We start from the raw sequence: 72,089 nt of genomic DNA, 5'->3' as shown, positions 1-72,089 counted from the left end.
GTTAGCCATAGTAGTAGAAGTAATAGTTGGCGAGCAACTTCATGGAGACACGATGATGGAGATCATGATGATGGAGATCATTGTGTCAAGCCGGTGACAAGATGATCATGGAGCCCCAAGATGGAGATCAAAGGAGCTATGTGATATTGGCCATATCATGTCATGTTTATTATTTGATTGCATGTGATGTTTATCATGTTTTGCATCTTGTTTACTTAGAACGACGGTAGTAAATAAGATGATCCCTCATAACAATTTCAAGAAGTGTTCTCCCCTAACTGTGCACCGTTGCTAAAGTTCGTCGTTTCTAAGCACGCCGTGATGATCGGGTGTGATGGATCCTTACGTTCACATACAACGGGTGTAAGACAGTTTTACACATGCAAGACACTTAGGATTAACTTGACGAGCCTAGCATGTGTATAGACATGGCCTCGGAACATAGAAGACCGAAAGGTTGAGCATGAGTCGTATAGAAGATACGATCAACATGAAGATGTTCACCGACGTTGACTAGTCCGTCTCACGTGATGATCGGACACGGCCTAGTTAACTCGGATCATGTAATACTTAGATGAATAGAGGGATGTCTATTCTAAGTGGGAGTTCATAAATAATTTGATTAAGATGAACTTAATTATCATGAACTTAGTCTAAAATCTTTGCAATATGTCTTGTAGATCAAATGGCCAACGTAGTCCTCAACTTCAACGCGTTCCTAGAGAAAACCAAGCTGAAAGACGATGGCAGCAACTATACGGACTGGGTCCGGAACCTGAGGATCATCCTCATAGCTGCCAAGAAAGATTATGTCCTACAAGCACCGCTAGGTGATCCACCCGTCCCACAGAACCAAGACGTTATGAACGCTTGGCAGACACGTGTTGACGACTACTCCCTCGTTCAGTGCGGCATGCTTTACAGCTTATAGCCGGGGCTCCAAAAGCGTTTTGAGAGACATGGAGCATATGAGATGTTCGAAGAGCTGAAAATGGTTTTTCAAGCTCATGCCCGGATCGAGAGATATGAAGTCTCCGATAAGTTCTTCAGCTGTAAGATGGAGGAAAATAGTTCTGTCAGTGAGCACATACTCACTATGTCTGGGTTACATAACCGCTTGTCTCAGCTGGGAGTTAATCTCCCGGATGATGCGGTCATTGACAGAATCCTCCAGTCGCTTCCACCAAGCTACAAGAGCTTTGTGATGAACTTCAACATGCAGGGGATGCAAAAGACCATTCCTGAGTTGTTCTCAATGCTGAAGTCAGCGGAGGTAGAAGTCAAGAAGGAACATCAAGTGTTGATGGTCAATAAAACCACTAAGTTCAAGAAAGGCAAGGGTAAAAAGAACTTCAAGAAGGACGGCAAGGAGGTTGCCGCGCCCGGCAAGCAAGCTGCCGGGAAGAAGCCAAAGAATGGACCCAAGCCTGAGACGGAGTGCTTTTATTGCAAAGGGAAGGGTCACTGGAAACGGAACTGCCCCGAACACTTAGCGGACAAGAAGGCCGGCAACACCAAAGGTATATTTGATATACATGTAATTGATGTGTACCTTACCAGTACTCGTAGTGACTCCTAGGTATTTGATACCGGTGCCGTTGCTCATATTTGTAACTCACAGCAGGAGCTGCGGAATAAACAGAGACTGGCGAAGGACGAGGTGACGATGCGCGTCGGGAATGGTTCCAAGGTCGATGTGATCGCCGTCGGCACGCTGCCTCTGCATTTACCTACGGGATTAGTTTTAAACCTCAATAATTGTTATTTAGTGCCAGCTTTGAGCATGAACATTGTATCGGGATCTCGTTTAATTCGAGATGGCTACTCATTTAAATCTGAGAATAATGGTTGTTCCATTTATATGAGAGATATGTTTTATGGTCATGCTCCTATCATAAATGGTTTATTCTTAATGAATCTCGAGCGTATTGCTACACATATTCATAGTGTGAGTACTAAAAGATGTAAGGTTGATAATGATAGTCCCACATACTTGTGGCACTGCCGCCTTGGTCACATAGGTGTCAAACGCATGAAGAAGCTCCATGCTGATGGACTTTTAGAGTCTCTTGATTATGAATCATTTGACACGTGCGAACCATGCCTCATGGGTAAAATGACCAAGACTCCGTTCTCAGGAACAATGGAGCGAGCAACCAACTTATTGGAAATCATACATACTGATGTGTGCGGTCCAATGAGTGTTGAGGCTCACGGTGGCTATCGTTATGTTCTCACCCTCACTGATGACTTGAGTAGATATGGGTATGTCTACTTAATGAAACACTAGTCTGAAACCTTTGAAAAGTTCAAGGAATTTCAGAGTGAGGTTGAGAATCAACGTGACAGGAAAATCAAGTTTCTACGATCAGATCGTGGAGGAGAATACTTGAGTCACGAATTTGGCACACACTTAAGAAAATGTGGAATAGTTTCACAACTCACGCCGCCTGGAACACCTCAGCGTAACGGTGTGTCCGAATGTCGTAATCGCACTCTATTGGATATGGTGCGGTCTATGATGTCTCTTACTGATTTACCGCTATCTTTTTGGGGCTATGCTTTAGAGACTGCCGCATTCACTTTAAATAGGGCTCCGTCGAAATCCGTTGAGACGACACCGTTTGAATTAGGTTTGGTAAGAAACCTAAGTTGTCGTTTCTAAAAGTTTGGGGATGCGATGCTTATGTCAAGAAACTTCAACCTGAAAAGCTCGAACCCAAGTCGGAAAAATGCGTCTTCATAGGATACCCAAAAGAAACTGTTGGGTACACCTTCTACCTCAGATCCGAAGGCAAGATCTTTGTTACCAAGAATGGGTCCTTTCTAGAGAAAGAGTTTCTCTCAAAAGAAGTAAGTGGGAGGAAAGTAGAGCTTGATGAAGTATTACCTCTTGAACCGGTAAATGGCGCAACTCAAGAAAATGTTCCTGAGGTGCCTGCACCGACTAGAGAGGAAGTTAATGATAATGATCAAGATACTTCTGATCTAGCTCCTACTGAAATTCGAAGGTCCACAAGGACACGTTCCGCACCAGAGTGGTACGGCAACCCTGTCTTGGAAATCATGTTGTTAGACAACGGTGAACCTTCAAACTATGAAGAAGCGATGGCGGGCCCGGATTCCGACAAATGGCTAGAAGCCATGAAATCCGAGATAGGATCCATGTATGAAAACGAAGTATGGACTTTGACTGACTTTCCCGTTGAACGGCGAGCCATAGAGAATAAATGGATCTTTAAGAAGAAGACAGATGCTGATGGTAATGTGACCATCTATAAAGCTCGACTTGTCGCTAAGGGTTATCGACAAGTTCAAGGGGTTGACTACGATGAGACTTTCTAACCGGTAGCGAAGCTAAAGTCCGTCCGAATCATGTTAGCAATTGCCGCATTCTACGATTATGAGATATGGCAAATGGACGTCAAAACGGCATTCCTTAATGGTTTCCTTAAGGAAGAATTGTATATGATGCAGCCGGAAGGTTTTGTCGATCCTAAGAATGCTGACAAAGTGTGCAAGCTCCAACGCTCGATTTATGGGCTGGTGCAAGCATCTCGGAGTTGGAACATTCGCTTTGATGAGATGATCAAAGCGTCTGGGTTTACGCAGACTTATGGAGAAGCCTGCGTTTACAAGAAAGTGAGTGGGAGCTCTGTAGCATTTCTCATATTATATGTAGATGACATACTATTGATGGGAAATGATATAGAACTCTTGGACGGCATCAAGGCCTACTTGAATAAGAGTTTTTCAATGAAGGACCTTGGAGAAGCTGCTTATATATTAGGCATCAAAATCTATAGAGATAGATCGAGACGCCTCATAGGTCTTTCACAAAGCACATACCTTGATAAGATATTGAAGAAGTTCAATATGGATCATTCTAAGAAGGGGTTCTTACCTGTATTACAAGGTGTGAAATTGAGTTCAGCTCAATGTCCGACCACGGCAGAAGATATAGAAGAGATGAGCGTCATCCCCTATGCATCAGCCATAGGTTCTATTATGTATGCCATGCTGTGTACCAGACCTGATGTAAACCTTGCCGTAAGTTTGGTAGGAAGGTACCAAAGTAATCCCGGCAAGGAAAACTGGACAGCGGTCAAGAATATCCTGAAGTACCTGAAAAGGACTAAGGAAATGTTTCTCATTTATGGAGGTGACGAAGAGTTTGTCGTAAAGGGTTACGTCGACGCTAGCTTCGACACTGATCTGGATGACTCTAAGTCACAAACCGGATACGTGTATATTTTGAATGGTGGGGCAGTAAGCTGGTGCAGTTGCAAGCAGAGTGTCGTGGCTGGATCTACATGTGAAGCGGAGTACATGGCAGCCTCGGAGGCAGCACATGAAGCAATATGGGTGAAGGAGTTCATCACCGACCTAGGAGTCATACCCAATGCGTCGGGGCCAATCAAACTCTTTTGTGACAACACTGGAGCTATTGCACTTGCCAAGGAGCCCAGGTTTCACAAGAAGACAAGGCACATCAAGCGTCGCTTCAACTCCATCCGTGAAAATGTTCAAGATGGAGACATAGAGATTTGTAAAGTACATACGGACCTGAATGTAGCAGATCCGTTGACTAAACCTCTCCCTAGGGCAAAACATGATCAACACCAAAATTCCATGGGTGTTCGATTCATCACAATGTAACTAGATTATTGACTCTAGTGCAAGTGGGAGACTGTTGGAAATATGCCCTAGAGGCAATAATAAAAGCATTATTATTATATTTCCTTGTTCATGATAATTGTCTTTATTCATGCTATAATTGTGTTATCCGGAAATCGTAATACATGTGTGAATAACAGACAACAACATGTCCCTAGTAAGCCTCTAGTTGACTAGCTCGTTGATCAACAGATAGTCATGGTTTCCTGACTATGGACATTGGATGTCATTGATAACGAGATCACATCATTAGGAGAATGATGTGATGGACAAGACCCAATCCTAAACATAGCAAAAGATCGTATAGTTCGTTTGCTAGAGTTTTCCAATGTCAAAGTATCTTTTCCTTAGACCATGAGATCATGTAACTCCCGGATACCGTAAGAGTGCTTTGGGTATACCAAACGTCACAACGTAACTGGGTGACTATAAAGGTCTACTACGGGTATCTCCGAAAGTGTCTGTTGGGTTGACATGGATCAAGACTGGGATTTGTCACTCCGTATGATGGAGAGGTATCACTGGGCCCACTCGGTAATGCATCATCATAATGAGCTCAAAGTGACCAAGTGTCTGGTCACGGGATCATGCATTACGGTACGAGTAAAGTGACTTGCCGGTAACGAGATTGAACGAGGTATTGGGATACCGACGATCGAATCTCGGGCAAGTAACATATCGATTGACAAAGGGAATTGCGTACGGGGTTGATTGAATCCTTGACATCGTGGTTCATCCGATGAGATCATCGTGGAGCATGTGGGAGCCAACATGGGTATCCAGATCCCGCTGTTGGTTATTGACCGGAGAGTCGTCTCGGTCATGTCTGCTTGTCTCCCGAACCCGTAGGGTCTACACACTTAAGGTTCGGTGACGCTAGGGTTGTGAAGATTTGTATATGCAGTAACCCGAATATTGTTCGGAGTCCCGGATGAGATCCCGGACGTCACGAGGAGTTCCGGAATGGTCCGGAGGTAAATAATTATATATAGGAAGTGCTATTTCGGCCATCGGGACAAGTTTCGGGGTCACCGGTATTGTACCGGGACCACCGGAAGGGTCCCGGGGGTCCACCGGGTGGGGCCACCTATCCCGGGGGACCCCATGGGCTGAAGTGGGAGGGAACCCAGCCCATAGTGGGCTGGGGCGCCACCCCCCAAGGGCCCATGCGGCTAGGGTTGAGGGCAAACCCTAGAGGGGGCGCCCCCTTGCTTGGGGGGCAAGCCCCCCACCCTAGGCCGCCGCCCCCCCCCCTAGTAGATGGCATCTACTAGGGCCGGCGCCCCCCTGGAACCCCTATATATAGTGAGGGAGAGGAGGGACTTCATACCCCAGCCCCTGGCGCCTCCCTCTCTCCCCGTTACGTCTCTCCCTCGTAGTATAGGCGAAGCCCTGCTACTGTGACGCCCTGCATCCACCACCACGCCGTCGTGCTGCTGGATCTTCATCAACCTCTCCTTCCCCCTTGCTGGATCAAGAAGGAGGAGACGTCTCCCGTCCCGTACGTGTGTTGAACGCGGAGGTGCCGTCCGTTCGGCGCTTGGTCATCGGTGATTTGGATCACGTCGTGTACGACTACATCATCACCGTTCTTTGAATGCTTCCGCACGCGATCTACAAAGGTATGTAGATGCATATGATGACTCGTTGCTAGATGAACTCCTAGATGATCTTGGTGAAACGAGTAGGAAAATTTTTGTTTTCTGCAACGTTCCCCAACAAGGTTTGCTCTCCACTCGGTAGGATTTTTATATACTTAGGCGAGCACTGGGCTGCAGCTAAGCCCCCGAGTGGGAGTCTGGCTCACCACTCGGTAGGATTTTCAAACACTTAGGTGAGCACTGGGCTGCAGCTAAGCCCCCGAGTGGGAGTCTGGCTCACCACTCGGTAGGATTTTTTTGCAAACTTAGGCGAAACGGTTCGCTGCTAAGCTACCCACTGGGAGATTTCGTACGCAAACAAAAGCGACAGCAATTACAGGAATAACTGGGACACTCTTGTCTTTGATAAAAATAAACTACAGAAGTTTTTCTTATTACACCTCATCCGAGTGAGAATTCAAGTGTAAAATGGGCGAGGAGTTCCGCGTTCCAAGCTCGTGGCTCGTCGATCCGGCGATCAACATTGTAGAGATGATATGCTCCATTGTGGAGGACTCTGGTGATGATGAAGGGGCCTTCCCAAGTAGGAGCAAGTTTGTGTGGTTTCTGTTGATCCACTCGGAGGACCAAATCTCCTTCTTGGAAGGCTTGGAAGGCTCGGTTCTTCACATTTCTGGCATGGAATCGACGCAAGTCTTGCTGATAGATGGTCGATCTGATCATAGCCATTTCCCTCTCCTCCTCTAGGAGGTCGACTGCGTCTTGCCGGGCTTGCTCTGCTTCGTCTTCATTATAAAGCTTGACTCTGGGGGCGTTGTGAAGCAGATCACTCGGCAGGACGGCTTCGACTCCGTAAACCAGAAAGAATGGCGTTCTTCCAGTCGACCGGTTCGGGGTGGTCCTCAGTCCCCACAAAACTGACGGAAGCTCGTCGACCCAAGCGCCTGCTGCGTGCTTGAGATCACGCATCAGTCAAGGCTTCAGTCCTTTGAGAATTAGACCATTTGCTCTTTCAGCTTGTCCATTCGACTGGGGATGCGCGACTGACGCGTAGTCGACTCGTGTGCCTTGAGAGGCGCAAAAAGCTCTGAACTTGTCTGAATCGAAGTTTGACCCATTGTCAGTGATGATGCTATGAGGGACCCCATATCTGAATATCAACTCTCTGATGAAACTGATAGCAGTGCTAGCATCAAGATTTTTGATAGGCTTGGCTTCAATCCATTTGGTGAACTTGTCGACTGCCACAAGCACATGTGTGAATCCGCTCCTGCCTGTTCTCAGTGGACCAACCATGTCCAGTCCCCAAACAGCGAAGGGCCAGACGAGTGGAATGGTCCTCAGAGCTGATGCTGGCTTGTGCGACATGTTGGAGTAGAACTGGCAGCCTTCACACTTGTCGACTATCTCTTTCGCCATTTCGTTTGCCCTGGGCCAGTAAAAACCCGCTCGGTATGCTTTGGCCGCGATGGTCCGAGAGGATGCATGGTGACCACAGGTCCCCGAGTGGATATCATCAAGGATTATCTGACATTCTTCTGGCGTTATGCACTTCTGACCGATTCCAGTTGCGCTTTCTCTATACAACTGTCCTTTTATGACTCTGAAAGCTTTAGATCAATGGACGATCTGTCGAGCCTCTTCTTCGTCCTCTGGAAGTTCTTTCCTCAAGATATACGCGATGTATGGTATCGTCCAGTCGGGAGTGATTGCCAAGACCTCCATGACTAGGTCGACCACAGCAGGAATTTCGACTTCAGTCGGATCTGTGGCACTTTTCGGTTGCGGGGCTTCTTCTGTAAAAGGATCCTCCTGGACTGACGGCGAGCAGATGTGCTCCAAAAACACATTGTTGGGAATGGCTTCTCTCTTGGAGCCTATCTTTGCCAGATCATCAGCTACTTGATTTTTCAGTCGGGGGATGTGATGAAGCTCTAACCCCTCGAATTTCTTTTCTAGCTTTCTTACTGCGTTGCAGTAGCCAGTCATAGCTGGGCTTCTGACGTCCCACTCCTTCATCACCTGATTAACCACCAAATCTGAGTAGCCATAGACCATGAGGCGCCGGACGCTGAGTGAAATGGCCATGCACAACCCATACAAGAGTGCTTCATATTCTGCTTCATTATTGGAGGTATCGAAGTGAATCTGGAGAACATATCTGAGCTTATCTCCTCGGGGGGAGACCAATACTACCCCAGCACCGGAACCATTCAGCATCTTAGATCCATCGAAGAACATGGTCCAGTGCTCCGAGTGAACTTGAGTCGGAAGCTGCTGTTCAATCCACTCGGCGACGAAATTTGCAATTGCTTGGGACTTGATAGCCTTCTTTGCTTCAAACTTGATATCTAGGGGAAGGAGTTCAATCGCCCACTTCGCCACTCGACCAGTTGCATCTCTGTTGTGCAAAATCTCTGACAGTGGAGCGTCGCTGACGACTGTAATGGAATGGTCAGAGAAGTAGTGTGCAACCTTCTTCGTGGTCATGTAAATCCCATATACAAGCTTCTGGTAATGGGGATATCTTTGCTTCGAAGGAGTCAAAACTTCAGACACATAATATACTGGGCGCTGAACTCTGAAGGCCTTTCCTTCTTCTTCCCGCTCGACCGTAAGTACTGTACTGACAACTTGTCCCGTGGTCGCAATGTAAAGCAGCAGAGGCTCTTTACTGATTGGGGCAGCAAGCACCAGCTGGGTGGAGAGCAGAGCTTTGAGCTCTGCAAACGCTGCATCAGCTTCTGGAGTCCACTCGAACTTGTCAGACTTCTTCATCAGTCGGTAAAGAGGCAACGCCTTTTCACCGAGACGAGAAATGAATCGACTTAGAGCGGCCAAGCAACCTGTAAGCTTCTGGACATCGTGCACACACACAGGGCGCTTCATCCGGAATATGGTGCCAACTTTCTCGGGATTGGCATCGATTCCTCGTTCGGAAACGAGAAAACCGAGTAACTTTCCACCTGGAACTCCGAATGTGCACTTTGATGGATTGAGCTTGATATCATATCCCCTGAGGTTAGCAAAGTGAAAGTGCGTTATATCGACTAGAGGGGGGGGGGGGTGAATAGGCGATTTTTATGAACGTCTTCAAAACGTGGGAGTTATGAAGACAAACAGTGAAGATTATGCCTATCACTATGCAGCGGAAGTTAGATTACACTAGGCCAGCCATGGTCAAGTATTCAATAGAGTGAAAGCACAATGACAAACAGCTGCAGTGTAATAAGGATCAGGTAGGAAGAAGTTATGAAGCCAAACAGATCATACATTCACGTTGTGAAGACAAAAGATAGAGCAGGCATGCAATGGCTTCACAATGAGTAACAGTAAGAAAAGGAAGTGAAGATGAAACCAGTGACTCGTTGAAGACAATGATGTGTTGGACCAGTTCCAGTTGCTATGACAACTGTACGTCTGGTTGGAGCGGCTAGGTATTTAAACCTTAGGACACACAGTCCCGGACACCCAGTCCTGAACACGCAGCTCAGGACACCAAGTCCTCACCGTATTCTCCTTGAGCTAAGGTCACAAAGTCCTCGCCCAATCACTTTGGTAAGTCTTCAAGGTAGACTCCCAAACCTTCACAAACTTCGTTCACTGGCAATCCACAATGTCTCTTGGATGCTCTAAACGCGACGCCTAACCGTCTGGAGGATTCACAGTCCTCAAGTGTAATAAGTCTTCAGATCACACAGACAAGAAGACTTAAGTGATGCCCAATTTACTCTGGCTCTGGGTGGTTAGGGCTTTTCTCCTCACTAGGAATTTTCTCTCAAAGGCTTCGAGGTGGGTTGCTCTCAAACGACAAAAGCCGTGCACTGAAATCTGAGCAGCCAACCGTTTATGGTTGTAGGGGGTGAGCTATTTATAGCCACTTGGCAACCCGACCTGATTTGTCCGAAATGACCCTGGGTCACTAAGGAACTGACACGTGTCTCAACGGTTAGATTTCAAACTCTCATGGCAACTTTACTTGGGCTACAAGCAAAGCTGACTTGTCCGGCTCTGGACAAGATTCGCTCTCATTGTCTTCGCTCGAAGACATAGGTTTTTTGTTTAGGCATCACTTCAGTCATTCTAACTGGTTCTCCTGGACCCCACTTAACAGTACGGTGGTTCCTATGACTCAACACAAAAGAAAAAGAACTACAAAGTCTTCGAGCTCCATAGGCTTCATAACGTGTCTTCTTTTGTCATAGTCTTCAATGTGAATATCTTCATATACCACCTTTGTCTTCAATGTCTTCATACATTTTTAGGGGTCATCTCTGGTAGTAAAACCGAATCAATGAGGGACTTCTACCTGTGTTATCCTGCAATTCTCACAAACACATTAGTCCCTCAACTAGGTTTGTCGTCAATACTCCAAAACCAACTAGGGGTGGCACTAGATGCACTTACAATCTGCCCCTTTTTGGTGATTGATGACAAACTAGTTGAAGTTTTCAACGGGGAATATAGTCTGTGAAATTGTAAAGGATAAGGAATTGTCTTCATAAGTTGCAAGGGCTCCCCCTGAAGATGTGCATATAAGTTAATTTGCTTTTGGAATGCAAATGCACATGGCAGGTTGTATTTGGAGATCCACTTCAGCTTATGATGACAATCCACTATGCATGTGAAAGTATATGAAGATAATGACATGCATAATGGAAAATGGACGTCTGCAGAATGATCTAAGTGCGGAATTTATCGTCGCACATGCGGAATTTATCTTCGCAAAAATAGAGTGACAGACAGGTAGAAGACGACCATCAAGTCTAAGTGTTACAACTCAAAGAAGCAAATGTAGCAAAAACGGGAGTTGTAAGCACGAAGCAAAATGTAGCAAAGTATAAAGGCACCCGCCCATTGTGACCCGCTTGAAGACTATAAACGTCATATGCTTCTCCCCCTTTTGTCAGTGATGACCAAAAAGGTTTGAAGACATAGAGTTTTCTACGCGTTCCCAGGAGCAGCAGGGTCGTTGGAGGTGTGTGGCGGTGCAGAAGAGTTTGGAGGTGCTGAAGCAGGTGGCGGTGATGTAGCATCGTCTTCTTCATCAATGATTCTGGCAGTGACTGTGGCAGCAGATGAAGAAAACTCAGAGTCTTCAAGTGATGGTGTGTTGCGCATCACAGCCCTTCTAGGAGGTGTGGTGTCAAACTTGAATCGCTCTGTGAAGCCATCCTCTTCAAGTTCAGCTTCAGTACATATCATTGAGAGCCCTTTCCAGGTACGACGACAGGTTTCATGAGTGACGAAGGCATTCTTGGTGGCAAGATTTTGAAGTCGATTAACATCCACCAAGAGACTTTTCATCTGACGCTTTAGCCAGTCGTGATGCCTATCTTGTTTTTGATGAAGGGCCACAAGAAGCTCTCGGTCAGTGAGAACACGAGTGCGCTTCTTGGGTCTTGAAGCAGGTGCACTATCAGTGGCTTCAGTTGAAGCAGGGTGTGGCGCACGTGTAGTGCCAGCCAAAGGATACACCCTGGAGATGGCTTCAACACCTTCATCGTTCTGAGTGAAGCTCTGGTGTTCTGCATTCTGAAGACTCAAAGGTTGCTTGGCAGGCTTTGGATATATAGCTTCAGCAGAGGTATCCACATCGGGCAAGAAGATTCGATGGTTTCGGGCTGAGGGCTGGTACGAGATCGCAGAGTGCAGTTTGATCAGCCTCATCACCCAAGGAGCATAGAACTTCAAACCAAATAAATCTAAGCCTGACGCTGCAAGTTGGCATATGAAGAAATCCTGTGCGTTGAACCATTTGCCATGAAGGATACAGAATATCATAGTCTTCATTGCACCTTCGATCTTGGCATTTGGAGAGTGCCCTTTAATGGGCCAGAGAGTCCGCCGGATGATGTGATATATGGTCCTGGGCAGGAACTCAAAGTCTTCAACAAAGAACTCTGTTGGATAAGGAGCATCATGGGGCAATGGCTTCATCATTGAGAGCATCTGACTCATATTTGGTTCAGGCCTCTGGAATATGCTCTCAATAGCTTCAACATGTAGTTGACAACCTTCCTCGTAGAATTCGCCAAGAGTGGGCAGGCCGGTGAGCTCAATAATATCAAATGCATTGGCTTCATGATGGACATTGCCGGTCATCCACTCCAGGACCCAAGTCTTCGGATCTCTGTTGTATCCTTTAATGTGGAGGGTGGCATAAAACTGAAGCAGAAGCTCTTCATTCCAGTGCTCTTCATCTGTGACAAACGGCAGCAGACCCACTTGCTTAAAGCAATCCAAAGCTTCCTCTAGACATGGCAAACCAGCAATGGCTTCAACCTCAAGGCGCTTGTGCGGGAAGATGCGACCTTGGTTGTATAGGATGCTTGAGTAGTAGCTGCGCTGAGGATAGCTCCAGAACCTATCTGATACAATCCTTTCCCTTGAATAGGGGTTCTTGGAGCTATTGAAGAACGTATTATCTGCCTTGAAGCTATTGATATCAAAGGAGCCAGGTGCTAATGCAGGGCCTGGGAACCTTGGAATCCTTGGGACTGGCTTCTGGACATGAGGCCTGTGCTCAACATGATAATCAAATTGAGGACCAGCAGCAGACTCAGGAACAGAAGTGTCTGGATCAGTAGCTTCGCTGTCTGCTGAAGCTTTTGGTGGGGAGGGCTCCACATTTGCTTCAGTGTGTGTTGTGGCAGCCTCATTTTCAGCCGCCACTTTTGTAGTTGGAGGGACAAACTCAGGCACGTTCTCCTGGAGAACTGCGTCTTGATGGAGCGGGGGAGTGGGTTCTGGTGGTGCTTCTTCATTGTCTTCGGCTGATGCAGCCGGAATTTCTTCAGTATAGACTTGAGGCCTTGGACCTTTGCGAAGCCTGCGGAATGCAGACGACGCCTGTGGGGTTGGAGTGGGCTGGGCCTCAATGTCTTCTTCCTCTTGTGGGCGATCCGCCCATGACGCATCTTGTGCAATTGGCGTCAGAGGACGACCAATGCTGATGAGTTCGCTTGTTTCAAGCTGAGGAAGGGCTGCATCATCTTGCACATTGTCCTGGTGACCAATGTCTTCAACAGCTATGGGGTCGGCTGCTGGAATATCTTCAGCTTCAGGAGCCCCTATGGGAGCAGGCTCATGAACTGTCAGTTGTCTTTCTGCATTGGGGTGAACCATAGAGAGGGGTTCAACCATCAAGGGCTCTGTGGGAGCAGCCCGAGATTTCTTGATCTTGCGCTTCTTCTTGCTGGGGGCAGTAGGAGTGGCTTTAGAGCTTTTCCTTTTCCTAGCTTCAGCCTCAGCAGTTCTTGTCTTCTTCAACTTTGAAGCTGTTGACCGGCTCTTTGGCTTCGAGCCAGTCGTTGCAGTTTGGAAGACGATTGGAACTGCTTCTTGCCTAGGTGCCTCTAGTTCAGCCATAGCAGGCTTCTTCTTCTTCTTCGCGGCCATCTTGGTGTCGATGCCAGGACGCCCAAGTGCCTTGCGCTTCTCGGCCTCATTGTAGGCCTGCACACATCGTTCTGCCAGAGACTTCATCCGCTCACGTGAACCTTGAGCTTCTGCACGCTTCTTCAAAAAAATTTCCTTTAGCTCATGTAGCATGGTCTTGAAGCTCTTCACTTCTTGCACGCTGAGCTTGGCCATATTCTTCTTGAACTGAGCCTTTTCTGATCAATTTTCTGCTTTAGCTCAACAATGCGCTGAGCAATGGCAAGTTCTGAAGTGATTGCGCCTTGAAAGGCGACGCTGAGGCCAACAGGCAGCTGCAGATCTTCGAAGCTTATGTCTGGTGTGGCAAACCATTCGTCCATGAAGCTGTGGATGATGGCGACATCAAAGAGAGGCAAATTATTGAAGATTTCAGCTTCCTCTTTGCTTTTGATGAGCTGCTCTAGGGCGTCATCTCCAAGATCTTCATCACTTGATAGATCAATGGCTTCGCTTCGCAGAATGGCAGTAGCTGTGAGTTCTTTGCCGGTGTGTGGCTGAGGCACCTTGTCCTTTTGGGGCTTGGAGACACGGGATACGTCTTCAGACTGCACACTGTCTTCTGGAGGTGCAGTTGCCAATGGCTTCACCCTTGAGACTTTTGAGGAAGGGGCCGGCTTTGAAGCTTTTGGCTTCTTCGACTGCTTTGGCTTCGGTTCAGCAGGAGCTTCATCAGACTCAGAGTCAGCTGGAGGGTCATTCACGGCAGTCCCTTGGACTAAGATGTGGGTGATGAGGCCCTCAAGGTTGGCAAACGGACCGATGACATTGGGTTCTGCGTAGCGTGTGCCATCTGCCCTTGGTGCGGAGGGGCCAGGGTTGAAGTCTAACCCAAATTTCTTCTTGTTCAGCTTCGCAGATTGTTGGGCAAACTGGAAGTTGCGCTTGAAAAGATTGTCGTCACGACACCAGAGGAGTGACGATGGATGCGCATCATCAGGGTGTGGTCCTCGGACCATGCATGGGTAGAAGCCTTGAGCAATGGCTTCATCTCTGGTCCTGGGTATGAGATTCTTGTAAATGATGTCCCCCCATGGTTTCTTGATGGCACATTTCTCAGCATACTCCTGAGTGACGAAGCGGTATTTGAACCACTGTTCTGCCCAATAGCGTCGAATCCATTGGATTCGGGTCTTGCGCTGCCCATAACTCTCTTCTGGATCTGTTTTATACATTTCTGCCAGGTCTTCAGGCAGATCTTTGGAAGTACCCTCACGTCTCTGTCTGCCCCCCTTCCTTGCTGCTGCTTCTGAAGCCATAAACTTTAACTTGAAAGGCTTCAAAACTTCCAAAGGCTTCAAAGGCTTTCTTTTGCTGGACCAACAGGAACTGGCTTCAGGAGAGTTTATGTGATGCTTTAGGAATTCTGCAAATGAATGCAGACTATGAGAACCGAAGGATTCTCCCACGGACATGTACCTGTGACAGCATTAAGGTGCGAGGGAAGGGGAAGAGGTCATATGCATTCTCAGAAGGTTTTGAAGATTAATCAGTTTAGAAGACATTGACCTCATCATGCGAAGACATTCACTCATAGATAAGAAGTTGGTTCCAGATTTGTACGAACCCATAGATCAGTACAAGTGAGGAATCTAACTACTTTATGAAGCACAAGTGAATATAGTAGGCATGTTATGAGATGCAGATAGAGAGATCTAACTTGTGTGAAGAGAAACTTCTTATGGTAGAAAGTGACAGAACCATGAGATCAAAAGGGGCTATAAAAAGAGGTTTTATTTACCACACTTGGAACTGCTAGACGGAGTGAGAGATGATGCCGAGCAGTTCAGTCCTCCGTGCCCTAACTTGGTGACGGAAGACACCTACGGCGACGGCGGAGAGAACGATGTCCGCGATCGGCATGAAGACAGCGTCGGAGAAGTTGCGGCAGCGAAGCGCTTCGTCGCCGGCGTCATCGAGTGCTAGCGGTGGCGCTAGGGTTCATGCGAGGGTGTAAGAAGGAGATAATGACCGCGGTAAGTGTGAATTTATAGGCTCAAGGGCGGCACTGTGCTATTACACAGGTGCCCCTGGCGATTCGCATCTCAGGAACGCGTGGCCAGTTTGCGGAAGTTTTGGGTTTGTTCCACGTCCCACGCATGCCTGAATTGTCGGGCGGTCGTTCCTGCTTCTCCGGATTTTATGTGGAGGAATGAGCATTGAAAACGGACTTTATGGTTGTCTCTTTATCTTCTGCTGACAAGGACGCAGTGAAGACATTCGACAGTTTCAATAGAATGCATATGACTTGGAGAGATAGAGTTTGAGAGCGAAAGCATAGAGAAGTTTGGGGTCCGATCACATTCACTTAGTTCAAAAGATTCAAACAAGAAGACATAGCTATAAGTGAATGCTGTAGAGGACAGAGCACCAGTGTATATATATCTATATAATCAACGTAGTGAAGATAATTATGAAGACATGTTGAGTTCGAAGCCAAACCAAATGTGAAGACATTGCAAGGTAACGCCATGAGTGAAACACTTCGAAATAGAACGTTTGGTGGTGGCGTTACCCACCGTATAGGAAGTATTAGACCCAGACACGGCGCACAAGTATAGTGGCGCTCCGAAGTCAAATTCCACATTAATGTATTCACACTTAGAATGTATGTCTTCATTGATTGAAGATACACTTTACTTTGTGTGTTGCACATCTAAGTCATCAATATGCATAAGTGTTAGGATGTGTGCCTGATCATAGGACATTTGAGGACTCCAAGATATTTAGCTCACACCATAACTTGCAAAACCTCTTCTCATCCAAGGGCTTTGTGAAGATATCTGCCAATTGCTCTTCAGTGTTAACGTGTATGATATCAATGTCTTCCTTCACAACATGATCTCTGAGAAAGTGATGACGAATTTCAATGTGCTTTGTCTTCGAGTGCGGAACTGGGTTGTTGGCAATCTTGATGGAGCTTTCGTTGTCACAGTAAAGTGGCACTCGCTTCAGATGAATGCCATAGTCCTTGAGCGTTTGCTTCATCCACAGAAGCTGAGAGCAGCAAGATCCAGCAGCAATGTATTCAGATTCAGCAGTGGAGAGAGATACACAGTTCTGCTTCTTTGAAGACCAACATACAAGTGATCGTCCCAGAAAGTGACATGTGCCTGATGTAGACTTGCGATCAACTTTGTCACCAGCATAATTAGCATCTGAAAATCCAACCAAATCAAACTCTGAGCCCTTGGGATACCATAATCCTAGAGTTGGGGTGTGAGCCAAATATCAAAGAATTCGCTTCACAGCTAAGTGATGCGACTCCTTTGGTGCCGCTTGAAATCAAGCACACATGCAAACACTAAGCATAATATCTGGCCTAGATGCACATAAATAAAGCAAAGAACCAATCATGGAGCGGTATACCTTTTGATCAAACTCTTTACCATTGTCGTCAGGACCCAGATGATGTTTGGCTGGCATTGGTGTTGTGAAGCCTTTGCAGTCTTGCATATCGAACTTCTTCAGGCAATCTTTGAGATACTTCTCTTGAGATATGAAGATGCCATTGCGTTGTTGTCGTATTTGAAGACCAAGGAAGAACTTCAGCTCCCCCATCATGGACATCTGATATTGCTCTTGCATCATATATCCAAACTCTTCACTATACTTCCGATTGGTGCAGCCGAAGATAATGTCATCCACATATATTCGGCACACAAATAGTTCACCATCATATGTCTTCGTGAAAAGAGTGGGATCCAGGGAGCCAGGTATGAAGCCTTTGCTCTTCAGGAAGTATTTGAGTGTGTCATACCAGGCCCTAGGGGCTTGTTTGAGGCCATACAGTGCCTTGTTGAGCTTGTATACCATGTCAGGATGTTTTGGATTTTCAAAGCCAGGCGGTTGTGCAACATACACTTCTTCTTCAATCTTGCCATTGAGAAAGGCACTTTTCACATCCATTTGATATAGAAGTATGTTATGATGATTTGCATAGGCCAGCAGTATGCGTATGGCTTCAAGCCTTGCCATAGGAGCGAATGTTTCATTGAAGTCAATGCCCTCCACTTGAGTATATCCTTGAGCAACGAGACGAGCTTTGTTTCTGACAACTTGACCATGCTCATCTTGCTTGTTGTGGTATATCCATTTGGTGCCTATTATGTTGTGCTTCCGTGAATCAGGACGCTTGACCAGTTCCCATACATTATTCACCTCAAACTGTTGAAGCTCTTCTTGCATAGCTTGAATCCATTCAGGTTCCATGAAGGCTTCTTCTACTTTCTTGGGTTCTGATATTGATACGAATGCGAAGTGCCCATAAAAATTTGCTAGCTGAGTTGCCCTTGAACGAGTGAGTGGACCAGGTGCATTGATGCTGTCAATTATTCTGTCAATCTGCACTTCATTGGCAACACGAGGATGTACAGGTCGAAGACTTTGCTCTTGCTGATCTGTGTTGTTGTTGGGAGGAATGTCTTCAGGCTGAGCATTGTCTTCATGTTGATCAGGTGCTGAGATGATAAGTTCTTCTTCTGGATGAGCTTCAGAAGGCATAATCTCTCCAGTTCCCATAAGCTTGATTGATTCACTAGCTGGAACTTCATCTAGCACATTTGGCAGTTGCTCTCTTTGTGAACTGTTTGTCTCATCGAACTGCACATCCACTGTTTCAACTATTTTGTAATGAAAGAGATTGAAGACTCTGTAGGAGTGCGAATCCTTTCCATATCCAAGCATAAAGCCCTCATGTGCTTTTGGTGCAAACTTTGAGGTGTGGTGTGGGTCCTTGATCCAGCACCTTGCGCCAAATACTCTGAAGTAACTGACATTTGGGTTCTTGCCAGTTAGGAGTTCATACGATGTCTTGTTCAGAAGCTTGTGAAGATAAACACGATTGATTGTATGGCATGCAGTGTCAATGGCTTCAGTCCAGAATTTTCTTGGAGTCTTGTATTCATCTAGCATTGTTCTGGCCATCTCAATGAGTGTTCTGTTCTTGCGTTCGACGACGCCATTCTGTTGTGGCATGTACGGAGCTGAGAATTCATGTGTGATGCCCAAGGTATCAAGATATGTATCAAGCCCAGTGTTCTTGAATTCAGTGCCATTGTCACTTCTGATGTGCTTTATCTTGGCGCCAAAATTGTTCATAGCTCGATTGGCAAATCGTCTGAAGACATCCTGCACTTCAGTCTTGTAAAGGATTATGTGCACCCAAGTATATCTAGAGTAGTCATCAACAATGACGAAGCCATAGAGGCAAGCAGTAGTAGTAAAAGTTGAGTAGTGAGTGGGACCGAAAAGATCCATGTGGAGCAGTTCGAAGGGTTGAGTAGTAGTCATGATTGTCTTTGAAGGATGTTTTGCCCTTGTCATCTTCCCTGCTTCACAGGCACCGCATAAGTGATCTTTCTTGAACTTGACGCCCTCGATGCCTATGACATGCTTCTTCTTCGCAAGGGTGTGGAGGTTCCTCATGCCAGCATGCCCAAGCCTCCGATGCCAAAGCCAGCATTCTGAAGCTTTTGCAAGAAGACATACTGCAAGTTGTGGCCCTGCCGAGAAATCTACCACATACAAATCATCTTTCCGATACCCTTCAAACACTACAGACTTGTCAGATTCCATTAGTACTAGGCAACGATATTTTCCAAACATTACGATCATGTTCAAATCGCAAAGCATTGAGACAGACATTAAGTTGAAGCCAAGGGATTCAACAAGCATGACTTTATCCATGTGTTGATCCCTTGAGATTGCAACTCTACCTAGACCCAATACCTTACTTTTACCAGTGTCAGCAAATGTGATGTGGCTCTTGTCGGATGGACGTAAGGTTGAGTCCATAAGAAGGCTTCTTTTGCCGGTCATGTGATTTGTACACCCACTATCAATGATCCATTCCGAAGACTTTGAAGTCGCTGGTGTCGTACCCTTCATTGCAGTTAGGGGGATAGGCTTCACGAAGAGAATTGTGAAGCAAAAACATTTGACGAACCAGTGGGTTATGAAAACTTAGATCTAGATTAGGACTAATAGGGAGAGTAGCATGCGATTCAGGAACGAAGTACATAATGATGCCATTCGGGCATTTTATCTTGCGCCCTACAAGACTTTTAAGGTCCCCAGCAATAGCGTCAGAAGATTTTGTTTTTCTGCTGGAGACCTTTCCCTGCAAAAGAGAGTTAAGCTTTCTTAACCACCCACATCTTCAAGGGTGGCTTAGAAGCAATAAGTCTAAGTGCAGCATCTGAGAATTTTGGCTTTGAAGCCTTAGCAAACAGTCTTGCAGGTGGACAATAATACTCATAGGGATAAGCAGAATAATTTTTGGTCATATGAACATGACGGTTCGATGACCCGCTCTCATATTCATATGCCTGAGTATGGTTTCCCTGCAAAACATTTGTGTTAGTGTGACTCAGGTGAGTCCTCTGTTTGTATGAAGCCTTTGGACCGTATGAAGCCTTTGGTCTGAGGTTTGTCTTCTTCAAGTGAGGTGTCATGAAGATATTCACAGGAAGACTTTCTAGACACTTTTTCGGAACCCAGATCTTCTTCATAGGCGGTCCATTCATTCCTGCAGTTAGTACCAATGTACCTGGCAAACACTTCACCATTCTGATTCTTAAATAGTTTATAGTTTGCATCAAAGGATTCATCAATAGTAATGGGGTTAGCACATGTGAAGCCAGATAAATTGGATGGATCTGCTGAAGGTTCCTTTGCAGCAACCCATGTGGTTTTGGGGTACTGCTCAGGTTTCCAGTAAGAGCCATCTGCATTTATTTTTCTTACGAACCCAACACCCTCTTTCCTAGGGTTTCGGTTCAGAATCTGCTTCTTGAGGACATCACATAATGTCTGATGTCCTTTAAGACTTTTGTACATCCCTGTTTCAAGCAATGTCTTCAACCTAGCATTCTCATCAGCAATAGCAGTGGTATCCTCAGCAGAGGGGTTAGTTACCACATCAACAGTTGAAGATATTGCAACAGCAGCAGCAGTGGAACATTCAGCAACAGAAGTAGCATTATCACGCTCAATACATTTAAGACATGGTGGTTCAAATCCTTCCTGAGAGGAACTGATCTGTTCGGCGCGAAGTGACTCGTTTTCCTTTTGAAGATCTTCATGAGCCGCTCTCAATTTCTCAAGTTCTTGCTTCCTTTGAAGATAATCATAGGAAAGCTTTTCATGAGTTATTGAGAGAGTATCAAGACGATCCTCAAGTTCCTGATACTTAACGTGAAGATTTTTTATGTCTTCAATTAAGGATTCAGATCGAGTCATTTCAGCACCCAACAGATCATCGCTTCTGTCTAACAGTTTTTGAATATGTTCCATAGCTTTCTGTTGTTCAGTTGCAATTTTAGCAAGTGTTTTGTAGCTGGGTTTTGAATCATAGTCAGAGTCATCGTCACTAGATGTTTGATAGCGAGTAGTGCGTGTGTTTACCTTGGCACCGCGTGCCATGAAGCAGTAGGCAGGCTTGTCATTTGCATCAGTGTCGGTGATGAAGTCATTGTCTTCAGTGTTGAAGATGGACTTGGCGACGTATGCTGTAGCCAGACTCGCAATGCCAGAATCAGACTCCTCCTCAGATTCCACCTCTGCCTCCTCAGAAGCGGACTCCTCCTCAGAAGCGGACTCCTCCTCTGAATCCATTTCCTTGCCAACAAACGCACGTGCCTTGCCAGATGAGCTCTTCTTGTGTGATGAAGACTTTGAGGAAGACTTGGAAGAAGACTTTGAGTATTTCTTCTTCTTCTTGTCGTCAAAATCATATTCCTTGCTCTTCTTCTTCCTTCTGTTCTCATTGTCCCACTGTGGACACTCAGAGATGAAGTGTCCAGTTTTCTTCTTGTAGTCATGAGCAGAAGCTTCATCATTCCTTGAGCTTGATCGTGAAGATTTTCTGAAGCCTTTCTTCTTGGTGAATTTTTGGAACTTCTTCACTAGCATTGCAAGTTCCCTTCCAATGTCTTCAGGATCATCAGAACTGCTGTCAGATTCTTCTTTAGATAAGGAAACAACTTTTGCCTTCAAGGCACGAGGTCGCCCATAGTTTGGACCGTAGATATCTCTTTTCTCAGAAAGCTGAAACTCATGTGTGTTGAGCCTCTCAAGTAAGTCAGACGGATAGAGTGTCTTGAAATCAGGACGTTCTTGAATCATCAGGGCTAGGATGTCAAACGAACTATCAAGTGATCTCAGCAGCATCTTGACGATTTCATGTTTGGTGATCTCAGTGGAGCCAAGGGCTTGAAGCTCATTTGTGATGTCAGTGAGCCGGTCAAATGTGTGCTGGACATTCTCATTGTCATTTTGCTTGAAGCGGTTGAAGAGGTTGCGAAGAATGCTGATTCTCTGATCTCTCTGGGTTGAGACGCCTTCATTGACCTTGGAGAGCCAGTCCCAGACCAGCTTGGATGTCTTCAAGGCACTCACACGGACATACTGTCCTTTTGTCAAATGACCACAGATGATATTTTTGGCAGTAGAGTCCAGTTGAGTGAACTTCTTGACATCAGCAGCAGTGACACCTTCTCCAGCCTTGGGAACACCGTTCTCGACGACATACCATAGGTCGACGTCAATGGCTTCAAGATGCATGCGCATATTATTCTTCCAGCAGGGATATTCAGTTCCATCGAAGACGGGGGACGCAACGGAGACTTTGATTATCCCTGCAGTCGACATAGCTAAAACTCTAGGTGGTTAAACCGAATCACACAGAACAAAGGAGCACCTTGCTCTGATACCAATTGAAAGTGCGTTATATCGACTAGAGGGGGGGTGAATAGGCAATTTTTATGAATGTCTTCAAAACGTGGGAGTTATGAAGACAAACAGTGAAGATTATGCCTATCACTATGCAGCGGAAGTTAGATTACACTAGGCCAGCCATGGTCAAGTATTCAATAGAGTGAAAGCACAATGACAAATAGCTGCAGTGTAATAAGGATCAGGTAGGAAGAAGTTATGAAGCCAAACAGATCATACATTCACGTTGTGAAGACAAAAGATAGAGCAGGCATGCAATGGCTTCACAATGAGTAACAATAAGAAAAGGAAGTGAAGATGAAACCAGTGACTCATTGAAGACAATGATGTGTTGGACCAGTTCCAGTTGCTGTGACAACTGTACGTCTGGTTGGAGCGGCTAGGTATTTAAACCTTAGGACACACAGTCCCGGACACCTAGTCCTAAACACGCAGCTCAGGACACCAAGTCCTCACCGTATTCTCCTTGAGCTAAGGTCACAAAATCCTCGCCCAATCACTCTGGTAAGTCTTCAAGGTAGACTTCCAAACCTTCACAAACTTCGTTCACTGGCAATCCACAATGTCTCTTGGATGCTCTGAACGCGACGCCTAACCGTCTGGAGGATTCACAGTCCTCAAGTGTAATAAGTCTTCAGATCACACAGACAAGAAGACTTAAGTGATGCCCAATTTACTCTGGCTCTGGGTGGTTAGGGATTTTCTCCTCACTAGGAATTTTCTCTCAAAGGCTTCGAGGTGGGTTGCTCTCAAACGACAAAAGCCGTGCACTGAAATCTGAGCAGCCAACCGTTTATGGTTGTAGGGGGTGAGCTATTTATAGCCACTTGGCAACCCGACCTGATTTGTCCGAAATGACCCCGGGTCACTAAGGAACTGACACGTGTCTCAACGGTCAGATTTCAAACTCTCATGGCAACTTTACTTGGGCTACAAGCAAAGCTGACTTGTCCGGCTCTGGACAAGATTCGCTCTCATTGTCTTTGCTCGAAGACATAGGTTTTTTGTTTAGGCATCACTTCAGTCATTCTGACTGGTTCTCCTGGACCCCACTTAACAGTACGGTGGTTCCTATGACTCAAAACAAAAGAAAAAGAACTACAAAGTCTTCGAGCTCCATAGGCTTCATAACGTGTCTTCTTTTGTCATAGTCTTCAATGTGAATATCTTCATATACCACCTTTGGCTTCAATGTCTTCATACATTTTTAGGGGTCATCTCTGGTAGTAAAACCGAATCAATGAGGGACTTCTACCTGTGTTATCCTGCAATTCTCACAAACACATTAGTCCCTCAACTAGGTTTGTCGTCAATACTCCAAAACCAACTAGGGGTGGCACTAGGTGCACTTACACAAAGGTTTCGGCAAGGTCAGTCAGCAGGTCGGAACCTTTCCATGACTTAACCACAATATCATCCATGTATGCTTCTACGTTCCGACTGATCTAAGTGAGCAAACACTTCTGAATCATCCTCATGAACGTGGCTCCAGCATTCTTGAGGCCGAAGGGCATGGTGACATAACAGAAGCACCCGAATGGGGTGATGAAAGCCGTTTTGATCTCGTTGGGTCCATACAGACGGATCTGATGGTACCCTGAATTAGCATCTAGAAAAGACAAACGCTCACACCCTGCGGTCGAGTCGACTACCTGGTTGATGCGGGGGAGAGGGAAATGATCTTTCGGGCAGGCCCGATTGATATGTTTAAAGTCAATGCACATGCGAAGTGACTTGTCCTTCTTGGGGACCATGACAACATTGGCGAGCCACTCGGAGTGGTAAATCTCTCGGATGAACTCCGCTGCTAAGAGCCGAGCCACCTCCTCGCCAATAGCTTTCCTCTTCTGGACGGCGGACCGTCGAAGATGTTCTTTCACAGGCTTGAACTTCGGGTCGACTCGTAGACGGTGCTCAGCCAGCCCCCTGAGAACTCCAGGCATGTCAGAAGGCTTCCATGCGAAGATGTCCCAGTTCTCACGGAGGAACTGGATGAGCGCTTCTTCCTATTTGGAGTCGAGCGTCGTTGAGATGTGAGTCGGAGCAGAATTGGGGTCGGTCGGGTGAATGTGAACTGGCTTAGTTTCACCGGACGACTGAAAAGCTGATTCTGAAGCTGGCTTCTTGGCTCGCAGCAATTCACTCGGATCGGCAGTCTTCTGGTACTCTTGCAGCTCGACTACTGACATCTGAGCATCAGCGATCTTTGATCCTTTCTGAAAACACTCCTATGCTTTCTTCCGATTGCCTGTAACGGTGATCACACCTCTGGGGCCGGGCATCTTCAACTTGAGATACACATAGCACGGTCGAGCCATGAAGCGTGCATAAGCTGGCCGGCCCAGAATAGCATGATAAGCACTTTGGAAGTCCACAACCTCAAATGTCAATTTTTCCTTGCGGTAATTCTTTGAATCACCGAAAACCACACCGAGAGCAATCTGGCCGAGTGACTCGGCTTTCTTTCCAGGAATGACTCCATGGAAACTCATGTTGCTGGCACTGAGCCTGGACATCGGAATGCCCATCCCCTTCAATGTTTCTGCATACAGTATGTTCAGGCCGCTGCCACCATCCATCAGGACTTTGGTCAGTCGAGTGCTTTCGACAACTGGATCGACCATCAGAGCTTGCCTCCCAGGGGTGGCAATGTGCGCAGGGTGGTCGGACTGGTCGAACGTGATGGCAGTCTGAGACCACTTCAGGTAGCTGGGTGTTGCCGGGGCAACCATATTCACTTCACGGTTAATGACTTTCAGTCTACTTTTGCTTTCGACATCAGCAAAAATCATCAAGGTGGAATTGACTTGGGGGTATCCATCGTCACTATCTTCTTTGTCCTCAACTCTGTCTGACTCTTTTTCCTTGTCTTTGGACTGCTTGCCCTGAAACTGCTGGATCATGAGCCGGCACTGTCGAGTGGTATGCTTTGGGTAAATAAGATTACCCTCTTCATCTTTCTTGGTGTGGATGTGACATGGCAGATCCAAAACATCATTTCCATCTTGATCCTTGACTTTCTTGGGGTTCCAGGGCCCCTTGGGTTTTCCCTTGAATTTTCCCTGGGTTACGGCCAGGGCCTCCCCAGGAGCGGCTGGCTCGGCCTTCCGCTTCTGCTTCCGACTGGAATTGCCTCCGGTTTCCTGGGCGACTGCTTTCTGCTTGCCACTCCGGAGTCGATCTTCATCTTCTCCGTTAGCGTATTTGGCGGCAATTTCCATCATCCGATTCAGAGACATTTCTCCGGTCTGACCAAACTTCAGGTTCAACTCTCTGTTCTTGACGCCTTCTTTAAAGGCACAAACTGCTTGGTGATCTGGTACATTCTCAACTGTGTGATGCAAAGTGATCCACCTCTGGATGTAATCCCTCAGAGTTTCACTCGGTTTCTGCATGCAAGACCGCAATTCTATAAGGCCTGCCAGTCGCTTGCATGTTCCTTCAAAGGTTGTGGCAAACACTCGAGAGAGATCCTCCCAAGTGTAAATGTTGCTGGGCGCTAACTGATTCAGCCACGCTCTGGCTGAGCCCTCTAACAGGAGAGGCAAATGCTTCATAGCCACCTCATCATTGCCGCCACCAATCTGGACAGCCACTCGGTAGTCTTCGAGCCAAGTGTCAGGCTTAGACTCGCCGGTGAACTTGCTGACTCCAGTCGCCAACCGGAAGTTGGGAGGAATCACTGCGGCCCTGATGGCTCGACTGAAACACTCTGGCCCTGAAACACGTACTCTGCCGCTGGCAGGCGCATCCCTGTCGTGGCCTTCTCGGTGAGCTCTATTCCTGTCAACCAGACCTTGAACGAGGATGGATCTCGCATCAAAGCCTGGGTCCCTGGGGTCTACTGGAACTCTCCGCCCAACACTATGAGGGTGTCTGTCATCCTGCTGTCGAGGCGCATATGACCCACTCCTCGGGGGAGGGGTTGGCACTCAACATCGATCGAACCGGTGATCATACTGCTCATTTCTTCTGTACTGATCGTGCCGGTCTCCGCGTCCCTCATGCCTCGAGGGCGATCTTGGGCTGTGAGCCGACTGGACTGTATCCGTTGCAACGGATCGACTGTGGATCCTATTCTGCGACTGAGAAACATCGGAGTTCTGGTTTCCCGCTGCCCGGAGCAACGCTCTGATTTGCAACAAGCCCCTGCCAGCCTCCGACTGGGAGGGCTGAATCGATTCTGCTATATGGGCCGCGGCTGCCAAATTCTGAACTGGGGTTCGATATACCTGCGTAGGCGGGAAGAGCTGACGTCGACTGGACTCGGGAGCTCGCTGACGCGCTTGCTCGCCGAGTATTCGCTGGAGATTCTCCAGTCGAGTGCGCTTGGCCAAGTTAGCCAAGCGCGCGTCCTCCAAGGCCCGGGCCTCGGGGGTTTCTCCGATGATAGGAGTGTGGAGTGCATCCATGTTCCAGCGGCGAAGCTCCTCTCGCTGCAATGACGTGAGAGGTTCGGGGAGATACTCATCGTGGGGATGCGACGGGTCGCCCCCACCCGCGCCTCCATCGGTGCGAGGGAAACCGGGAGGACTGTGTGTTCCATCGACCGCCAGAACCTCAGCTGCCGGGTCGCTGCTGTCGCACTTGGATGCGGTCTCCGCGGAGCCAGTCGACAGGTCGAACAGGCCATAGAGGGATTCGTCAGGCTCGATTGCCGCGACTTGTGGGGCTGCCGACTGGCGGGCCACGGCATGCCTCACCCACCTCTGAAGTCTCGACCGGCCGGAGCGCTTGCGCCGGTGGGAGACAGGGAGGGAAGATGACACGGGAGCTGACCGATACTGGGTCGACGGCTGCCGCAGGAGGACGCCACGAACACATGCGCGGAAGTGCGTCGCATCGCGGACGGGGAGGGCGTCGATGTCGAGTGGAGCCTCCTGAAGCCAAGCGGAGTTGTCGGCGATGAACATGAGTGCGCCAAGACGGATCTCGCGGCCCTCCACCAAATCTCCGCACGAAAACATGATCAAAGGGATCGGAAAAATCACAACTTCTCCAACTAGGCGCTAAGACTCCTGCCCCACGGTGGGCGCCAAATGTCGTGGTTCTCACTCTGACAGCGAGGTAGGGGGGGTATGTATGGAGAGGCTAGATCTCAGCTATGGAGAAGTTGTAAATACACCAGGATGTACGAGTTCAGGCCCTTCGCGGAAGAAGTAACAGCCCTACGTCTCGGTGCCCGGAGGCGGTCGACTGGATTATGTGTGTATGAATTACAGGGGTGCCAACCCCTGCTACTGAGGAGGGGGGTGGCTTATATAGAGTTCTCCAGACCCCTCCGGTCCTCAGTAATGCAGGGTTAAAATACATTAAGACTGGGCGTTACTGGTAACGTCCCTAATAAAGTGCTATGATGACCATAAAGACTACTTAATGGCCGACCGTTTGCTTGCGGAGTGACTTTAGATCTCCTGTCAGTCGAGTGGTTGGCTTCGTAGTCAAGTGGTAGCTTCCTGGTCGAGTGTTTTGAATCCGTCGAGTGGGATACCTTCAAGTCGATTGAAAGGCGACTTCTTCCAGGGATGTCCTTGGGTAGGGCTCTTTAGGACAGGTCCATGCCCCTACCCTAGGTACATAGCTTCATCAGTAGCCTCAGGATTCTCAACCTCCACTTCAGAAGCTGGAGGGTCGGTCACGTTCTCCTCGAGAACAACATCTTGGTGAGACGGGGGTGTAGCAACTCTTGGGGCTTCTTCTTCATCGGCTGATGCAGCCGGAACATCTTCAGCCATTTTGGCTTCGGATTCAGAGACAATCACAATAGGAGTGGCATCTGGAAACACTTGACGTGCAACATATTGGTGGTGCACTTCTCCTTCTGGAACGCTCGAAAGAGGGACTTGAGGCCTTGGTCCTTTGCGAAGCCTGCGTAGCGCTGGCGACGCCTGTGGAGATGGAGTTGGCTGGGCCTCAAAGTCCTCTTCTTCGTCTTGCACAGGTGGTGTGACTTGTTGTTGTTGGGGAGTACTCGGGGTGTCTTATTGTTGTGGGTGATCAGCCCATGATGCATCCTGAGCAGTTGGCGTCAGAGGACGACCAATGCTGATGAGTTCGCTATGCGTGAGCACAGGCGATGATACCAGTTGGTGCTCGATCTGAGGAAGGAGTTTTCCTTGGCAGAGTTCTGTGCAAACTGATAGTTGCGCTTGAAGAGATTGTCTTCGCGACACCATAACAGAGAGGATGGGTCGGCATTAGCAGGCTGAGGTCCATGAAGCATGCAGGGGTAAAAGCCTTGAGCAATAGCTTCGGACTGTGATTTGGGCTGAAGACCTTTGTATATGATATCTCCCCATGGGCCCTTGATGGCACTCTTCTCAGCATATTCGTCGGTGACGAATATGTACTTGAACCATTCCTCTGCCCAATGTCTTTGAATCCATTGGATTCGGTTCTTGCGTTCTCCATAGGTTTCTTCTGGATCTGACTTGTATAGCTCATAGAGATCTGGTGGCAGGTCCTTAGCAGTGTTTCCACGGTGCTGTCTGCCTCCCTTCCTTGTAGATTTCTCTATAGCCATGAACTTCAAACTGAATGGTTTCAACACGTTCAAAGGTTTCAAAGGCTTCCGCCTGCGGGTCAAACAGGAACTGGCTTCGGGAGAATTTATATAATGCTGTAAGAATTCTACAAATGAATGCAGACTATGAGAACCAAGGGATTCTCCCACGGACATGTACCTGTGACAGCATTAAGGTGCAAGGGAAGGGGAAGAGGTCATATGCATTCTCAGAAGATTTTGAAGATAAATCAGTTTAGAAGACATTGACCTCATAGTGCGAAGACATTCACTCATAGATAGAGAGTTGGTTCCAGATTTGTACGAATCCACGGATCAGTACAAGTGAGGAATCTAAATAGTTTGTGAAGCATAAGTGAACATACTAGGCATATTATGAGATGCAGTATGAAATAGATACAACTTGTGTGAATAGAAACTTCTTGTGGTAGAAAGTGATGAATCTATAGGATCAAAGGGGCCGTAAAAAGGAAGTTTAATTTACCACATGAAGAACTGCTAGACGTAGTGGGAGAGGAGGCCGAGCAGTTCCATCGTCCGTGCCCTAACTTGGCGACGGAGGACACCTACGGCGACAGCGGAGAAGACGATGTCCTCGGCCGGCGTGAAGACGACGTCAGTGAGGTCGCGGCAGCTAAGCGCTTCGTCGCCGGCGTCGTCGAGGGCTAGCAGTGGCGCTAGGGTTTGTGCGAGAGTGGAAGAAAGGATAATGACTGTGGTGAGGCGTGTATTTATAGGGACAGGGATGGCACAATGTTATTACATAGGTGCCCCTGGCGATTCACATCCGAAGGGCACGTGGCTATCATGCAACATATCGGAGGTTGTTCCACGTTCCCACGCACGCCTGGATTGTCGGGTGGTCGTTCCCACTTCCCCGGGTTTCAGGTGAAAGGATTTAGCATTGAAAACAGACTTAATGTTTGTCTCTGTATCTTCTGCTGACAAGGACGTAGAGAAGATATTCGACAGTTTCAATAGAATGCATATGATTTGGAGAGATAGAGTTTGAGATAGAAAGCATAGAGAGGTTAGGGTCTAATCACATTCACTTAGTTCAAAAGATTCAACAAGAAGACATAGCTATAAGTGAATGCTGTAGAGGACAGAACACTAGTATATATATATATATATATATATATATATATATATATATATATATATATATATATATATATATATATGAGAAAGACAATTAAATCAACATAGTGATGATAATCATGAAGACAAGTTGAGATTGAAGCCAAACCAAATGTGAAGACATACCAAACGTAACGCCATGAGTGAAACACTTCAAACAGAAAAATTTGGTGGTGGCGTTACCCACCGTATAGGAAGTATTAGACCCAGACACGGCGCACAATTATCGTGGCACTCCGAAGTCAAATTCCACATTAATGTATTCACACTTAGAATGTAAGTCTTCATTGATTGAAGATATACTTTACTTCGTGTGTTGCACATCTAAGTCATCAATATGCATAAGTGTTAGGATGTGTGTCTGATCATAGGACATTTGAGGATTCCAAGATATTTAGCTCACACCGTAACTTGCAAAACCTCTTCTCATCCAAGGGCTTGGTGAATATATCTGCCAATTGCTCTTCAGTGTTGACGTGTATGATATCAATATCTTCCTTCACAACATGATGTCTGAGAAAGTGATGACGAATTTCAACGTGCTTTGTCTTCGAGTGCTGAATTGGATTGTTGGAAATCTTGATGGCACTTTCGTTGTCACAGTAGAGTGGCACTTGCTTCAGATGAATGCCATAGTCTTTGAGTGTTTGCTTCATCCATAGAAGCTGAGCGCAGCAAGATCTAGCAACAATGTATTCAGATTCAACAGTGGAGAGAGATACACAGTTCTGCTTCTTTGAAGACCAACATACAAGTGATCGTCCCAGAAAATGACATGTGCCTGATGTAGACTTGCGATCCACCTTGTCACCAGCATAATCAGCATCCGAGAATCCAACCAGATCAAACTCTGAGCCCTTTGGATACCATAATCCTAATGTTGGGGTGTAAGCCAAATATCGAAGAATTCGCTTCACAGCTAAGTGATGCGATTCCTTTGGTGCCACTTGGAATCGAGCACACATGCAAACACTAAGCATAATATCTAGCCTAGATGCACATAGATAAAGTAAAGAACCAATCATGGAGTGGTATACCTTTTGATTGAACTCTTTACCATTGTCGTCGGGACCCAGATGATGTTTGGCTGGCATTGGCGTCGTGAAGCCTTTGCAGTCTTGCATCCCAAATTTCTTCAGGCAATCTTTGCGGTACTTCTCTTGAGATATGAAGATGCCGTTGTGTTGCTGACGTATTTGAAGACCAAGGAAGAACTTCAGCTCACCCATCATGGACATCTGATATTGCCCTTGCATCATATATCCAAACTCTTCACTGTATTTCCGATTGGTGCAGCCGAAGATAATGTCATCCACATATATTTGGCACACAAACAGTTCACCATCATATGTATTCGTGAAGAGAGTGGGGTCGAGGGAACAAGGTTTGAAGCCTTTGCTCTTCAGGAAGTCTTTGAGTGTGTCATACCAAGCTCGAGGGGCTTGTTTGAGGCCATACAGTGCCTTGTTGAGCTTGTACACCATGTCAGGATGTTTTGGATCTTCAAAGCCAGGCGGTTGTGCAACATACACTTGTTCTTCAATCTTGCCATTGAGAAAAGCGCTCTTCACATCCATTTGATACAGAAGAATGTTATGATGATTTGCATAGGCCAGTAGTATGCGTATGGCTTCAAGTCTAGCCACAGGAGCAAATGTTTCATGGAAGTCAATCCCTTCAACTTGAGTGTATCCTTGAGCAACGAGATGAGCTTTGTTTCTGACAACTTGACCATGCTCATCTTGCTTGTTGTGATATATCCATTTGGTGCCTATTATATTGTGCTTGCGAGGATCAGGACGCTTAACCAGTTCCCATACATTATTCAGCTCAAACTGTTGAAGCTCTTCTTGCATAGCTTGAATCCATTCAGGATCCATGAAGGCTTCTTCAACTTTCTTGGGTTCAGATATTGAGATGAATGCGAAGTGCCCACAGAAATTTGCTAGCTGTGTTGCCCTTGAACGAGTGAGTGGACCTGGTGCATTGATGCTATCAATTATTTTCTCAATCTGTACTTCATTTGCAACACAAGGATGTACAGGACGAAGATTTTGTTCTTGCTGATCATTGTCATCTTCAGAAGGATTGTCTTCAGGCTGAGCATTGTCTTCTGTTTGATCAGGTGCGGAGATGATAAGTTCCTCTTCAGGCTGAGATTCAGATGGTATGATTTCTCCAGTTCCCATAAGTTTGATTGATTCACTGGATGGAACTTCATCTAGCACATTTGACAGGTGCTCTCTTTGTGAGCCGTTAGTCTCATCGAACCGCACATCCACTGTTTCAACCACTTTATAATGAAAAAGGTTGAAGACTCTGTAGGAGTGCGAATCCTTTCCATATCCAAGCATAAAACCTTCATGTGCTTTTGGTGGAAATTTTGAAGTGTGATGTGGATCCTTGATCCAGCACCTGGCACCAAATACTCTGAAGTAACTGACATTTGGCTTCTTGCCAGTAAGGAGCTCATAGGATGTCTTGTTGAGAAGTTTGTGAAGATACACACGGTTGATGATATGGCATGCAGTATCAATGGCTTCAGGCCAGAACTTTCTTGGAGTCTTGTATTCATCAAGCATTGTCCGGGCCATCTCAATGAGTGTTCTGTTCTTGCGTTCCACGATGCCATTCTGCTGCGGTGTGTACGGAGCTGAGAATTCATGTGTAATGCCCAAAGTATCAAGATAAGTGTCTAGACCAGTGTTCTTGAATTCAGTGCATTGTCACTTCTGATGTGCTTGATCTTGATGCCATAGTTGTTCATGGCTCGATTGGCGAAGCGTCTGAAGACATCCTGCACTTCAGACTTGTAGGGGATTATATGCACCCAGGTATATCTTGAATAATCATCAACAATGACAAAGCCATAGAGACAAGCAGTTGTAGTAAGAGTTGAGTAATGAGTGGGACCGAAAAGGTCCATGTGGAGCAGTTCGAAGGGTTGAGTCGTTGTCATGATTGTCTTCGAGGGATGCTTGGCCCTCGTCATCTTTCCTGCTTCACAGGCGCCGCATAAGTGATATTTCTTGAACTTGACGCCCTCGATGCCTATGACATGCTTCTTCCTTGCAAGGGTGTGCAGGTTCCTCATGCCAGCATGCCCTAGCCTCCGATGCCAGAGCCAGCATTCAGAAGCTTTTGCTAGAAGACATACGACAAGTTGTGGTCCTGCTGAGAAATCTACCACGTACAAATCATCTTTCCGATACCCTTCAAACACTAGAGACATGTCAGATTCCATTAGAACAAGGCAACAATATTTTCCAAACATTACAATCATGTTTAAATCGCAAAGCATGGAGACAGACATTAAGTTGAAACCAAGGGATTCAACAAGCATGACTTTATCCATGTGTTGATCCTTTGAGATTGCAACTCTACCTAGACCCAATACCTTGCTTTTACCAGTGTCAGCAAATGTGATGTGACTTTTGTCAGATGGACGTAAGGTTGAGTCCATAAGAAGGCTTCGCTTGCCAGTCATGTGATTAGTACACCCACTACCAATAATCCATTCTAAAACAGCTTGGCACCGCGTGCCATGAAGCAGTAGGTAGGAGCGGAGTAGTCCTTGTCATTTGCATCGGTGTCGGTGATGAAGTCATTGTCTTCAGTGTTGAAGATGGACTTGGCAACGTATGCTCCAGACCCGCAACGCCAGAATCGGACTCCTCCTCAGACTCCACCTCCGCCTCCTCAGAAGCGGACTCCTCCTCTGAATCCATTTCCTTGCCAACAAACGCACGTGCCTTGCCAGATGAGCTCTTCTTGTGTGATGAATACTTTGAGGAAGACTTGGAAGAAGACTCTGAGTATTTCTTCTTCTTCTTGTCGTCAGAGTCATACTCCTTGCTCTTCTTCTTCTTCTTGTTCTCATTGTCCCACTGCGGACACTTAGAGATGTAGTGGCCAGGTTTCTTGCACTTGTGGCATGTTCTCTTCTTGTAGTCATGAGTAGAAGCTTCATCATTCCTTGAGCTTGATCATGAAGACTTTCTGAAGCCTTTCTTCTTGGTGAATTTTTGGAACTTCTTCACAAGCATAGAAAGCTCCTTTCCAATGTCTTCAGGATCATCAGAACTGCTGTCAGATTCTTCTTCAGATGAGGAGACAACTTTTGCCTTCAAGGCACGAGTTTGCCCATAGTTGGGACCGTAGATGTCTCTTTTCTCAAAAAGCTGAAACTCGTGTGTGTTGAGCCTCTCAAGTATGTCAGACGGATCGAGTGTCTTGAAGTCAGGATGTTCTTGAATCATCAGGGCTAGGGTGTCAAACGAGCTGTCAAGTGATCTCAGGAGTGTCTTGACGACTTCATGCTTGGTGATCTCAGTGGCGCCGAGAGCTTGAAGCTCATTTGTGATGTCAGTGAGTCGATCAAACGTGAGCTGGACATTCTCATTTTCATTTCTCTTGAAGCGGTTGAAGAGGTTGCGAAGGACACTGATTCTCTGATCTCTCTGGGTTGAGACGCCTCCATTGACCTTGGAGAGCCAGTCCCAGACTAGCTTAGATGTTTCCAAAGCACTCACGCGGCCATACTCTCCTTTGGTTAGATGACCACAGATGATGTTCTTGGCAGTGGAGTCCAGTTGAACGTATTTCTTGACATCAGCAGCGGTGACACCTTCACCAGCCTTGGGAACGCCATTCTTGACGACATACCATAGGTCGACATCAATGGCTTCAAGATGCATGCACATCTTATTCTTCCAGTAGGGATATTCAGTTCCATCGAAGATGGGGCATGCAGTGGAGACTTTAATTATCCCTGCAGTCGACATAGCTAAAACTCCAGGTGGTTAAACCGAATCACACAGAACAAGGGAGTACCTTGCTCTGATACCAATTAGAAGTGCTAGTGATCGACTAGAGGGGGGGTGAATAGGCAATTTTTATGAAAGTCTTCAAAACATGGAAGTTTCGAAGACAAACGATAGAAATAAACCTATTACCATGCAGCGGAAGGTAGACTACACTAGGCAAACCATAGTCAAGTATTTAATGAAGTGAAAGCACAATGACTAATAGCAGCTAGGCAGTAAAGATTAGGAAGGAAGATATTGTGAAGCCAATCAGAACAAGCAGTCACTCAGTGAAGACAAAAGATAATGCAATCATACAATGACTTCACAAGGACCAACAGTAAGTAAAGGGAAGGGAAGGATGAAACCAGTGACTCGTTGAAGACAATGATTTATTGGACCAGTTCCAGTTGTTGTGACAACTGTACGTCTGGTTAGGGAGGCTGAGATTCAACTCAGAAGACCTCATCTTCACCTTATTCCCCTTGAGCTAAGGACACCCAGTCCTCGCCCAATCACTCTAGTAAGTCTTCAAGGTAGACTTCCAAACCTTCACAGATTTCGTTCACCGGCGATCCACAATGACTCTTGGATGCTCAGAACGCGACGCCTAACCGGCTGGAGGATTCACAGTCCTCAAGTGTAATAAGTCTTCAGATCACACAGACAGGAAGACTTAAGTGATGCCTAACACTCTTTGGCTCTGGGTGTTTAGGGCTTTATCCTCTTAAGGAATTCTCTCTCAAAGGCTTCGAGGTGGGTTGCTCTCAAACGACAAAAGCCATACTCTAACTCTGAGCAGCCAACCGTTTATGGTTGTAGGGGTGGGCTATTTGTAGCCACTGGGCAACCCGACCTGGTTTGTCCGAAATGACCCTTGGTCACTAAGGAACTGACACGTGTTCCAACGGTCAGATTTCAAACACACACGACAACTTTACTTGGACTACAAGCAAAGCTGACTTATCCAACTCTAGACAAGATTTGCTCTCATAGTCTTCACTCGAAGACATAGGATTTTGGTTAAGCATCACTTCAGTCATTCTGACTGGTTCTCTTGGACCCCACTTAACAGTACGGTGGTTCCTATGACTCAACAAAGAAAAACACAGAACGACAAAACTGCTAAGTCTTCGCGCTCCATAGTCTTCACGCGATGTCTTCTCTTATCATAGTCTTCAATGTGAATGTCTTCACATACCACCTCTGACTTCAATGTCTTCATACATTTTTAGGGGTCATCTCTGGTAGGAAAACCGAATCAATGAGGGACTTCTACCTGTGTTATCCTGCAATTCTCACAAACACATTAGTCCCTCAACTAGGTTTGTCGTCAATACTCCAAAACCAACTAGGGGTGGCACTAGATGCACTTACACTTGTGTTTATCCTTTGGCTGGCAATACACGTGCACCTCACTGTGCCCATACTGAAGCCACCGAAAGCACTATTGCTCAAAGCCCTCGGAAGCGATCTCGTGTTCTCAATGACTGAGAGCTTCTCGTCGCCCTACATCAAAAACATGATAAGCATCATGACTGGCTCAAGCGTCAGATGCAGAGCCTCTTAGTGGATGTTAATCGCATTCGCAACCTTGCCACCAAGAATGCATTTGTCACTCATGAAACCTGTCGCCGGTCGTGGAAGAGTCTGACTTTGCTGAGCTCTGAAGATGATCTTCAACATGATGGCTTCACGGAGAGATTCAAGTTTGATTCCACTCCTCCCCGGAACGCTCACTTGCATCGGACTCCCTCACTCGAAGACTCTGACTATTCCTCCTCAGCTGCAGCTGTTAATGCCAGAGTCATTGATGACCAAGATGATGCTACTTCACAACCTCCAACTTCGGCGCGTATCGACACTGCACCAAGTTCTTCTGCACCACCAAACCTCAACGACGACCCTGCTACTTCACCACCTACTCCTTATGGGAAGGACTAGAAGCTCTATGTCTTCAAACCTTTTTGGTCCTTACTGAAAAAAGGGGGAGAAGCATATGAGTTGATAGTCTTCAAGCGGGTCCCTATGGGTGGTTGCTATAATTTTTTCCAAGTGTTTACAACTCTCACTTTTGATACATTTGGGTTCTTTGAGTTGTAACACTTAAACTTGATGGTCGTCTGCTACTTTTTCTGTCATCTATGTGATGCGACGATAAATTCCGCATGTGCGACGATAAATCCCGCATGAAGTCATATTGCAGACGTCCATTTTTCATTATGCATGTCATTATCTTCATTATATCTTATCATGCATGATGAATTGCCTTCATAAGTTGAAGAGGATCTCCACAAGTACAACCTGCCATGTGCATTTGCATTCCAAAAGCAAAATACACATATGCACATCTTTAGGGGGAGCCTTTTGCTACTTATGAAGACAATATCTTAATCCTTTACAATCTCACACACTTTTATCCCCGTTGAAAACTTCAACCAGTTTGTCATCAATCACCAAAAGGGGGGAGATTGTAATTGCATCTAGTGCCACCCCTAGTTGGTTTTGGAGTATTGACGACAAACCTGGTTGAGGGACTAATGTGTTTGTGAGAATTGCATGATAACACAGGGAGTAGTCCCTCATTGATTTGGTTTACCTACCGGAGATGACCCCTAAAAATGTGTGAAGACATTGAAGATAATGGTGGTATGTGAAGATATTCACATTGAAGACTATGCCATGAGAAGACATCGCATGAAGTCTTTGGAGCGTGAAGACATAGTTAATTCGTAGTTTTATTTTCTTGTTTGTTGAGTCATAGGAACCACCGTACTGTTAAGTGGGGTCCAAGTGAGCAAAGTCAGAGTGACTAAAGTGATGCTCAACCAAATCCTATGTCTTCAAGCGAAGACAATGAGAGGAAATCTTATCCAGAGCTAGATGAGTCAGCTTTACTTGTAGGCCAAGTCAAGCTGCCGCGTGTGTTTGAAATCTGACCGTTGGAACACGTGTCAGTTCCTTAGTGACCCAGGGTCATTTCGGACAAATCAGGTCAGGTTGCCTAGTGGCTATAAATAGCCCACCCACTTGTCGGTGTACAAAAATAGGGGCGCATCTTTGTACCCCTTTTTCCTGTGCATGGGCAGTCAGAGTCGCGCCCACGGCCACACCAAGCAGAACGAGGGAGGTGAACCAAGGTAAGATTGAAGCCCATGACAGTCAAAGCAACGCCAAGGCCAAGACCACAAAGAGCAGAGGGACGAAGCAAGTTCCCCCGGCAAGACCCTTGCCGGGTGGCCTCAGCGGCCCCGACAAGACTCTTGCCGGGGCAGCTCGCCCCGCACCAATAGAGCGAGCCACCCTTGAGCCCACGACCCCCAGTGCCATCATCAGCGTGGGGCCAGGGCTCGGGAAGGCACCCCTGTGGTGGCATGTAGATCTTTGTGAAGACATATTCAAGATCAGATTAGAAGACGATGATCCTCGGCAAGATCCTTGCCAAGGAAGGCCACCAGACCCCCGACAAGATCCTTGCCGGGGACGACAACACGCCATGGCGAGACTCTTGCCGGGCCACCCGGCAAGACCCTCGCCAAAGACGTCGGCAAGGCCACCGCTAAGCCCACGTCAACCAAGCTTCCACCATCGTTCACATGTAGCTGCCAGCCCAACCAGCTGGGCGGGCACCTGCGTGGCAACATGCAGCTCCCAGGCCAACTCATCAAGCGCCTCTACGGCGGCATGCGGATCTTCGTGAAGGCTCCACCACCGCGCCAACTCAGCTGCCTGCCTGCCTACATGGCACCGCACGCATCCCTAGCCGAGGCACGTGTCGAAGTGAGGAGGAGTGGCGACGGACGGGACGGGCCTCGCCCCCGTCCCTGATAAAGCAAGAGGACACCTAAGTGATGCATTAAATGCACCTTGTCCTGTAATACGAGGGATAACCTCGTGTCACTGTAGACCTTTCCACCTCCTGTGTGCCACTGTGGCAACCCCTTTTTCCTATAAAAGGAGCCCCGAGGCGACGAGGAGGGGGATTGGGCTCTTTGGAACCACACGCTGACCACAGCTAGTTCGAGAGCTCAAGAACTCTTAGAAATACACACACCAAAGCAGGACTAGGGTTTTATGCATCCTCGCGGCCCGAACCCGAGTAAACGATCCTTGTGCTGTCTACTAGCCTGCTCTCCTCGCAACCCTGCCCCTAGCAACCGTAGTAGGGATTCTCGTGATCCCATAGGTGTCGTTCCATACCGACATCCTTGGCGCGCCAGGTAGGGGGGCGCAATTGTGAGAATCTGGTCTAGTAGTTAGCCTAGCAGTTCCTCGTCGCCATGGCCCCTAAGAAGAGGATGGCCACGATGGTCGATTCATTGGGAGCCGAACGACCCGTGCCGGTGCGGACGGGCAGCGGCCCGCGAGCACCAGCATCGCCCAGGCAGTCGGAGCCTGGCCAGCGGCGTCGTTCACGCGCCAGACGACCGGCTACACGTCACCGGATCCAAGGACGGAGCTGGGCCCCCCGCAGGCGGCGGGGGCCCTCCAGGGGCGCCGTTGTGCCGCCTCCGGGCGGCGCGCGACCTCCAGGACGCCTACACCGGTGACCACCGCGCGTTCTTCCCATGGTGTGCGCGCCGAGCAGCGTCACCATGATGGTGACCCTGGGCACCGCCGTGGGAAGAGCCCTGTGCGTCATCGGCAAGATGAGGGGGTTCAGCACGCTCGCCAAAGCGCTGGTGAAAATGGCGCGGAGCCGCTGGGTCGTGACGGAGCTCCTTCTAATGTAGTTAGAAGTCGACGCACGTCGCGATCCATGTAGCTGTCGCCACCGCCCACGCCAGCGGAAGCTTTAGCACGCGCACAGCTGCTCCTCGACTTCCCTCCTGCTGCGGAGAAGCTTGATGAGTGGAGGGGTGGAGGGCCACCATCCGGAGCCTCGTCGCCGTCGCAAACAAAGACGATCCACGATCGACGGGGCCCTCGGGCCGACGCTCCACCGAACCACCACATGCTGGCGCTGGGAGGACCGGGGGAGCTGCGGCCACGGTGCACTCTCCTCCTCCTCGCCAGCCGCCGCGGGCATCGGCCCATCGCGATGACGCTTGTGATAACATCTCCACAGCACCGTCCGACCCGCGGACCCTCCGCGACCAGCGCCAGGTCCTTCGGGAGCAAGCTCACGAAGACGCTCGAACCACCATCGAGCGCCGGCGCGAAACGCGCCGCCAGTTGGACAAGCGGGCTGGATCCGCTATGGACCACCCGACATCGGGGGCCCCCGGCGGCCTACCTTACAAGGTGGGCTGCCCGACTTTTACCCGTGAGCTGAGGCAGTTCCAGTGGCCGTCCCTCCGCATGTTCAAGCCCGACATCGGCGAGTAGTACACTGGCAAGACCCATCCGTCCGAGTTCCTCAGCATCTACACTATCGCGATGCAGGCCGCTGGGGCTCGCGATGACAAGGTGCTTGCCAACTATTTCCCACTGACTCTCAAGCCCAATGTGATGTCTTGGTTGATGCACTTGCCGGTGGATTCCATTTCTTCCTGGTCAAATCTGTGCCATGAGTTTGCTGGCGCCTTCACAGGAGGCCATGAAGCTCATGGCCAGGCCAGTGATCTGCATATCATTCCCCAGAAGGAAGGGGAGACCCTGCGCAAGTACATCTAGAGATTCAGCCGGGTATAGTACAACATCCCCGACGTTCATCCCTCCACTGTGATTAGCGCATTCCACCAGAATGTACGCAATCGCAAGATGCGCGAGGAGATGGCGATGACCAAGGTTAAGGATGTGACGAGCTCTACGTTCTGGCAGATAGGTGCGCCTGGGCTGAAGAGGGAAGGAAGTACCCCGGCGAAGACGCCGACGCGGAAACCGACTCTACTGATGAAGACGCCGCCACCCCGACGAAGAAGAGCCGGCGTCGCAACAGGAAACGCAAAGGCAAGGCCGTGCTTGCCATTGAGGGATCTGACGATACCGGTGCCAGCAAGAAGGTCAAGGCAGACGCCCCCGACAAGGAGATTGCCGGGTGCGCCGCCTGCTGGGCCCTGGTGGCTACCGACAAGCCAGGAAGCTCCGACAAGCAATACTGCAAGATCCACCGCACCAAGGGCCATGACTTCCAGAACTGCCGACAAGTCGAGCTGCTTGCTAAGAAGCAAAAGGCTGAGTATGAAAGGCGGGACAAGGAGAAGGACCAGGACGGTGCTGAGGGATCCGGCAAGAAGCATGGCGGCCAAGGAGGCCGCCCCAGCAAGGACAACCAGCAAGAGAGGCCCACCCGGGGCCACAACAAGAAACAAGAAGACGATGATCACGACGAGGACGACGAGTCTGGTGAGCAAGGGTTCCAGAAGGCTACGGAGGCCATGTGCGTCGATGGCAGCGCCTCGCTGCATACCTCTCACCGCCAGCTCAAGCAGTGGGCGCATGAGATTACAGCAACAGAGCTGTCGTTCGACGCTCAGAAGCCGCTGAAGTGGTCCAGCACGCCCCTCATCTTTGACGCCGAGGACCACCCTGACCGCACTACCGCAGTCGGGTGTTTCCCTTTGTTGGTCTCCCCAACAATACGCAACCTTAGGGTGAACAAGATGTTGGTTGATGGCGGGGCCGGCCTGAACCTGATCTCGCCTATTGTGATCAAAAGGTTGCAAATCCCTGATGGAGACCTCGAGGAAACGGGCATGTTTCAAGGGGTCAATCCGGGGAGGAGCCAGCCGAAGGGAAAGGTCGCACTGCCCGTGACATTTGGAGGAGATTTGAACTACATGACGGAGAGGATCGTCTTCGACATGGCCGAGATCCCCATGCCCTACAACGGGATCCTCGGCCGCCGGGCATTGTCCAAGTTCATGTCGGTGTCACACTACGCCTACAACATGCTAAAGATGCCCGGGCCATTGACCATCATCTCCGTCCCCTCCGATAAGAAGGACGCACTGATCTGCGCCGACCAACTCTATCAGGAAGCAGTTGCAGCAGCTGCCGTCAAGGCACCTGCTCCTGCCGCTGACAGACTGGGAGGGAAAAAGGAGCCCGACAAGACCTCTGACACCCACTCCGGCAAGAGCACCTCCTCGGAGTGTTGTGCTACCGTTGAGGACGTGCCAGAGAGCTCTGCCGACAAGAGCAAGGGATCCAGAGTTGAGCCGCCGCAGACCAAGAAGGTGCCCGTCGGGGAGGATGGCACAGGAGGGCCCTTCATCATAGGCTCCACCCTCGACAGCAAATAGGAAGGCGTGCTCGTCACCTTCCTGCGGGCAAATGTCGACGTGTTTGCATGGCAAGCGTCCGACATCCCCGGTGTTCCCAGGGAGGTGATTGGGCACCACCTAGCTGTCTGCCCCCACACGCGGCCCGTCAAGCAAAAGGTCAGAAAGCAGGCTCTGGAAAGGCAGGAGTTCATCACAGAGGAGATCAGGAAGTTGGAAGCGGCAGGTTTGGTGAGAGGGCTGCTCCACCCGACGTGGTTGGCCAATCCAGTAGTGGTGCGCAAGGAGAATGGGAAGTGGAGGCTATGTATTGATTACACAGATATTAATAAGGCTTTCCCTAAGGACCCCTTCCCGTTGCCGCGCATCGACCGGATTGTTGACTCCACGGCCGGGTGTGATCTGTTATCATTCCTCGAGGCCTACTCAAGCTACCACCAAATCTTCATGACAAGAGAGGATGAAGAGAAGACGACATTCATCACCCCATGTGGTACGTATTGCTTTTTACGGATGCCTTTCGGGTTGAAGAGTGCCGGCTCAACGTTTGCAACGCTGTCCAAATTGGTTTTGAACCTCAGCTCCATAGAAATATGGAGGCCTACATGGATGACATAGTGGTCAAAACCAAGGACGGGCCAACTCTTGTGCAAGATCTGGAAGAGGCATTTGCTAACCTACACAAGATCAACCTCAAGCTGAACCCTGAGAAGTGCATCTTCGGAGTTCCATCTGGCAAGCTTCTTGGATTCTTTGTGTCGCAGCATGGGATCGAGGCAAACCCAGACAAGATCAAGGCTATTGAGTAGATCGAGGCGCCCAAGCGGATCAAGGATGTGCGTCGGCTCACCGACTGCGTTGCCGCCATGAGCCGGTTCATCTCCAAGTCCATCGAGCGCGCCCTTCCCTTCTTCGAAATCTGGAAGAAGGCAGGCCCAATAGAGTGGACACTAGAAGCCGAGGCAGCATTGCAGGATCTGACGAAATACCTTTCCTCCACGCCGATACTGGTTGCACCTAAACCACAAGAGTTGTTGCTGCTGTATCTGGCGGCGACGAATCAAGTGGTTAGCACTGCACTGGTGGCACAGAGGGAGGTCGACAAGGAGGCGGCAATGGCGGAAGAACCAGTGGATGGCAAGCCAAAGATTCCCCCGGCAGGGCCTGGTGCCGACAAGGCGCGGCCCCCGGCGGAGTCTGGTGCCACCAAGGCAATGCCCGCGCAGTCAAGTGGAGTGGTGCCAAAGAAGAAGATGATGCAGCACCTGGTTTACTTTGTCAGCTCCCTCTTGCAGGGGGCTAGGTCGAGGTATTACGACATGCAAAAATTGCTCTTCGGCCTCCTTATGGCCTCGAGGAAGCTGCATCACTACTTCCAGGCCCACGAGATCACTGTCGTCACGCGCCTCCCGTTGCAACTGGTACTGCACAACCCGGACGCAACCGGAAGGATTATGGAATGGGCCTTGGAGCTGTCAAGTTTCGGTTTAAAGTTTGAAAGTACCTTGACAATTCAGAGCAGAGTCTTGGCGGAATTCATCGCAGAATGGACCTCGACGCCTGACGAAGAAATCCAGGAGACCACTCTCCCCGACAAGGAAGCAGACCGCGACTGCATGTACTTTGATGGGGCTTTCTCGCTGCAAGGCTCCGGTGCCGGTGTGCTACTTGTCGCACCCACCGGAGAACACCTCAAGTACGTGATCCAGATGCACTTCCCCAGGGAGATGTCCACCAACAACACCGCCGAGTACGAGGGATTTCTCACCAGTCTCAGGATCGCGATAGACCTCGGGATTAAGAAGCTCATCGTCAGGGGCGACTCGCAGCTCGTTGTCAGGCAGGTCAATAAGGGTTATCAGAGCCCATTGATGGAAGCCTACGTAGATGAGGTGAGGAAGCTGGAGGAACGCTTTGACGGTATCCAGGCAGAGCACGTCCCCCGAGCAGAGAACGACATCGCCGATTACCTGTCAAAGCGTGCCGCATTCAAGCTACCTGTGGAACCAGGTACCTTTTTGCTCCGGTTAACTCAACCATCTATCGAACCATCAGCGGGGCAAAACAAGCGGAGGAAATCAGGTCCCAGCAAGTACTTTCCTACCGAGCCCCTTGGGGCTGCCGGCAAGGGTGCTGCCGCGGACGCTGAGCCTACCCAAGAGCGACTGGCTCCGACAGGGCGTCAAGCCCTAGCCATAGAGACAACCGCTCTCATGGCGGAAGAAATGCCTTTGGTCCTTGCCGTCGAGCCCCAGGCTCCGGCATGGGCGCAGCATACCGTCCACTTCCTCCAAACAGGGGAGCTTCCTGAAGAGCAGGAAGAAGTAGAGAAAGTAGCTCGTCGGTCCGCCCTGTACCAGTTCGTCGATGACGTCCTGTAGCGGAGGAGGCCAAACAGTGTGAAACTCAAGTGCATCCCCCGGGAGGAAGGACTGGAGCTGTTGGCGGAGATACATGGAGGCATATGTGGCTCCCACATAGGGTCAAGGGCCCTTGCTGGGAAGGCATTCCAGCAAGGTTTCTTCTGGCCCACCACCCTCCAGGATGCGACGGCACTAGTAACCAAGTGTGAAGCGTGCCAGTTCCATTCAAAGAAGCTTCATCAGCCGGCTCAAGCCCTTCAAACAATCCCTCTCTCCTGGCCATTCTCAGTCTGGGGGCTCGATATACTGGGCCCTTTCCCCGCGCTGTCGGGGGCTTTGAGTACTTGTACGTTGCAATCGACAAGTTCACAAAGTGCCCGAAAGTGGGAGCAGTGAGGAAGGTGACTGCTCGGTCAGCCGTCAAGTTCTTCAAAGGACTGGTCTGCCGTTTTGGTGTGCCAAACAGAGTCATCACCGACAATGGCACGCAGTTCACAAGCCACACCTTCATGCAGTACATCCAAGACCTCGGCAGCAAAGTCAGTTTTGCTTCCGTGGCACATCCACGGAGCAACGGCCAAGCGGAGAGGGAAAATGCTAAAGTGTTGCAAGGCCTGAGAATGAAGACCTTTGGCAAGCTGCACAAGAGTGGAAGGCGCTGGATTGATGAGTTGCCGGCGGTTCTTTGGTCGATCAGGACAACGCCAAATTGAGCCACCGGCCAGACACCTTTGCTCTGGTATACGGGGCAGAAACAGTTCTCCCCACGGAACTCATATACGGGTCACCTCGAGTGCTTGCTTATGATGAGCTTGAGCAAGAGCCGTTGCGCCAAGATGATGCGACGCTCCTTGAGGAAGATCGTCTTCGGGCGGCTGTGAGAGCGGCATGCTACCAGCAAGCCTTGCGCCGCTATCATAGCCGCAAGGTTCATGCCCGAAGCCTTGAGGAAGGCGACCTTGTTCTTCGGCGTGTTCAGTCGGCCAAGAATTCCAACAAGTTGACGCCGAAGTGGGAAGGCCCTTATTGAGTAATACGAGTCACCAGGCCCGGTGCAGTCTGCCTGGAGACCGAAGATGTCGTCCCAGTGAGGAACTCCTGGAACATCGAGCATCTTCGCAAGTTTTACCCATAAGGCGTGGCTTGCCGAGCCTCCCGGCAAGCCACCTTTTGTGCAAGCTTTGCCGACAAGGCATGTGACCCTTTGTACAAAGCTAGGCGCAGACCCTGAGCATAAATAAATGAAGCGATGGCGCCCTAAGTTATAGCATGCATGCTAGGTCGAGTCTCTTCCTTGGTTAGGGTTGATAGTGCTTAGCGGCGACTAACCCCTAGCCTAGAGTTCGAGTGCGCGTCTGTCTATTCCTTTTCTGTCCTCCTTTGGTTCGCAGGGCACATGAGCACTTTTGCTGAGCTACTCGGAAAGAAGGAAACAGACCGGCGCCCCGACCCCAGCAAGCCAGAGTTGCCGGGGGCTGCAAGCACAAGTATCCAACCACAGCAAGATGAGATTACCAAGGGTTGCGGATCCAAATAAGTCTTTTATCCTCTGTCATGCATTTCGGAACCGGACTGGGGCATGTGAAACCTCGTTTTTATCTCTAGACTGCCGTGCTCCCATTTTTCCTATACCTAGGGATTATTTCCTGGGTCCGGATTTGGTCATAGCCGCGGTGGCAAGGAGGTGGGGCGAGGAGCCTAAAGCCCACTTCGTCCCTGCCTCCGCCAAGAGCGCGAGAATGGTCGAGTGGAGTGGGGGGATGACAAGGCCTGTTGCCGGGCGAAAAACATTTATCTTAAAACAATAACAAGGATTCACTCCTTGTCGCGGGATTTACCCGCGAGCGAAAAACCGGGCAAGCATCCCTTTTTCATTAAAAACATCCCATACAGGTACAGTTCGTGCCAGATGAAAAACATGAGCAAGGGGATTACAAGTTTTAAATTTAACAAAGGCCCGCAGGCTTACAAACTAAAAAAGAGATAAGATGCCCGTAATCCCTTTCTTGTCCCTCTCCTCAGGAGGCAGGTCAAGGAGGTGAAAGGGCAAAAGGGGCGCCTAGACGAGCTACGAGCAGCAGAAAGCACCAAGAGAACATCTCGGTGGACACCCACGGGCGGGCCGGTGATGACGGTGCCGGGAAAGGAGCTGGAAGACGAGGCGGCATGACCGGCAATACACGATGAAGGCGTCAGTGCTCGCGTACTCCGATTTGACGGCCTTGCCGCCCACCCTCTTCCTCTTCCGCAGCCTCCCGACGCCAGCCGCCCAAGGAGACAGCCCCAAGGAGTTCAAGGAGCCGGCCCTGCCCCCGGCTAGCTTCTGCCGGAGGAGCGGCCAGGTGTAGATGCTGCTGCTGCCGCACCCACCCAAGCGCGGGGCGTCCGACGCCTAGTCGGACTCGTCCCCGTTGTCCGCCCCGCTGTCCTCCTCATCGCTCTCGCTCGAGGACGAGCTTCCATCGTCAGAATCTCCATCAGAGGAGCTCTCCACGCAACATTTCAGACGAGTTCCAAACTCTTTGAAGACCTTGACGGAGAGCAGGCCGTCCTCCATTAACTTGAAGTAGAGGACGAGCCCCGCCGTCAGGCTGTGGATGCGGGCAGACGTCTTCCATCCACGGCGGAGATACATAACTCGAGGAGCTGGGAAATCGACGTCAACCCACGTGCCCCCGTTCCCGCGGCCCCTCATGTGCAACCTGATGGTCTGGGGCGGGGCACGCTTCATCACCCGAGCGAACGGAGTGGGGAGACGAAGACGACGACGCGGGGGCCGGCGAAGCCTGATGAAGAACTCGCAAGGCTGGTCTTCAACGTGGCCCTCCATTGGGAAGGGCATCATTGGCAAGGGCGAGGCTGGTGCGTCGCCCCGTCCTCCTCTTCCCCGAGCGCTACGGCCTCTGCCCCGGCCTCGCCCACGGCCTCGCCCCCACCCCCTTCCCCTCGCGGTTGGTTCCACCACCACGGGTTCAGAAGGGGGAGAGACGCGCTGTCGAGCGGTGACCCTCGCCGCCACTGTCGAAGGACCAGGATTCCCTTTCTCCATGGCGGGTGAAAGGAAGGAGCAGAAGCAGAGGGAGGTAGAAGATGGAAGAATGCGGGGTGCCATTCCCCCCTTCCTCCTCTTTATAAAGGAACGGGGTTGAGGCTCAGCCGCCCCGCTCGGCCACTCCAGACACCGGTGGCGCGGGGAATCAGGACCAACTCGCTGCCCCAACCAGCGGCGTCCCGATTTCTCGCCTCCGCTGTTTGCCACCACAAGCACACGAAAGACGCGTGGAAGACGTGTAGAACTGAGGGGACAGGTGAGGCGACCTCTCCCCACCCCATGACCGTGGGGAGTGGACGCCTTGAAGACCGCACCCCGACCCCGCTTAGTAAATGAGCCGCGCCTCCATGCATCCCTCTTTTTACGGGTAAGATGTGAGCTGCCTCTTTACGACGATGTGATGCATGCGTGTGGAAACCGCCCCATGCATGCCGCCCACGTCACGCACACCCCTCCACGCCGCGCCACACGCACGGGTCGTGGGAGGCGGAGCACGCGAAGAATCTTACCACGGTAAAAACCGCCCCACCTGCCCGCGCACCGTTTTGGGCCTGGCCCAACAACGCGTCGCGCTTATGTGTGGCCCAGGCCCGGGGGCTCCAGTCGGTGTAAAAAAATAGGGGTACTTCTTTGTACCCCTTTTTCCTGTGCATGGGCAGTCAGAGCCGCGCCCACGGCCACACCAAGCAGAACGAGGGAGGTGAACCAAGGTAAGATCGAAGCCCATGACAATCAAAGCAACGCCAAGGCCAAGACCACAAAGAGTAGAGGGACGAAGCAAGTTCGCCCGGCAAGACCCTTGCCGGGTGGCCTCAGCGGCCCCGACAAGACTCTTGCTGGGGCAGCTCGCCCCGCACCAACAGAGCGAGCCACCCTTGAGCCCACGGCCCCCAGTGCCATCATCAACATGGGGCCAGGGCTCGGGAAGGCACCCCGGTGGTGGCATGTAGATTTTTGTGAAGACATATTCAAGATCAGATTAGAAGACGACGATCCTCGGCAAGATCCTTGCCAAGGAAGGCCACGAGACCCCTGGCAAGATCCTTGCCGGGGACGACAACACGCCACGGTGAGATCCTTGCCGGGCCACCCGGCAAGGCCCTCGCCAAAGATGCCAGCAAGGCCACCGCCAAGCCCACGTCAACCAAGCTTCCACCGCCGTTCACATGTAGCTGCCAGCCCAACCAGCTGGGCGGGCACCTACGTGGCAACATGCAGCTCCCAGGCCAACTCATCAAGCGCATGCGTGGCAGCATGCAGATCTTCATGAAGGCTCCACCACCGCGCCAACTCAGCTGCCCGCCTGCCTACATGGCACCGCACGCATCCCTGGCCAAGGCGCGTGTCAAAGTGAGGAGGAGTAGCGATGGACGGGACGGGCCTCGCCCCCATCCCCGATAAAGCAAGAGGACACCTAAGCGATGCATTAAATGCACCTTGTCCTGTAATACGAGGGATAACCTCGTGCCACTGTAGACCTTTCCACCTCCTGTGTGCCACTGTGGCAACCCCTTTTTCCTATAAAAGGAGGCTCGAGGCGACGAGGGGGGGGGGATTAGGCTCTTTGGAACCACACGCTGACCACAGCTAGTTCGAGAGCTCAAGAACTCTCAGAAATACACCCACCAAAGCAGGACTAGGGTTTTACGCATCCTCGCGGCCCGAACCTGGGTAAACGATCCTTGTGCAGTCTACTAGCCCTGCTCTCCTCGCAACCCTGCCCCCCGACAACCATAGTAGGGATTCTTGTGATCCCATAGGTGTCGTTCCACACCGACACCCCAACACCATAAATTGGTGGCTGCTCAGAGTTAGTGCACGGCTTTTGTCGTTTGAGAGCAACCCACCTCGAAGCCTTTGAGAGAGAAATCCTTGCGAGGACAAAGCCCTAAACACCCAGAGCCAGAGAGTGTTAGGCATCACCAAAGTCTTTTTGTCTGCGTGATCTGAATACTTGTTACACTTGAGGACTATGAATCCTCCAGCCGGTTAGGCGTCGCGTTCTGAGCATCCAAGAGTCATTGTGGATCGCCGGCGAACGAAGTCTGTGAAGGTTTGGAAGTCTACCTTGAAGACTTACCAGAGTGATTGGGCGAGGACTGTGTGTCCTTAGCTCAAGGGGAATAAGGTGAAGACACAGTCTTTTGAGTTGAATCTCAGCCTCCCTAACTAGACGTACAGTTGTCACAACAACTGGAACTGGTCCAACAAATACCTGTCCTCACCAAGCAACTGGTCCTATCCTTACCTCTCTCTTTACTTACAGTTTGTCTTCGTGAAGTCATTGCCTGCTTGCATGATATGATTGACTTCACTATGTGAAGACTGTTGTTGATTGGTTTCATACTTTCTTCCATCTTGATCCATACTAGTTAGCTGTTGATAGTCTTCGTGCTTTCACTTCATTACTTACTTGACTATGGCTTGCCTAGTGTAGTCTACCTTCCGCTGCATATCAATAGGTTCATTTCTATTGTTTGTCTTCAAAGCCCCCTTGTTTTGAAGACTTCCATAAAAATTGCCTATTCACCCCCTCTAGTCGATAACTAGCACTTTCAGCTTCCTCAAATGCCCTAGGTCTTCGTGAGCAAGCAAGTTGGATGCACACCCACTTAGTTTATTTTTGTTGAGCTTTCGTACATTTATAGCTCTAGTGCATCCGTTGCATGGCAATCCCTACTCCTCGCATTGACATCAATTGATGGGCATCTCCATAGCCTGTTGATTAGCCGCGTCAATGATAGACTTTGTCCTTTTTTGTCTTCTCCACACAACCCCCATCATTATATTCTATTCGACCCATAGTGCTATGTCCATGGCTCACACTCATGTATTGCGTGAAAGATGAAAAAAGTTTGAGATTACTAAAGTATGAAATAATTGCTTGGCTTGTCATCGAGGTTGTGCATGATGGGAGAATTTTTGTGTGACGAAAATAAAGCATATCCAAACTATATGATTTTGTAGGGATAAGCTTTTTTTGGCCATGTTATTTTGAGAAGACATGACTGCTTAGTTAGTATGCTTGAAGTATTATTATTATTATGTCAATATTAAAATTTTGTTTTGAATCTTATGGATCTGAATATTCTTGTGACAATAAAGAGAATTACATGGATAAATATGTTAGGTAGCATTCCACATCAAAAATTCTCTTTTAATCATTTACCTACTCGAGGACGAGCAGGAATTAAGCTTGGGGATGCTTGATACGTCTCCAACGTATCTATAATTTTTGATTGTTCCATGCTATTATATTTTCAACCTTGGATATTTTATATGCATTTATATGCTATTTTATATGATTTTTGGGACTAACCTATCAACCTAGAGCCGAGTGCCAGTTTCTGTTTTTCCTTGTTTTTGAGTTCTACAGAAAAGGAAAATCAAACGGAGTCCAATAGACCTGAAACTTCACAGAACTTATTTTTGGACCAGAAGAAGGCCATGGAGTAAAAGAGTTGTCCAGAAAAGTCTCGGGCTGCCCACGAGGGTGGGGGGCGCGCCCACCCCCCTGGGCGGGCCTCCCTACCTCGTGGACAGCCCGGAGACCCCCCTGACTTGTTCTCGACGCCAAACCTCTTATATATACTGAAACTTCCAGAAAGAAACCTAGATCGGGAGCTCCTCCACCGCAAGCCTCTCTAGCCACCGAAAACCAATCTAGACCCGTTTCAGCACCCTGCCGGAGGGGGGAATCCCTCTCCGGTGGCCATCTTCATCATTCCGACGCTCTCCATGACGAGGATGGAGTAGTTCTCCCTCAGGGCTGAGGGTACGTACCAGTAGCTATGTGTTTGATCTCTCTCTCTCGTGTTCTTGATTTGGCACGATCTTAATATATCGAGAGCTTTGCTATTATAGTAGGATCTTATCATGTTTATCCCTGTAATGCCCTCGATGCAGCTATATCTCCTACGTGTCGAAGCACGACTTAGAGGCATAACCGCATTGAAAGTAATGTCCCAAGTAAGGTAATCTTCACAACAACCCATGTAAATAGATAATAGGGGGAAAAGGTACATAGTTGGCTTACACTCGCCATGTCACGCAAATACATGAATAACATTACAATCATCCAATACACTCATGGTCCGACTACGGTACCAAAATAAAAGAACAACCCCAACTTGCGACACGGTCCCGATCGCCCCAACTGGGCACCACTACTGATCATTAGGGAAAGACACATAGTAACGGCGAGAGTCTTTGTCGAACTCCCACTTGAGCTCAAGCGCATCAACTGGAACGGAATCATCGGTCCCTGCATCTGGTTTGGAAGTAATCTGTGAGTCACGGGGACTCAGCAATCTCGCACCCTCGCGATCAAGACTATTTAAGCTTATAGGTAAGGCAAGGTAATATGTGGAGCTGCAGCAAGCGACTAGCATTTATGGTGGCTAACCTGTTCGCAAAAGAGAGCGAGAAGATAAGGCAAAGCACGAACGAAGAACTAAAGAACAGCCTACGGCAAACATTACTCCAACACCGTGTTCACTTCCCGGACTCCGCCGAGAAGAGACCATCACGGTTACACACGCGGTTGATTCATTTTAGTTAAGTTAAGTTTCATGTTATCTACAACGGGACATTAACAAATTCCCATTTGCCCATAACCACGGACACGGCTTTCGAAAGTTCAAATCCCTGCAGGGGAGTCCCAACTTAGCCCATCACAAGATCTCATGGTCAACGAAGGATATTCCTTCTCCCGAGACATTCCGATCAGACTCGGCATCCCGGTTCTACAAGACATCCTCAACAAGGGTAAAACAAGTCCAGCAACACCGCCCGAATGTGCCGACAAATCCCGATAGGAGCTGCACATATCTCGTTCTCAGGGCACACTCGGATAAGCAATCCACACAACTAAAACCAGCCCTCGAGTTTCCCCGAGGTGGCGCTGCAAGGGGCTCTAGTTTGGACCAACACTCAGAGGAGCACTGGCCCGGGGGGTTTAAATAAAGATGACCCTCGGGCTCCGGAAACCCAAGGGAAAAAGAGGCTAGGTGGAAAATGGTAAAACCAAGGTTGGGTATTGCTCGAGGAGTTTTATTCAAGGCGAAATGTCAAGGGGTTCCCATTATCACCCAACTGCGTAAGGAACGCAAAATTCGGGAACATAACACCGATATGACGGAACTAGGGCGGCAAGAGTGGAACAAAACACTAGGCAAAAGGACGAGCCTTCCACCCTTTACCAAGTATATAGGTGCATTAAGATAAACAAGATAATATAGTGATATCCCAACAATAAACAATGTTCCAACAAGGAACGATTTCCAATCTTCTCCTGCAACTAGCAACGCTATAAGAGGGGCTGAGCAAAGTGGTAACATAGACAATCAACGGTTTGCTAGGACATGGTGGGTTAGAGGTTTGACATGGCAATTTGGGAGGCATGATAAGCAAGTTGTAGGTATTGTAGCATAGGCATAGCAAAAGAGCGAGCATCTAGCTAGCAAAGATAGAAGTGATTTCGAGGGCATGATCATCTTGCCTGCAAAGTTTCCAGAGTTGACTTGATCCTCGTAAGCGAACTCAACGGGCTCCTTGTTAGCAAACTCGTCTCCCGGCTATACCCAAACAAGACAAACAAGCAAAAGGAACACAATCAACCATGTGCAAAGCTCGAACAACATGATGCAAACATGGTATGCTATGCGGGATACGATATGTGATGCATATGCAAGATTTGACAAGGAATGATTGAACCTGGACTCAACTTGGAAATCCAAGAGTGCCACTAGAAAGGTGAGGTGATTTCGGTTGAAATCGATATAAAGATCACCGGAATCGGACGCATGGTTTGGAAATGGCAAGCAAAACAAATATGGCACCGGTCTGCGATAATCAGCACGTAGCCATCTAAATGTATCAAGATAAATATGTTACAGCACTCAAACATGACAACAAAATACATGGCAGGTATCCACTCTTGATGCTTGACAAAATATGAACACTAAGCTACGACTAATTCATCCATTAACAGGTTCAAACAAGCATGGCAAAAGTGCAAACGATAACAGGTTTCAGACTTAGTGAAATTAACACAAGTCTGGAATTTAACATCAGGTAGCACACTTTGGAGCATGAAAACTATATGCTACAGGAACTTAACATGGCAAATCAAGGCATGACATGAAGCTACTCAAAGCACTTAACAAAAGTCCCTTAGTGACCTTGAGCCAAAAGGGATCGGAAAATACAATTGCAAGCATGCGAACATGGCAAAAACATAATCAGATTACAGACTTAGTGAAAAACTGGAGCATGCAAATCTGTTAACGAGTAGGCATGTTTACGAGCTCGATGCACTCACTACAGAGCATGGCATGACAAACTAAGCATACACCCATCAAGAATACATATCATAGAAGCTAGACATGGCAAAAACAACAACATAGCATGCACGGATCAATAACAACATCCTTGGCAAAATCGCTAACAAGTCAACAATTACTCAAAGCACTTAACAAAAAATCCCTTAGTGACCTTGAGCCAAAAGGGATCGGAAAATACAATTGCAAGCATGCGAACATGGCAAAAACATAATCAGATTACAGACTTAGTGAAAAACTGGAGCATGCAAATCTGTTAACGAGTAGGCATGTTTACGAGCTCAATGCACTCACTACAGAGCATGGCATGACAAACTAAACATACATCCATCAAGAATACATATCATAGAAGCTAGACATGGCAAGAAAAACAACATAGCATGCACAGATCAATAACACCATCCTTGGCAAAATCGCTAACAAGTCAACAATCTGCCAGGATTCACGAAATAGCAAAAGTAGAACTCGATTGACTCAAGCTAGGGTGCTCCATAAATGCAAACAAAGACATGGATGGATAGAGCACCACAATGTTAACAAAACATCCTTACTGATCATCCTCAAAAGAGGCACGGATCACTAGGAAACAACATGAACATATGGCATATTGACAAAAACAGATCAAGGACTTAGAGAAATTCTAAGTCCCTGAAATCAGCATTAATGAATGCACTACTTTGCAAGATTGTGCTAGTCACCACACATATCACAAAAATACATGATAAGCACCTCTGTAAAGATGGCATGGCATATAGCAAAACTCATGTAGATCTCAGGAGCATATCATGCACACATTAATCATGGCAAAAACGACAAATAGCTATTTGATGAAACCGATCTGACAATTTTATTCTATAGCCCTCTTCCAACAGAATTTCTGGCATCAAGATGAGCTGAAATGAAAATGATGCAATGAGATGAAATGATGTACTCTCTGAGACGAACATTTTGATATGCTACACGCTCAAATCGGAGCTACGGATGCGGAGTTACGGCATGATGAAAAATGCACAAAATTAATGGGACAGGAGAGAAAGTCAACCCTCTCCGATCTAGGGTTCTTCGCGGGCACGCGAACCGAGGAACTCCAGCGAGGGGATCTGCTCCAGCGAGGTAGGCAGGCGAGGAGGGGGCCGGAGGAGGACAGATCCGGTCCTCCCGAGGTGCGCCGGTGACGAAGGGGCACCGGACGGCGGGGGCGGCGTCTCCCGCGGCGGATCCGGCCGCGGTGGCGGCGAGGCGACGATGGCGGCCGCGGTGGCCGGTGATGGCGGCGGCGGAGCCGGGCGGTCTCGGTGGAGACGAGCGGCGATGGGGTACGAGCCCTCGGGGGCCGGCGCTGGGCCTGGCGGGCCAGCGCGCGGGTGGCGGCGCGGTGAAGTGGGCGCGGGGCGGCGGTGAATGAGGGGCTGCCACATGGCGGCGGCAGCGCGGGTCGGACACGTCCGGCCCGGCGGTTTTCGTCCGGCGACGCGAGGAGAGGGGGAGGTTAGGGTTTGACCCGTGATTTTCGGGGGAGAAGCCTTTTTATAGGTAGAGGGAGCTAGGAGGCTCCAAATTGAGCACGGTTTTCGGCCAGCGATCGTGATCGAATGACTGAGACGATGGAGGGGGTTTAGCTGGGCTTTGGGCCACTTTCGAGGGGTGTTGAGCTGCAACACACACGAGGCCTTTACGGTCCCTCGGTTAACCGTTGGAGTATCAAACGAAGTCCAAATGGCACGAAACTTGAGAGGTGGTCTACCGGTAGTAAACCAAGGCCGCACGACAAGTCTCGGTCCAATCTGAGAACGTTTAACACCCGCACACCAAAATAGGTAGAAAGGACCACCGGAGGAGATAGGAGCACCGGAATGCAAAACGGACAACGGGGAAAATGCTCGGATGCATGAGACGAACACGTATGCAAATGCAATGCACATGATGACATGATATGAGATGCATGACAAAGGCAACAACACGTGGAGACAAAAACTCGAACCCGAGGAAAATAAAATAACTTAGCGCTGGAAACGACAAGAGTTGGGATACATATAAGGTAAATTACATCCGGGGTGTTACAACACTCCACCACTACGAAAGGATCTCGTCCCGAGATCTAGGACTGGAAGAACGCCGGGTACTCAGAACGGAGGTGATCCTCGCGTTCCCAGGTGGCTTCACGGTCGAAATGGTGTGACCACTTGACTTTGAGGAATTTGATTGACTTATTGCGAGTCTTGCGTTCAGTCTCTTCAAGAATAGCAACTGGGTGCTCACGATAAGAGAGGTCTTCTTGGAGATCAATGTCTTCGAAGTTGACGGTGCGGTCAGGGGTCTTGAAGCACTTGCGGAGCTGAGAGACATGGAACACGTCGTGCACATTTGCAAAGTTTGAAGGAAGCTCGAGTTGATAGGCGAGATCACCTCTCTTACTGACGATCTTGAAAGGACCCACGTATCTAGGGGCAAGCTTCCCTTTGATACCGAAGCGACGAGTACCTTTCATTGGAGAGACGCAGAGGTAAACATGATCTCCGATCTCGAAAGCCAAATCACGATGCTTACTATCATAGTAGCTCTTCTGGCGCGATTGCGCTGCTTTGAGGTTATCACGAATGACTTGGCACATTTCCTCTGCCTCTGTGACCAAGTCATTTCCAAGAAGTTGACGTTCACCAGTCTCTGACCAGTTAAGAGGAGTACAACACTTCCTGCCATAGAGAATTTCGAATGGGGCCTTGCCCGAACTTGCTTGAAAACTGTTGTTGTAGGAGAATTCGGCATATGGAAGACAATATTCCCACTTCATACCGAAAGAGATAACGCAAGCCCTGAGCATATCTTCAAGAATCTAATTGACACGCTCGACTTGACCGCTAGTTTGAGGATGAAAAGCTGTGCTGAAACGGATGTTGGTGCCCATGGCCTTCTGAAAAGAATCCCAAAACTTGGAGGTAAAGATGCTGCCACGGTCCGAAGAGATCAACTATGGAATGCCGTGCAGAGAGACAATCCGAGAGGTATACAGCTCCGCCAATTGAGCTGCAGTGATAGACTCTTTGATAGGCAGAAAATGAGCCACTTTAGTGAGTTTGTCGATGACAACGAATATAGCATCATTGCCACGCTTGGACTTTGGAAACCCAGTCACGAAGTCCATCTCAATGTGGTCAAACTTCCATTCTGGAATGGAAAGAGGTTGGAGGAGACCAGCTGGTCGTTGGTGTTCTGCCTTCACTCTTCTGCAGACATCACATTCATTCACGAACTGAGCAATCTCGGGCTTCATTCGAGTCCACCAATAAGCCTGCTTGAGGTCCTGGTACATCTTCGTACTCCCAGGGTGGATGGAGAGGAGTGAATTGTGAGCCTCGTTCATAATAGCTTTACGAAGGTCACCTCTAGGCACAACAATGCGATCCTCGAAGAAGAGAGTATCCTTGTCATCAAGGCGATAGCACTTGTACTTGGGTTGACTCTTGGCAATCCCAATCTTCACCTTCCTCACCATAGCATCAAGAAGTTGAGCCTCGCGAATCTGATCTTCCAAAGTAGGAGAGACTTGAAGGTTGGCAAGGAAACCTTGAGGAACAACTTGCAGATTGAGTTTGCGGAAAGCTTCACAAAGCTTGGGTTGGTAAGGCTTGATAATCAGACTGTTGCAGTACGCCTTCCTGCTCAAAGCGTCAGCAATCACATTGGCCTTGCCTGAAGTATATTCGATGCTCGGATTATACTCTTGAATCATTTCGACCCAACGAGTCTGCCTGAGGTTGAGATTAGGCTGAGTGAAGATGTACTTGAGACTCTTGTGGTCAGTGAAAATGTCCACTTTTCTTCCCAATAAGAGATGTCTCCAAGTCAAAAGAGCATGCACAACTGCTGCCAACTCAAGGTCATGAGTAGGGTAGTTCTTCTCGTTGGGCTTCAACTGGCGAGAGGTATAAGCCACAACTTTCTTCTCTTGCATCAACACTGCACCAAGACCTTGAAGAGATGCATCACAGAAGACCTCGAACAGTTTGGATTCATCAGGAGGAGTCAGAACTGGAGCAGTGACCAATTTCTCTTTCAAAGTGTTGAAAGCGATGTCACATTCAGGAGACCAAACGTACTTGACATGTTTCTGGAGAAGGTTTGAAATAAGCTTCGCGATCTTTGAGAAGTTTTCAATGAACCTTCGACAATAGCTAGCGAGACCAAGGAAACTGCGGAGTTGCTTCACGTTCTGAGGTGGTTCCCAATTCATAATTGCAGACACCTTCTTAGGATTTACCGCTATGCCCTTGGCAGAGATGATATGTCCAAGATAGAGAACCTCATCAAGCCAGAACTCGCACTTTGAAAACTTGGCGTAGAACTGATGTTCCTTGAGCTTATCGAGCACCAAACGCAAGTGCTTGGCATGATCTTCCTTGTTCTTCGAAAAGACCAGAATGTCATCGAGGTAGACCAAGACGAAGTCATTTGTGTAGGCGTTGAAGATGAAGTTCATCATGCGAGAGAAAGTCGGCGGAGCGTTGACGAGGCCAAAAGACATGACAGTGTATTCATATGAACCATAGCTTGTTCTGAAAGCCGTCTTGGGAATATCTTGCTCACGGATTCGAATTTGGTGATAGCCCATACAGAGATCAAGCTTGGAGAATACTTGGGCACCTTTGAGTTGTTCGAACAGCTCATTGATGTTGGGAAGTGGGTACTTGTTCTTGATAGTCTTCTTGTTCAATGGACGGTAGTCAACACAAAGTCGGTCCATTCCATCCTTCTTCTTCACAAAAGAACTCCACAACCCCACGGAGAAGAACTAGGTCGGATGAGACCCATTCGCTCTTGAATATCGAGTTGCTTCTTCAGCTCCTTCAACTCTTCAGGTCCAAGCTTGTAAGGACGTTTGCAAACAGGTTCCGTGCCAGGCTCAAGATCGATGACGAATTCAACTGGCCGGTGCGGAGGCATTCCTGGAAGCTCTTCTGGAAAGACGTCTTGATATTCGCAAACGACTGGAATTTGAGAGATGGCATCCAGTTCACCCTTCTCATTGAGAGAAAACAGACGGATGGTATCATCACGAGCGGCAAAGACAATTACATCCTCAGACGAATGAGTCAATTGAATCTGCCTGGCAGCACAATCAAGCCGAGCCTTGTGCTTAGAAAGCCAATCCATTCCGAGAATAAGATCAATATCCGAGTCACCAAGAACATTTGGAGAGGACAAGAACTTATAGTCACTCAATGTGATTGAAACGTCCGGAACGCATACTCGAGATGTCATTTGATGGGTCGGAGAGACAATAGCCAACGGTTTCGGCAACACTTGAGTAACAAAATCATGCTTAGATGCAAAAGTTCTCGAGATGAAACAATGCGATGCACCAGTGTCAAAAAGAACTCTTGCAGGATTATCGTTAATAGGAAGGTTACCCATGATGACATCTGACGAGTCCTCTGCCTGAGCTGCATTCACCATGTTGACCTTGGCGTACTTGGGGTTATGCTTGACCACAACTGTACTTGCCGATCTCACAGGAGGAGGAGGAGGGAGACGCCTCTGATTGAAGCATTTGTTGGCATAGTGACCCTTCTGTTGGCACTTGTTGCACGTGACCTCTGAAAGCGGACGGTGATACGGAGCACTCGATCTTGGAGCTTGAGACGAAGTCTTGTTCTGAAAGCCAGGGTTGGGTGGGTGGGAAGATCCACTGCCATCTTTGCTCTTCTGCTGATAAGGCTGACGGAACGGAGGAGGAGGAAGCCAATACTTCTGCTGCTTAGCCACTTGAGTTGAGGAAGAAGGAGTAGCATCTGTGACTCGCTTCTTGGAAGCATCGCACTTCACTTAAGCAGTCTCTTGTTTCATTGCCATGTTGTAAAACTCATCGTACCTCTTGGGCTCAAAGAGAATGAGAGCTAGCTGGATTTCTTCTCTCAGACCACCCCTGAACTGGTATATCATGCCCTTCTCGTCAGGGACGTCCTGCTTAGCAAAACGGGCGAGCTTCTGAAACATCTTGTTGTACTCGTAGACAGACATAGAGCCTTGCTTTAGGTTGCGGAATTCCTCACGCTTGCTTTCAGCCACGCTCTTGAGGAATATGATGAGCTTTGAAGTCTTGACAGAATTCATCCTAGGTAATCACACGGCCTCCTCTGGAATCTTTGTACTGCTGAAACCATTCTGCAGCTTGGTCTTTGAGTTGGAAGGAAGCGACTGAAACCATTCTGCAGCTTGGTCTTTGAGTTGGAAGGAAGCGAACTTGACGACGTCCTCAGGCCTGACGTTACTGCACTCGAAATGCTTGCATACGTCCACGAGCCAATCATCAGCGTCTGTTGCCTCAACACAATTGCTGAAGGTCTTTGGCTAGTTAGCAAGGAACTGGTTGAGTTTAGCAAAGTGATTCTGATTGTTGCCCTAGTTTCCTTGATTGCGCTCTTGAAGAAGTTGCATGATCAGCTGCGTGTTTGCATTGGTAGCGGCCATCACAGCTTGCCATGCCTCGGAGGTGGAGGTGGTGGTGGCGGATCAGGATTCAGAGTCGTGTGTGTTGGAGGAGCCATCCTGAAGAGGTTGACATCCATTAGCACACTGATAGACAAATATTGAAGCTGAATCAAGCAGGTTGAAATTGCAACATATAGTCTTCACATCCGAACAAAATGAACGAATGCATTCCAATTGAAATGGTCACATATCCATAAATTGAGAAGCCACTTATAATTGAAGTAGAAGAAAAACAACAACAAGGTACGGAACAAGAACGAATACTCGGTAAGGATCACCCAATCTCAAACCAAATATCCGCGGAAGAAGAACTAGAGCTACAAGAATTCCCACCTATGAAACTCCCGAACCTTTCCGATTATGCAATCAGGTGTTGGGGATACAGGGGAAGCATAATATCTCACCCAAATCTAGCAAATCCTACATCCAGCTGTATCCATCCTTCAACACATAACCGAGAAAAAACTTCGGAAATCGTCTACCTCAACCTTCGAAAAGCATCCGTTATACAAGTTATGGCAATACTCTCGAACTCCCGCCCCTGTACTGGGTGGCGTCGAGGTTATCTCACCAACAACTGCATAAAAGAGATTTTCGATGTCGGCGAAACTAAACTCAGGTATTCCAGAACTGCAACGATAAAATTGTGACGACAACACCTCGGAGCTCAACTCCCCGGGACACTGCCACAACCCCTAAATGACAGGAGGCACCAAGAACAATGTTCTCGTCACAAATCGATCGGAACGATTCCAAGATAACCGCGTGATCCTAAATTTTTTTAGTGAAATTTGAGAAGAGAAGAGTCAAAACTCTACGTCAGGATGCCTTACCAGAGCGATGAAGGGACTAGGGAGTAAAAAGAATTCCTAAACTCTCCGATATATATTTCCTAAATGACTCAAAACATTTTTCTAGACTCAACAACGCCAGCTAATTCGATCAAGCAGGGGGGCTCCTAAGGTCGGGGAAGGCTCTGATTGCCAACTTGTAATGCCCTCGATGCGGCTATATCTCCTACGTGTCGAAGCACGACTTAGAGGCATAACCGCATTGAAAGCAATGTCGCAAGTAAGGTAATCTTCACAACAACCCATGTAAATAGATAATAGGGGAAAAAGGTACATAGTTGGCTTACACTCGCCACGTCATGCAAATACATGAATAACATTACAATCATCCAATACACTCATGGTCCGACTACGGTACCAAAATAAAAGAACAACCCCAACTTGCGACACGGTCCCGATCGCCCCAACTGGGCACCACTACTGATCATCAGGGAAAGACACATAGTAACGGCGAGAGTCTTCGTCGAACTCCCACTTGAGCTCAAGCGCATCAACTAGAACGGAATCATCGGTCCCTGCATTTGGTTTGGAAGTAATCTGTGAGTCACGGGGACTCAGCAATCTCGCACCCTCGCGATCAAGACTATTTAAGCTTATAGGTAAGGCAAGGTAATATGTGAAGCTGCAGCAAGCGACTAGCATTTATGGTGGCTAACCTGTTCGCAAAAGAGAGCGAGAAGAGAAGGCAAAGCACAAACAAAGAACTAAAGAACAACCTATGGCAAACATTACTCCAACACCGTGTTCACTTCCCGGACTCCGCCGAGAAGAGACCATCATGGTTACACACGCGGTTGATTCATTTTAGTTAAGTTAAGTTTCATGTTATCTACAACCGTTCGACTTTCGAAAGTTCAAATCCCTGCAGGGGAGTCCCAACTTAGCCCATCACAAGCTCTCACGGTCAATGAAGGATATTCCTTCTCCCGAGACATTCCGATCAGACTCGGCATCCCGGTTCTACAAGACATCCTCGACAAGGGTAAAACAAGTCCAGCAACACCGCCCGAATGTGCCGACAAATCCCGATAGGAGCTGCACATATCTTGTTCTCAGGGCACACTCGGATAAGCAATCCGTACAACTAAAACCAGCCCTCGAGTTTCCCCGAGGTGGCGCTGCAAGGGGCTCTAGTTTGGACCAACACTCGGGGGAGCACTGGCCCGGGGGGGTTTAAATAAAGATGACCCTCGGGCTCCGAAAACCCAAGGGAAAAAGAGGCTAGGTGGCAAATGGTAAAACCAAGGTTGGGCATTGTTGGAGGAATTTTATTCAAGGCGAACTGTCAAGGGGTTCCCATTATCACCCAACTGCGTAAGGAACGCAAAATTCGGGAACATAACACCGAATGACGGAAACTAGGGCGGCAAGAGTGGAACAAAACACTAGGCAAAAGTCCGAGCCTTCCACCCTTTACCAAGTATATAGGTGCATTAAGATAAACAAGATAATATAGTGATATCCCAACAATAAACAATGTTCCAACAAGGAACGATTTCCAATCTTCTCCTGCAACTAGCAACGCTATAAGAGGGGCTGAGAAAAGCGGTAACATAGCCAATCAATGGTTTGCTAGGACATGGTGGGTTAGAGGTTTGACATGGCAATTTGGGAGGCATGATAAGCAAGTGGTAGGTATCATAGCATAGGCATAGCAAAAGAGTGAGCATCTAGCTAGCAAAGATAGAAGTGATTTCGAGGGCATGATCATCTTGCCTGCAAAGTTGTCAGAGTTGACTTGATCCTCGTAAGTGAACTCAACGAGCTCCTTGTTAGCGAACTCGTCTCCCGGCTCTACCCAAACAAGAGAAACAAGCAAAAGGAACACAATCAACCACGTGCAAAGCTCGAACAACATGATGCAAACATGGTATTCTATGCGGGATGCGATATGTGTTGCATATGCAAGATTTGATAAGGAATGATTGAACCTGGCCTCAACTTGGAAATCCAAGAGTGCCAATGGAAAGGTGAGGTGATTTCGGTTGAAATCGATATAAAGATCACCGGAATCGGATGCACGGTTTGGAAATGGCAAGCAAAACAAATATGGCACCGGTCTCCGATAATCAGCACGTAGCCATCTAAATGCATCAAGATAAATATGCTACAGCACTCAAACATGACAACAAAATACATGGCAGGGATCCACTCATGATGCTTGACAAAAGATGAACACTGAGCTATGACTAATTCATCCATTAACAGGTTCAAACAAGCATGGCAAAAGTGCAAACGATAACAGGTTTCAGACTTAGTGAAATTAACACAAGTCTGGAATTTAACATCAGGTAGCACACTTTGGAGCATGAAAACTATATGCTACAGGAACTTAACATGGCAAAGCAAGGCATGATATGAAGCTACTCAAAGCACTTAACAAAAGTCCCTTAGTGACCTTGAGCCAAAAGGGATCGGAAAATACAATTGCAAGCATGCGAACATGGCAAAAACATAATCAGATTACAGACTTTGTGAAAAACTGGAGCATGCAAATCTGTTAACGAGTAGGCATGTTTACGAGCTCGATGCACTCACTACAGAGCATGGCATGACAAACTAAGCATACACCCATCAAGAATACATGTAATAGAAGCTAGAGATGGCAAGAACAACAACATAGCATGCACGGATCAATAACAACATCCTCGGCAAAATTGCTAACAAGTCAACAATCTGCCAGGATTCACGAAATAGCAAAAGTAGAACTCGATTGACTCAAGCTAGGGTGTTCCATAAATGCAAACAAAGACATGGATGGATAGAGCACCACAATTTTAACAAAACATCCTTACTGATCATCCTCAAAAGAGGCACGGATCACTAGGAAACAACATGAACATATGGCATATTGACAAAAACAGATCAAGGACTTAGAGAAATTCTAAGTCCCTTAAATCAGCATTAACGAATGCACTACTTTGCAAGCTTGTGCTAGTCACCATACATATCACAAAAACACATGATAAGCACCTCTGTAAAGATGGCATGGCATATAGCAAAACTCATGTAGAGCTCAGGAGCATATCATGCACACATTAATCATGTCAAAAATGACAAATAGCTATTTGATGAAACCGATCTGACAATTTTATTCTATAGCCCTCTTCCAACAGAATTTCGGTCATCAAGATGATCTGCAATGAAAATGATGCAATGAGATGAAATGATGTACTCTCTGAGACGAACATTTTGATATGCTACACGCTCAAATCGGAGCTACGGATGCGGAGTTACGGCATGATGAAAAATGCACAAAATTAATGGGACAGGAGAGAAAGTCAACCCTCTCCGATCTAGGGTTCTTCGCAGGTGCGCGAACCGAGGAACTCCGGCGAGGGGATCTGCTCCTGCGAGGTAGGCAGGCGAGGAGGGGGCCGGAGGAGGATGGATCCGGTCCTCCCGAGGTGCGCCGGTGACGAAGGGGCACTGGACAGCAGGGGCGGCGTCTCCCGCGGCGGATCCGACCGCGGTGGCGGCGAGGCGACGATGGCGGCCGCGGTGGCCGGTGATGGCGGCGGCGGAGCCGGGCGGTGAGAGGCGCGGCGGCCTCGGGCGGTCTCGGTGGAGACGAGCGGCAACGGGGTACGGTCCCTCGGGGGCCGGCGATGGGCCTGGCAGGCCGGCGCGCGGGGCTGAAGTGGGCGCGAGGCGCTGAAGTGGGCGCGAGGCGGCGGCGAATGAGGGGCTGCCACGTGGCGGCGGCGGCGCGGGTCGGACACGTCCGGCCCGGCGGTTTTCGTCCAGCGACGCGAGGAGAGGGGGAGGTTCCAAATTGAGCACGGTTTTTATAGGTAGAGGGAGCTAGGAGGCTCCAAATTGAGCACGGTTTTCGGCCACGCGATCGTGATCGAACGACTGAGACGATGGAGGGGGTTTAGCTGGGCTTTGGGCCACTTTGGAGGGGTGTTGGGCTGCAACACACACGAGGCCTTTACGGTCCCTCGGTTAACCGTTGGAGTATCAAACGAAGTCCAAATGGCACGAAACTTGACATGCGGTCTACCGGTAGTAAAGCAAGGCCGCACGACAAGTCTCGGTCCAATCCGAGAATGTTTAACACCCGCACACGAAAAGAGGTAGAAAGGACCACCTGAGGAGATAGGAGCGCCGGAATGCAAAACGGACAACGGGGAAAATGCTCGGATGCATGAGACGAACACGTATGCAAATGCAATGCACATGATGACATGATATGAGATGCATGACAAAGGCAACAACACGCGGAGACAAAAACCCGAACCTGAGGAAAATAAAATAACTTAGCGCCGGAAACGGCAAGAGTTGGGATACATATAAGGTAAATTACATCTGGGGTGTTACAATCCCTCTCTACTCTCTTGTGATGAATTGAATTTCCCTTTGAAGTTGTCTTATCAGATTGAGTCTTTAAGGATTTGAGAACACTTGATGTATGTCTTGCATGTGCTTATCTGTGGTGACAATGGAATATCACTTGATCCACTTGATGTATGTTTTGGTGATCAACTTGCGAGTTCCGTGACCTCATCAACTTATGCATAGGGGTTGGCACACGTTTTCGTCTTGACTCTCTGGTAGAAACTTTGGGGCACTCTTTGAAGTTCTTTGTGTTGGTTGAATAGATGAATCTGAGATTGTGTGATGCATATCATATAATCATACCCACGGATACTTGAGGTGACATTGGAGTATCTAGGTGACATTAGGGTTTTGGTTGATTTGTGTCTTAAGGTGTTATTCTAGTACGAACTCTTGAATAGATCGATTAGAAAGAATAACTTTGAGGTGGTTTCGTACCCTACAATAATCTCTTCGTTTGTTCTCCGCTATTAGTGACTTTGGAGTGACTCTTTGTTGCATGTTGAGGGATTGTTCTATGATCCAATTATGTTATTATTGTTGAGAGAACTTGCACTAGTGAAAGTATGAACCCTAGGCCTTGTTTCCTAGCATTGCAATACCGTTTGTGCTCACTTTTATCATTAGTTACCTTGCTGTTTTTATATTCTCAGATTACAAAAACCTATATCCTCCATCCATATTGCACTTGCATCACCATCTCTTTGCCGAACTAGTGCATTTATACAATTTACCATTGTATTGGGTGTGTTGGGGACATAAGAGACTCTTTGTTATTTGGTTGCAGGGTTGTTTGAGAGAGACCGTCTTCATCCTATGCCTCCCACAGATTGGTAAACCTTAGGTCATCCACTTGAGGGAAATTTGCTACTGTCCTACAAACCTCTACACTTGGAGTCCCAACATCATCTACAAGAAGAAGGTTGTGTAGTAGACATCAGCGGCGCAGGCGGCAGGGCGGGTCGGGGTCCAAGGGAAAAGGTGGGTGGTATTTAAAGGGGGGGAGGCGGCGGCGGGGTCCGACTTGGGGAGGGGGTCGGCAGCATCGGGCGAGGCTCGGACTCCCTCCGAGTCCGGTGGCAGCACGCGGGCAAGCGGGGGAAGGCGGCGGCGAAGCTAGGCCGGGTGGCCCCTTGGCCTAGTTTGGTCCAGGAACTTTTTTTAAACAAAACCGCCGAAGAAAAATCCTAAATAAATCTAATTTTTTTTCTAAAAATGCCAAAACCAATTTTCACCGTCTAAATAAAATATTTAGAACAAAGTGAACATTTTCTTGGCCTAAAAATGCAATTTTGAAAAATGCATATTTTTCTAATTCAAATAAAATAGCAATAAAATCCAAATAAACTTATTTATTTGATTTTAACATTTTTTCCTCCGATATTTCTTTTATTTTGGAGAAGTCATATTATCTCCTCTCATATATTTTTATATGAAATATTTCAGAGAGAAAAATAATTAAATCAAAATGACCCTCTTTTCAATATTTGAGAAAAATTCAAATATGAAAATATTAAAATCCCCAACTCTCTCAGTGGGTCCTTGAGTTGCTTAGGATTCTTAGATCACAACCACAATGCAAATAAAATATGACATGCATATGATGACCTATGTATAACATTCCAAATTGAAATTTTGGGATGTTACAAACCTACCCTCCTTAAGGTGAATCTCGCCCTCGAGATTCGGGTTGGCTAGAAAATAGGTGTGGGTGGTCCTTTAGTAGATCTTCCTCTCGTTCCCAGGTGGCTTCATCCTCGGTATGGTGGCTCCACTGAACTTTGCAAAACTTGATAACCTTGCTGCGAGTAACTCTGCTGGCAAACTCGAGAATCTTGACAGGTTTCTGCTCATAGGTTAAATCACTATCCAACTGAATTGCTTCCAAGGGCACTGTATCTCTCAGAGGAATATCGGCCATCTCAGCATGGCACTTCTTCAACTGGGAAACGTCAACACATCATGAACTCCTGACAGTCCTTCGGGTAACTCCAACTTGTAGGTAACTTCTCCCATACGTTCCAAAACTTGGTATGGTCCTATAAATCTCGGGGCTAACTTTCCCTTAACTCCAAAACGTTTAACTCCTCGCAGAGATGACACTCGAAGATATGCTCTGTCTCTGATTTCATAGACTACCTCCTTGCATTTTGAGTCTGCATAACTCCTCTGCCTGGACTGTGCTATCTTCAGTCTATCGCGAATCATCTTAACCTTCTCTTCGGACTCTTTGATCAAATCTGGTCCAAACAACTGGCGGTCTCCAACTTCATCCCACATCAACGGTGTCCTGCACCTCCTTCCGTACAAGGCCTTGAAAGGTGCCATCTTCAAACTGGCCTGGTAGCTGAGAATTCCATGTAAGGCAAATTGTCATCCCAACTAGATCCATAATCTAGCGCACAAGCTCTCAACATGTCCTCCAAAATCTGATTGACTCTCTCGGTCTGCCCATCTGTCTGCGGATGAAAGGCCGTACTAAACTCTAGCCTGGTACCCAATGTCTGGTGCAGCTGATTCCAAAACTTTGAGGTAAACTGTGTTCCTCTATATGATATGATGGTCCTCAGAACTCCATGCAGACATACAATCCTGGTCATATATATCTTGGCCAACTTCGCACTCGTATAGGTGGTTTTCACTAGGATAAAGTGATCCACTTTGGTCAAACAATCCACTACTACCCAAATAGAATCATATCCCGATCGGGTCTTGGGCAATCCGGTGATGAAATCCATGCCAAGCTTATCCCACTTCCATTCGGGTATCGGCATAGGCTGCAGTAATCCTGCTGGCTTCTAATGTTCTGCCTTCACTCTCTGACATACATCACATACGGCTACATACTCGGCAATATCCTTCTTCATACCAGTCCACCAAAAATGCTCCTTCAAATCCAAATAGATCTTGGTGTTTCCGGGGTCTACTGAGTATGGCGAGTCATGAGCTTCCTGAAGTATCAACTTCCTAATCTCTGCATTATTGGGTACATAAACACGGTCCTCAAACCACAAGGTGTCGTGCTCATCCCCACGAAAACATTTGGCTTTTCCTTTACTCATCCTCTCTTTTATCTCAGCAATTTCCTTAGCATCCTTCCGAGCTTCTCGAATTTTTCCCAATAATGTTGAATGAACTTCCAATGCTGCAACAAAACCTCTAGGGACTATCTCCAAACGAAGCTCCCTGAGATCTTCGGTCAACTCCTTTGGTAATCCTCCGCTTATGAGGGTATTGGCGTAACTCTTCCCGCTCAAAGTGTGTACTACGACATTGGCCTTGCCTGGATGATAGTGCAGCTTCATATCATAATCTTTTATAAGCTCCAACCATCTCCTTTGCCTGAGATTCAGCTCCTTCTGTGTGAAAATGTACTTCAAACTCTTATGATCCGTGTACACATCACAGCGATTTCCAATAACAAAATGTCTCCAGGTCTTGAGTGCATGCACTACAGCTTCTAAATCCAAATCATGTGTGGCATAATTCAACTCATGCGGTCGAAGCTGTCGTGAGGCATATGAAACAACTCTTCTGTCCTTCATAAGTACACCTCCAAGTCCTAAGTGAGAAGCGTCGCAATACACTTGGAAATCTTTGCGTATATCTGGCAGAATCAACACTGGGCTGTAACCAAACGTTTCTTCAACTCCTGAAAACTTGCCTCACATTCATATGTCCATTTAAACTTAGTGTCCTTCTTCAGCAACTCCATCATAGGCTTCGCAATCTTAGAAAAATTCTCAATGAATCTCCAATAATATCCCGCGAGTCCAAGAAAACTGCGGATCTATCCAACTGAGGTGGGTGCTAGCCAATCAGTGACAGACTGCACTTTAGTAGGATCTACTGCTATACCTTCTCCTGATATAACATGTCCGAGAAATCCTACTTCCTTCAACCAAAACTCGCATTTGCTGAACTTGGCATATAACTGATTTTCCCTGAGCTTCTCGAGAACTAAACGCAAATGCTCCTTGTGGTCCTCTTCATTCTTCGAGTATACCAAAATATCATCAGTGAACACCACGACAAACTTATCCAAGAACTCCATGAACACCTTATTCATCATACTCATGAAATAGGTTGGGGCATTAGTCAATCCAAATGACATAACCGTATACTCATATAACCCGTACCTTGTGGTGAAAGATGTCTTGGGTATATCCTGTTCTTGAATCTTCAGTAGGTGGTAACCTGATCGCAGATCGATCTTGGAGAATACTTTAGCTCCTTGCAGCTGGTCAAACAAATCATTGATCATCGGCAGTGGGTAGTTGTTCTTTATCGTCACTTCATTCAATGCCCGATAATCAACAACCATTCTCAAGGATCCATCCTTCTTCTCAACCAAGAGCACTGGGGCTCCCCATGGTGACAAACTTCGCCGAATGTAACCTTTCTCCAATAACTCCTTAATCTACTTCTTAATCTCCTCCAGATCATTTGCGGGCATCCGGTATGGTCTCTTTGATATGGGTCCGGTGCCTGGAAATAGCTCTATCAAAAAACTCAATGTCTCAATCCGGCGGCATGCCTGGTAGCTTCTCTGGAAATACATCTATATAATCCTTCACTATCGGCCCTTCCTCCTGAACAACTCCTGAGAGGGAATTTACTTCGGTTCTCTTTGGCGTATGCCTGGACACATACTTGATCCTTTCCCCCTCCGGGGTAGTGAGCAAAATTGACTTGCTGGCGCAATCGGTGTTTCCTCCATACATCGACAGCCAATCCATTCCTAGTATCACATCCAATCCTTGTGACTCCAAAATTATTAGGTCTGAGGGGAAAACATGGCTACCAATGGTTAAGGGTATCCGATCGCACCATCGGCTGGCCATATACTCTGCTCCTGGTGAACTTACTAGCATGGGTGACCTAAGGGCTAAGGTGGGTAACTTAAACTTGTCCACAAATCCCCTTGAAATGTATGAATGCGATGCACCAGTATCAAGAAGAACGAGAGCGGTAAATGACTTAACCAAAAACTTACCAATAACTACATCTGGCTACTCTTCAACCTTCTCCATGTTCACGTGGTTCACTTGTTCCCTGTTGAAAGGTTTGGGCTTCTTCCTAGAGCTTCCATTGTCGTTACCATTCTTTGCTTCAGAACACTCGGTGGCATAGTGTCCAGTCTTCCCGCACTTGAAACAAGTAATGTGACTTAGATCCTTCTTGGCGGGTGTGGCTGGGTTAGAGCGACTCTGATTGCTGCCTGTTCCATTCGCGTTTCCATTCTTGGGGCCACTGTGGTTATGCGAACTTCCTCCATTGTGGGTATGGCCTCCATGGTTATGGGTATATCCTCCCGAGTTCGGGGTAAAACGAGGCTTCAGCTGAGCTCCTGAATTGTACTTCCCTTGTCCACACTTCCTTTTGCGGCTCTCAATCTGCTTCTGCTTCCCTTCAATCATAAGAGCCTTGTCTACCAACTCCTGGTAGTTTTTGAATGTTGCCACCATCAACTGCATACTCATCTCCTCATTCAGCCCTTCCATAAACTTCTCCTGCTTCGCGGCATCTGTGGCCACATCATCTGGGGCATAGTGAGCTAACTTGCTAAAATCATCCACGTATTGCCCCATAGTACCGTTTCCATGGCGTAAGTTGTGAAACTCACGCTTCTTCATGCTCATAGCTCCATTTGAGACATGAGCAGTGCGGAATGCTTGCTGAAACTACTCCCAAGTGACATTGGCTATAGGGAAAGTGGCTGTGTAATTCTCCCACCATGAGGCTGCAGGTCCATCCAATTGATGTACAGCCAAACGCACCTTCTCAGCATCTGTGCAACCTGCAGTGGTCAACTCCCTTCTAGTCCTACGTAGCCAATCATCAGCAACTATTGGCTCAGTGCTGCTGCATTGGAGACGTATCAAGCATCCCCAAGCTTAATTCTTGCTCGTCCTCGAGTAGGTAAATGATAAAAACTGAATTTTTGATGTGGAATGCTTCCTAACATATTTCTCAATATAATTTTTCTTTATTGTGGCATGAATGTTCAGATCCGAAAGATTCAAGATAAAAGTTTAATATTGACATAGAAATAATAATACTTCAAGCATACTAACTAAGCAATCATGTCTTCTCAAAATAACATGGCCAAAGAAAGTTATCCCTACAAAATCATATAGTCTGGCTATGCTCTATCTTCATCACACAAAATATTAAATCATGCACAACCCCGATGATAAGCCAAGCAATTGTTTCATACTTTTGATGTTCTCAAACTTTTTAATCTTCACGCAATATATGAGCGTGAGCCATGGATATAGCACTATAGGTGGAATAGAATGGTGGTTGTGGAGAAGACAAAAAGGAGAAGATGGTATCACATCAACTAGGCGTATTAATGGGCTATGGAGATGCCCATCAATAGATATCAGTGTGAGTGAGTAGGGATTGCCATGCAACAAATGCACTAGAGTTAAAAGTGTATGAAAGCTCAACAAAAGAAACTAAGTCGGTGTGCATCCAACTTGCTTGCTCACGAAGACCTAGGGCAATTTGAGGAAGTCCATCATTGGAATATACAAGCCAAGTTCTATAATGTAAAAT

The sequence above is a fragment of the Triticum dicoccoides genome, chromosome 2A (genome assembly GCF_002162155.2).
Source record: "Triticum dicoccoides isolate Atlit2015 ecotype Zavitan chromosome 2A, WEW_v2.0, whole genome shotgun sequence".
Classification (NCBI taxonomy): domain Eukaryota; kingdom Viridiplantae; phylum Streptophyta; class Magnoliopsida; order Poales; family Poaceae; genus Triticum; species Triticum dicoccoides.
This window is presented reverse-complemented; position numbering follows the sequence as displayed.